Source organism: Dama dama, chromosome 4 (genome assembly GCF_033118175.1).
Source record: "Dama dama isolate Ldn47 chromosome 4, ASM3311817v1, whole genome shotgun sequence".
NCBI lineage: Eukaryota > Metazoa > Chordata > Mammalia > Artiodactyla > Cervidae > Dama > Dama dama.
Genome location: NC_083684.1, coordinates 64,607,288 through 64,679,376, shown reverse-complemented (window position 1 = coordinate 64,679,376; position 72,089 = coordinate 64,607,288). Strand labels below are relative to the sequence as shown.

General features: G+C 39.8%; 2 protein-coding genes and 1 pseudogene across 2 annotated transcripts; all 3 read right to left on the bottom strand.

Annotated features, from left to right (window-relative positions):
* Window positions 1-15,134: 15,134 nt before the first annotated feature.
* LOC133055165 (vomeronasal type-1 receptor 4-like) lies at window positions 15,135-16,076 on the bottom strand. The gene has a single exon (XM_061140606.1). It carries the CDS (start codon window positions 16,074-16,076, stop codon window positions 15,135-15,137), a length of 942 nt encoding a protein of 313 aa, XP_060996589.1.
* A 16,954-nt stretch (window positions 16,077-33,030) lies between these two features.
* LOC133055164 (vomeronasal type-1 receptor 4-like) lies at window positions 33,031-33,983 on the bottom strand (annotated as a pseudogene).
* A 26,159-nt stretch (window positions 33,984-60,142) lies between these two features.
* On the bottom strand, window positions 60,143-61,084 carry LOC133054790 (vomeronasal type-1 receptor 4-like). Its single transcript, XM_061140111.1, has one exon. The coding sequence runs from the start codon at window positions 61,082-61,084 to the stop codon at window positions 60,143-60,145; it is 942 nt and encodes a 313-aa protein (XP_060996094.1).
* Between the last annotated feature and the right edge of the window lie 11,005 nt (window positions 61,085-72,089).

Here is a 72,089-nt window from a genome sequence, read left to right as displayed (position 1 = left end):
GAAAGTCTTTAAAGACTGAATTAGGAGGAAATAGACAATCTTGAATGAAAAGAAGCAAAATGGCTGCCTGAAGAGGCCTTAGAAATAGCTGTGAAAAGAAGAGACACAAAAACCAAAGGAGAAAAGGAAAGATATACCCATCTGGATGCAGGGTTCCAAAGAATAAGCAGGAGAGATAAGAAAAGCTTCCTTAGCAATCAATGCAAAAAATACAGGAAAACAATAGAATGGGAAAGACTAGAGATCTCTTCAAGAAAATTAGAGATACCAAGGGAACACTTCATGCAAAGATGGGCTCAATAAAGGACAGAAATGGTATGGACCTAACAGAATCAGTAGATATTAAGAAGAGGTGGCAAGAATACACAAAAGAACTGTACCAAAGAAATCTTGATGACTGAGATAATCACGACGGTGTGATCACTCAAACTCATCTAGAGCCAGACATCCTGGAATGTGGAGTCAAGTGGGCCTTAGGAAGGATCACTACGAACAACGTTAGTGGAGGTGATGGAATTCCAGTTGAGCTGTGTCAACTCCTAAAAGATGATGCTGAGAAAGTGCTTCACTCAATATGTTGGCAAATTCGGAAAATTCAGCAATGGCCACAGGACTGGAAAAGGTCCGGGTTCAAAATAATTTCACAATTTGTATGGAAATACAAAAAAACTTGAATAGCCAAAGTAATTTTGAGAAAGAGAATGGAACTGGAGGAATCAACCTCCCTGACTTCAGATTCTACTACAAAGCCACAGTCATCAAGACAGTATGGTACTGGCACAAAGACAGAAATATAGACCAATGGAACAGAATAGAAAGCCCAGAGATAAATCCACGAACCTATAGACACCTTATCTTTGACAAAGGAGGCAAGGATATACAACGGAAAAAAGACAACCTCTTCAACAAGTGGTGCTGGGAAAACTGGTCAACCACTTGTAAAAGAATGAAACTAGAACACTTTCTAACACCATACACAAAAACAAACTCAAAATGGATTAAAGATCTAAATGTAAGACCAGAAACTATAAAACTCCTAGAGGAGAACATAGGCAAAACCGTCTCTGACATGAATCACAGCAGGATCCTCTACGATCCACCTCCCAGAATAGTGGTAATAAAAGCAAAAATAAACAAATGGGACCTAATGAAACTTAAAAGCTTTTGCACAACAAAGGAAACTATAAGTAAGGTGAAAAGACAGCCCTCAGATTGGGAGAAAATAATAGCAAATGAAGCAACAGACAAAGGATTAATCTCAAAAATATACAAGCAACTCCTGAAGCTCAATTCCAGAAAAATAAAAGACCCAATCAAAAAATGGGCCAAAGAACTAAACAGACACTTCTCCAAAGAAGACATACAGATGGCTAACAAACAAATGAAAAGATGCTGAACATCACTCATTATCAGAGAAATGCAAATCAAAACCACAATGAGGTACCATTACAGGCCAGTCAGAATGGCTGCTCTCCAAAAGTCTACAAGCAATAAAAGCTGGAGAGGGTGTGGAGAAAAGGGAACCCTCTTACACTGTTGGTGGGACTGCAAACTAGTTCAGCCACTATAGAAAACAGTGTGGAGATATCTTAAAAAACTGGAATTACGACTGCCATATGACCCAGCAATCCCACTTCTGGGCATACACACTGAGCAAACCAGATCTGAAAGAGACACGTGCACCCCAATGTTCATCGCAGCACTGTTTATAATAGCCAGGACATTGAAACAACCTAGATGCCCATCAGCAGATGAATGGATCAGGAAGCTCTGGTACATATACACCATGGAATATTACTCAGCCGTTAAAAAAATTCATTTGAATCAGTTCTCATGAGATGGATGAAACTGGAGCCCATTACACAGAGTGAAGTAAGCCAGAAAGATAAAGATCATTACAGCATGCTAACACATATATATGGAATTTAGAAAGATGGTAATGATAACCCTATATGCAAAACAGAAAAAGAGACACAGATGTACAGAACAGACTTTTGGACTTTGAGGGAGAAGGCAAGGGTGGGATATTTCAAGAGAACAGCATGTATATTATCTATAGTGAAACAGATCACCAGCCCAAGTGGGATACATGAGACAAGTGTTCGGGCCTGGTGCACTGGGAAGACCCAGAGGAATCGGGTGGAGAGGGAGGTGGGAGAGGGGATTGGGATGGGGAATACATGTAACTCCATGGCTGATTCATGTCAATATAAGACAAAACCCACTGCAATGTTGTGAAGTAATTAGCCTCCAACTAATAAAAATAACTGAAAATAAAATAAAAGGTCCGTGTTCATTCCAGCCCCAAAGAAAGGTAATACCAAAAAATGATCAAGCTACTGCACAATTGCACTTATCTCACACGCTAGTAAAGAATGCTCAATATTCTCCAAGTCAGGCCTCAGCAACATGTGAAGTGTGAACTTCCAGGTGTTAAACTGATTTTAGAAAAGGCAGAGGAACCAGTGATCAAATACCAACATCATCTGGATGATCGAAAAAGCAAGAGAGTTCCAGAAACACATCTATTTCTGCCTTATTGACTGTCCCAAAGCCATTGACTGTGTGGATCACAATAAACTGTGGGAAATTCTGAAAGAGATGGGAATACCAGACCACCTGACCTGCCTCTTGAGAAACCTGTATGCAGGTCAGGAAGCAACAGTTAGAACTGCATATGAAACAACAGACTAGTCCCAAATAGGAAAAGCAATACATTAAGGTTGTGTATTGTAACCCTGCTTATTTAACTTATATGCAGAGTACATCAGGAGAAACGCTTGGCTCGAAGTAGCACAAGCTGAACTCAAGATTGCTGGGAGAAATATCTATAACCTGAGAAATGCAGATGGCACCACCCTTATGGCAGAAGGTGAAGAAGAAATAATGTGCCTCTTGAGGAAAGTGAAAGAAGAGAGTGGAGAAGTTGGCTTAAAGCTCAACATTCAGAAAACTAAGATCATCGCATCCGGTCACATCACTTCATGGCAAATAGGTGGGGAAACAGTGGAAACAGTGTCAGACTTTATTCTGCGGTCTCCAAAATCACTGCAGATGGTGATTGCAGCCATGAAATTAAAAGATGCTTACTCCTTGGAAGGAAACTTATGACCAACCTAGACAACATATTAAAAAGCAGACACATGACTTTGTCCACAAAGGTCCATCTAGTCAAGGCTATGGTTTTTTCAGTAGTCATGTATTTATGTGAGAGTTGGGCTATAACAAAAACTGACCACAGAAAAACTTATGCTTTTGAACTGTGGTGTTGGAGAAGACTCTTGAGAGTCCCTTGGCCTGCAAGGAGAGCCAAGCAGTCCATCCTAAAGGAAATCAGTCCTGAATACTCATTGGAAGGACTGATGTTCAACCTGAAACTCCAATACTTTGGCCACCTGTTGTGAAGTGCTGACTCATTGGAAAAGACCCTGATGCTGGGAAAGATTGAAGGCGAGAGGAGAAGGGGACGACAGAAGATGAGATGGTTGGATGGCATCACTGACTCAATGGACATGAGTTTGGGTAAACTCTGGGAGCTGGTGATGGACAGGTGTTTGGATGCTTTAATGGACTGGAACCTGGTGGTCCGGAGTCAATCATAAGGAAGTGAAAGAGCGAAAGTGGTTGATAGTCCCTGGTTTACACCGAGGACCAATAAAGCCCTTGACACAGGGCTTGTATCACTCATGAAGGCACAGGGTGCCCTCTCGATGGGAACTTGAAAGCCCGTGTAGGAGAGTGAGCACGATGGGTCTCTATGCTCCAGAGAAATAGCCGAGGGTGGTGGTGTGGTGGGGAGGGGGTGGGGAGTGAGAGAGAGAAAAGACATGAGGACCTAAGATCTGATGGAGCAAATGTGCTTTAATGAGCTTTTTGTGATTATGTATAGGCTGTTGTACAAGGAATTTCTTTCGACAATGATAAAGATCAGAAAACTAAATTTCCAGCAACACTTACCAAGGGAACAAGGGATTAACAACAGTCATAAGGTCAGGAGACAATGCATATCTCAAAAAAGAGGATCGAGACTAAGTTTTGTCATAAAGAGAATGTTTACTGATGGAGACCCAAGCCTGTCTCCCACAGTGACCCCAGCTCTGGGAGCGGCTTGCCTTTCCACTGATAAGGAACAGAGGATTTATGAGAAACAGCACGTAGGAATCCTCCCATTAAAAATCCCCTGACAATTCTCCCTTATTTATTTATATTATTTGTAAAAAGGGCTCTGACCATTTGGGTTTGTTTAGTTTTAACCATTTTTGCATGAAGGCAACAGTAAATGACAAATATAATTGTCAAGACAATCACCAAAATTATAGTTCCTGACCCGATGCTGTGAGTGATACTTGGAAACCATCTGCATGGGTCTAGCCCAGATAATCGATCAGCCAGTTGTTCAGATAAAGTTTCCAAAAGAGTGGAAAAGGGCAGATTTTTAGAAGAGGTTCCAAAGATTTCTTTTTGTAATACTGTACATTCAGAGAGACATTAACATGTATGTTTTGTAAAGGAAATTTGATTTGTTCCCGGTTGTAGGCATGATGATTAAATTGAACAGGAGTAACACAAAATTGAGTAGAATTCCAATCACATTTTAGTATCCCTGTTTTTGTATATCTATTCACTGATCTCCAACCCATTTGATGGCTGTTTTCAGTTCTTGTATTTCATCTGAAATATCCTCATCTATCTGAGCCTGAGTGGCCCAAATAGTATGAGCACCTTTAGTCCAATTTTGGATAAAATTATGTGTTTGAATTGAGGTTTGTGATGCAATGCCATTGATGGCAGCAGTGGTGCAAATAGCTATTAATCCCAAAATGCCGAGAATCAGCCATCCAATGAATCGTTTAGATCACTGGAGCAGTTTAGTAAGTAACCAGGAAGGAAGTCCAGCCATGGGGCCTTCTTCCCAGGGCCATTGGAGATTTATTGGGAACCACAGTCTATGTCGAGATCGAAGAATCAAAAGGGAATAATTTCTTAAGGAAATAGAGGAGTTAAGACAAATATATAATTTGCAATTTATACAAGTTACAGAACGTAAAGTCTTAATGAATTCTAAGTTTCCTATAGCTACAACAAAAGGAAGTGGAACACAGGCTTGTATAACTATGATTGATGATAGCAAAAGAAATAATTACTATGACAATGATTGGTCCCTGTGAAATGTCCAGTCTAAGTCCCAAGTTCTTCAGTGCTTGCTGCAAGTTTCCAGATGTCCCATTGTTTAGGCCCAATCTCTTTATCAAGGACGATTTGAGGGTGAGAAGGTGTCATTTCACCATCAAGCCAGCCAAGGAGTCCTTTTCACGGCAGTGTTTCATTGAACTCTTGGTAATCTTTTATGTTACTTGAATAACATAATCACATATAGTACTGTTATTATAATCTGAGCAGTTAGATAGCCGTATACCACGGGGTCCCCAATCAAGAATGGTGTAATTGGCCATAAACATTAATTTCCCTGATTCAGCTTGACATCTATCTCAGTAAATAGAGTATATTTAATGTCTTTATAAGTAAACCCCTTACATTCTGACTTTTGTCCTCTTCCTAGAATTTTGGTAGTGTTGACATGGTTTTCAGAAAAGGACAGGGCAGTAAACAGTCCAAGCAATGTGTGGAAGTTCTTTTTTGTAGGCAGGACGAAAGCCCATGTTTGTCGACTGACATTAATACATAATTTTGTTGTGCCCATGCATAAAGGAAGGATTTCATAGCCTAGAGAAATGTCAATTAGACTTCCTTCTCTCTCAGGATGAGAGGGCCCCTCCCAGCTCCAAGGAGTCATTAGTGAGTCATTAGTTGATACGATTGGTCCTATATCTGTCCATTCTAGAACCTACAATAAAAACAGGGGTTAGGTGCATAAGCCCAATAAGTGTGATCAATCAAGTCAGCCTGAGTGGGGGAAGCGAAAGCAAGCAAAGCAAGCATAGCAAAAAAAATTTTTTTCAAGATTCCGAGACATTCCCTGTTGAGAAATCAGATTTTCAGCTTGATTAGTAAGGGTTTTTATCTGTCCCCAGTAGGGAGATCATAAGGTCGATGACGTCGAGTGTGGCATTTTTTGGAAACGTTTTAAAGCCACCATGGCTTGTACTGGAATTTCTTCCTCCTGAGGTTTTTGTTGTTTCGTCTCTAGTTTGAACGTTGGGGGCCCCCTTAGGTCGATTCTTCCAAAGAGGAAGCCATGTGAGTTCGTTGGATCCATCTGGAGAAATAGAAGCATACCCCTTTCCCTGTAAGATTAGTTTTCTAGATTTCCATTGATTAGTTATCCTGTCTTGATACCAAATGGGAAGAGGAATGGAGGTGTCTTTCAATGTCTCGAAATGTTTTTCTGCTTTTGTCAAAATATCTCCTTGCAGTAAGTTAAAAAAAAATTCAAAACAAATAAACCTATATTAACAATAATTATAGGCTTAAAGAACATATTGCATTGGAATCTAGTAGAGTCTGCTCTAGATAAGGAAGATAGAAGTGTTCCTATCCATTTCCCCTTTAAAAAAAACAAATTTTTTTTGTAGTTTCTGTGTGTGGGGTGTTTGTTTAACTATGTCTCGTGTTTGTGGATTACAAGGATGTCTGTAATGTGTTTAATAGAGAATGAAAACAAAAACTGTTTGGACTGTCTAGAAATATAGGCAGGGCCATTGTCTGTTTTTATAGAATTAGGTGTTCTCATTATTGCAAAGTAAGCTAAAAGGTGGGTTATAACATGTCGTGTAGCTTCACCTCGGAGAAGTGTGGCCCATATAAAAGAAGAATTTGTATAGATCAAGACATGTAAGAGGGAAGAGGATGAAAGTTCAGGGCAAGGAGGTACATGCATTCGCCATAAATCTTTTTTCTGTTTTTGTATTCATCATTTCAATCGTCATTCCTTGTACCTTTTTATTAAATATATATATATCTTATTTTTCTTTAGCAACCATGAACTGTCTTGTATATTAGTATTTTATAGATTGGTGAATATACTTATTATATTATATATTATAATATATATTTATTTTTATATATGTAAATATACACACACATATACCATAATATTTAAACAATATATTTATTATAATATAACATAATTATATATTTATTAATAGTCCAAAACTCTTTAGGTTTTCTGTAAGAAAAAAGTTCTGTAAGAGGAAGGTAGTGTTCAGTAATTAATGTTTTAAAATCTTATTTTATTTAGAAATGACCTAGCTATTTATTGAATTTTTATTATTTAGCATTACTCTAGAAATTTAAGTTATCCCAATCCTAAGAGATTATTTTAGATTATAATAATAGATTATTACTTTTAATAGAGTTTATCAAAAGTTTTCATCTCATTTATATATATATATATTTAAATATTTATATATATATGGATAGGGAAATGGCAACCCATTCCAGTGTTCTTGCCTGGAGAATCCCAGGGACGGGGGAAGCTGGTGGGCTACCATCTATAGCGTTGCAGAGAGTCGGACACTACTGAAGCAACTTAGCAGCAGTATATATATATATAACAAAAAGGTAACTTTATATATATATGTGTGTATATATATAAAGTTACCTTTTTGTTGACAAATTTAGTTTACCTTAAACCTAGGCACAATAAAAGTATTATATAATGTTGATGACTTAAGACATGACTTAATTAGATTAGCAAACAATTTAAATTATATTTATATTTAAATAAACTCTACTTTTTATTTCAGCCTCTTGATGAAAGTGAGAGGATGGTGAAAAAGTTGGCTTAAAGCTCAACATTGAGAAAACTAAGATCATGGCATCTGGTTCCATCACTTCATGGAAAATAGATGGGGAGACAGTGGAAACAGTGTCAGACTTTATTTTGGGGGGCTCCAAAATCAGTGCAGATGGTGATTGCAGCCATGAAATTCAAAGACGCTTATTCCTTGGAAGGAAACTTATGACCTACCTAGACAGCATATTCAAAAGCAGAGACATTACTTTGCCAACAAAGGTCCGTCTAGTCAAGGCTATGCTTTTTCCAGTGGTCATGTATGGATGTGAGAGTTGGACTGTGAAGAAAGCTGAGCAGTGAAAAATTGATGCTTTTGCACTGTGGTGTTGGAGAAGACTCTTGAGAGTCCCTCGGACTGCAAGGAGATCCAACCAGCCCATCCTAAAGAAGATCAGTCCTGGGTGTTCACTGGAAGGACTGACACTGAAACTGAAACTCCAATATTTGGCCACCTCAAGCAAAGAGTTGACTCATTGGAGAAGACCCTGATGCTGGGAGGGATTGAGGGCAGGAGGAGAAGGGGACGACAGAGGATGAGATGGCTGGATGGCATCACCGACTTCACGGACATGAGTTTGAATAAACTCTGGGAGTTGGTGATGGACAGGGAGGCCTGGCGTGCTGAGATTCATGGGGTTGCAAAGAGTTGGACATGACTGAGCGACTGAACTGAACTGAACTGAAACATTATATTTAATATTGAATATTTTTCAGTTCACAGGAATCTGAATTTAAATAGAGCTCATTTAACTTCATATTATCCAAAAAAAAAAAAAAAAAACCATACATTGAGACACAGAAAAATTGAGATAGATGGATAGAGATAGTTTTCCGCTTGAAATTAAAAAAAAAAACTTTTTTTTTTTTTTAGTTCTTCCAATTTGTTTATGACTGGAATCCCAGATAGAGTGGGCTGTGTATCCCAAGGACATGATAAGAGTTAACTTATGGCTTTTTCCTAGGCCTGTTTTTGTTTCCCAGGCAGAATTGAAGCTTCAAAAAAGTATTTTAACAAGTTAAACTTTTCATAACTGCATGCGTAAGAAAAACCGGTTTTCAGAAATGATTTTATTTTAATCAGTTTTTTCTGGCATCTAAAGAATATCATGGCCATTCAGTGTCAAAAATGTCATTTTTCTTTTTTATAGTCACAGTATACCATTAATGATATATGCATGAGGGAACTGTTGTTACATTGGGAGCAAAGCTTTGGCTACAAAATTCTGACAAATAGTGGGACTGTTAAGCATATCTTGAGGTAACATAGTCCATTGAAATCTTTTATGAGACCCAATATGATTAGGATAAGGGAGAGAGAAAGTGAATCTCTCCTGATCTAAAGGGTGTAGGGGTATATTGAAAAAGCAATCTTGTAAATCAATAATAATAATATGCCAATTTTGAGGAATAGTAGTAGGTGATGGGATCCTTAGTTGCAATACACCCATAGGTTTCATAGATGCATTAACTTTTCTAAAGTCTGTTAAGAGACACCGTTTTTTAGATTTCTTTTTTATAACAAAAATAGGAGAGTTCCAAGGAAAGCAAGCTTCCTCAATATGTCTTGATTTTAATTGTGTGTCTATAAGTTCTTTAGCAGCCTGTAATTTATCTTTCATAAGGGGCCATTGCTCTGTCCAAATAGGCTCGTCATTTTTCCCAGTTATTTTAATAATTGCTTTGTTTGTTAAATGAGCAGTGGCCCCTAGGAAAAATGTGGAATGTATACCTGAGTTTGACATTGCACAAGTCAGTGTTTCCTATTAGATTAAGGAGTGCATTATCACATAAGAAGAAGGAAATGGCAACCCACGCCAATATTCTTGACTGGAGAATCCCATGGATGGAGGAGCCTGATGGGCTATACAGTCCACAGGTTAGCAAAGAATCGGAGACATCTGAGCGACTTCATTTCACTCACTTACCACATAAGGTCTTAATGTTGCAGGTTGGCCTTCTGGTCACTCACAGGGGTATATTTGAACACTTTGATAGACTTTTTGCATTTTGGTTTGAGAAATTCCTGCTATTTGGCAAGAGACTTTTTGTATAGGCCATGATTTGTGTCATAAGTGTTTGGAAATAATAGTAATATCAGATCCAGTGTCAAGGAGACCAGAAAATCTTTTACCATTAATTTTGATATTTATATTTGGTCAGGCATATTCAGATACCAATGATGTCCATAAGGATTGTTTCTTGTCTGTACTGTTGAATCTACCTGTCCATATATCATTAGAGGAGTTAATAGAAATGTGTTGCCAACAAAGGTCCATCTGGTCAAGGCTATGGTTTTTCCAGTCACATGTATGGATGTGAGAGTTGGACTGTGAAGAAAGCTAAGAGCTGAAAAATTGATGCTTTTGAACTGTGGTGTTGGAGAAGACTCTTGAGAGTCCCTTGGACTACCAGTCCATCCTGAAGGAGATAGGTTCTGGGTGTTCATTGGAGGGACTGATTCTGAAGCTGAAACTCCAATACTTTGGCCACCTCATGCAAAGAGTTGACTCATTGGAAAAGACCCTAATGCTGGGAGGGATTGGGGGCAGGAGGAGAAGGGGACGACAGAGGATGAGATGGTTGGATGGCATCACCGACTCGATGGGCATGAGTTTGTGTGAACTCCGGGAGTTGGTGATGGAGAGGGAGGCCTGGCCTGCTGTGGTTCATGGGGTCACAAAGAGTCGGACATGATTGAGTGACCAAACTAACTAAGGCAAAGGAAGTAATTGAGCAATTTTGTCCCCCTTTTTGAATTGCCATAGAATCTGAGATGACATCATGATTTGAAATTCTCCTTTAAAATCTGAATTAATTATTCCAGGGTGAACAGCAATTCCTTTACAAGTCAAACTAGATCAGCCGAGTAAAGACCAAAATTTTGTGGGGGTGGGGGCCAAAAGAGTCTGGTAGGTATTCTAGAAGGGATTGCTTGAGGGTAAAGGAGAAAATCATTTAGGGCTGATATATTGACAGCAACACTGCCGGATATTGAGGGTTTGAGGGAAAAGTTGGAATTTGCCCCTGGTTTTTGTTGAAGGGGACCTGGGGGGTCCCCTGCTTGGAGTTTCCTGGAATAGGTCTTCCTTCAATATCAAATTTAGATTTACAGTCTTTGGCCAATGCATTCCTCCAATGCAGTGAGGGCAAATTCTTGGAGGTTTTGTTTATTAACCCTCTTAGGGTTGTCCCTTTTTAAATGGTTTTTATCTCTACTTGTAAAGCATCCTTCATTTTCCTTTCTAAAGGCAGCAGCCATTGTCTCAGCTACCATTTGCATCTTTTGAGTTTCTGATCCTAGATTGACACAAGCCTTCAAATAATCAATAATAGTCCCAGTCTCATGAATTGGCATGATAGCTCTTTGATATTCCTGATTTGCATTCTCATAAACAAGTAATTTCTCTAGCTGTCTTTTGACTTCTTCTCCAATTACAGTACGGGAAATAACAGTTTCTAATCTAGCTAAAAAATCAGCATAATTTTCATTAGGTCCTTGGAATATTTTGGTGTAGCTACCTGTAGGCTCTCCTTGAGAAATAATTTGATCCCAAGTTTCAAGGGCCACTGTTTTTAATTGTTCATGCAGCAAGGAAGGGCATTGTATTTGAGCTTCTATGGCATCAAATTGTCTGGTGTCAGTTAACATTTCAAAACCCATTTGGTTTTGGGAGTGCCAGCTCAGTAATTCTTGTTAGCATGATCTCTAGCTATATCATGAAACCCATTGTCCATTGAAGATATTCTCCTGGTTTAAGGAGAGCTTTTACTAGAATTTGCCAATCATAGGGAATAAAGTTTCCAATAGAAGATGCCACAGCATTTAGAAGCTCTTTAGTAAAAGACGAATGTGGGCAATACACAGTTAAAGCCTTTTTCATTTGTTGCATGTAAAAAAAGCTAATACCTTCATATTGAGGTATTATGTGCCCTTGAGCATCAGGATTTCTTACAACTGGAAAGGCAGAGAAACCATCAGGTTCAGAGACTTGTGATTGCAAAGCCAGTAATTCAGAGAGATTCTGTCATGGAGGAGAGTGAGTACATACCAATTTTTTGCAAATATGAGTCTGTACTAAGGACTTATCATTATTATTTTAAAAAGGATTGCCAGTTTTGATGTCAAAAAGTGTCTCAGGAGAGTCGTTGTTAGAATCATTAGGTTCTAGCGAAGGAGAGCCTTCTGAATTTGTGCCTGCTGGCAGAGGATGAGCATTCGGAGCAGCCGGGGCAGGGCTTGTAGGAAAATTCTGAAATATTTTATGTTGTTCTAATTGGGCCTTTTGTAAAGTTTTATCATTTAATTTATATTCATGTAACAAGTGTTCTGTCGTCGAATATTAGGAGGGCTAGAAGTTACCTTGAAATGGCAGAATTACAGCTTTAATGAGAGCCCATGGGGCCAGAAATCGATTGGAATATTTTTTTCTCCGTTTGGTGGTTCATTCAACATTTTCTTTGAGCCGGTACCAAATTTCTGCATCAAAACTGTCTTTATCAGGGAACCAAGGATTACAATTAACCACTGTTTAAAGGCAAGCTTCTATTTGTTGGTGCGAAACCAAAAGTCCCTGACCTTTAAACAACTGGTGAAGTAAAGTAGAGAGATGATGGGGCTTTCCAGCCGTTTGAAGTTAAGTACAGAAATAAGAGGGCTTTTTAGCCATTTGACCCATGTCTTAGTACTTACTGACCTCAATAGGACCTGAGTTACTCCGCCTGAAATGCCACATATACCAGAGTCCCTGTTCTCGGTGCAACATGTTGGGATCCTTTACTGGATAGAGAGTGAGAGAGAAAAGGCATGCGGACCTAACCTCTGATGGAGCAAAGGTGATTTAATGATCTTTTTGTGAGTATATGTAGGCTGTTGTACAAGGAATTTCTTTCAACAATGATAAAGTTCAGAAAATTAAATGTATAGCAACCATTACCAAGGGAACAAGGGATTAACAATGGTCATAAGGTCAAGAGAGAATCCATATCTCAAGAAAGAGGATTAAGAGAAAGCAGTTTTCTCAAAAAAGAGACTGTTTACTGAAGGAGACCCAAGCCTGCCTCACACACTGACCCCAGCCCTGGGAGCAGATTTCTGTTCCACTGAGAAGGAACAGAGGATTTATGAGAAATAGCACATAGGAACCCTCCTGTTAAACATCCCCTGACAGACAGGGAGGCCTGATGTACTGCGGTTCATGGGGTTGGAAAGAGTCGGACACGATGAGTGACTGAACTGAACTGAACTGAATCAAATACCACCCAGAAAACAATGTCCAGGACTTGAGGGCGTCACATGTGATCCTATGAAACATTTTTTAAAATAACATCTATCCTTCTGAAACTATTCCAAAAGGTTGAAGAGGAGGGGGACACTCTTAAATTTATTCTATCAGGCTATCTCTAGGCTGAAATCAGTATTATAATGAAACACTACAGAAAATTACAGATCATTTTCTTGATGAATATGGTTGAAAAAAGCTTCCAAGAAAATATTAGCAGACAGAATTCAACAATCTATAAAAGATATCATAAATGATTATCACATAGCATTCTTCCAGAGATGCAAGGATGTTTAAAAATCCACAAATCAATCCACTTGATACACCACATTAAGAAAAGGAAGAGAAACACAAGATTGTGTCAGTAGATGTAGAAAAAGCATTGACAAAATCTAACATCCATTCATGGTAAATACTCTCAGAGAAATGGGCATAGAGAAAATACATCTCAATCTAATAAAGGACATTTATGGCAAACCCATATCTGAAAGCTTTTGCCTCTAAAATTAGGACCAAGGGAAGGATGCTCACTCTTGCCACTCTGGTTTAACAGTGTGGAGGTCCTAGCCACAGCATTTGGACAAAGATTTAATAAGAGACATCCAATGCCTAAGAGAAAAAGTAACACTGTCACTACTATAGAGAAACAATACTTTATATAGAAAACCCTAAAGTATCCACCAGAAAACTAACTAATGAATTCAGTATACACACACACACACACACACACACACACACACACAATGGAATATTCCTCACCCCTTAAGAATACAATTTTGCTGCTTCTAACATAGATAGACCTGGATGTCATTCTGTTTATTGAATTAAGTCAGACAGAGAAAGACAAATACTGTATATTATCACCTGACATATGCAATCTAAAACTAGTACAAATGGATGAAAATAATGGAGTAGAAAAAGACTCTCGCACATAGAGAATAAACTAGTCTTTACCAGTGCGGAGAGAAAGTGGGAAGGGGCAAGACAGAGTATAGATTCAGAAGTACACACTACTATGTATAAAATAAATAAACTACAAGGACATACTTTACAGCACAGGGAATATGGCCAATAGTTCATAATAGCTTAAAACAAAGTATAACCTATATATTGAACCACAATGTTGTACCTCTGCCACTACCATAATACAGTAAATCAACTATAATTCAATGAAAAATTTAACAAAAATGAAGAGTTGTGCATTGTGATATGTGGTTGCAATGGCAGTCACATTACAATAATTACATGTAACAAATTACTAAATCTTGCACTTGAAATTTACACAATGTTATATGTCAAATATATTTCAGTTTGAAAAATCTGCTGAAATATAGATTTCTTTTGGCATGATTATTATTGTACTTCACTTCAAATTGCTTATTTCTACATGAAAATAATTTAATGTGCTAATCTCCCTGCAAGACTCTTTCTAATAAATAGTGCCATCTCTCTTAACATTTAAATCAGTTCTAATGAGGTGGATGAAACTGGAGCCCATTATACAGAGTGAAGTAAGCCAGAAAGAAAAACACCAATACAGTATACTAAGGCATATATATGCAATTTAGAAAGATGGTGACAATAACTCTATATGCAAGACAGAAAAAGAGACACAGATGTATAGAATAGACTTTCAGACTCGGTGGGAGAAGGCAAGGGTGGGATGATCTGAGAATAGCATTGAAACATGTATATTGTCAATTGTGAAACAGATTGCCAGCCCAGGTTTGATGCATGAGACAAGTGCTCAGGGCTGGTGCCCTAGGATGAACCTAGGAGGGAGGTGGGAGGGAGGTGGGAGGGGGTTCAGAATGAGGAACACATGTTAATCCATGACTGATTCACATCAATATATGGCAGAAAAACACTACAATATTGTAAAGACCTGTTTTTTATTGCATAAACCTGAACTCCTTTTCTACAAGAAAACTTCACTCATATATTCATATTTCATGACAATATATTTCAATTGGTTTTTATATTGAAGAAGATATTTGGCATGTCTGGTATAATATTACCTTGAGATTTCAAAATTTAAATTAGGATTCTGAGGGTGAATAAATGAACTGCCAAGCAACCATTATAGAAATAAATAAAATTCACCCTTTTCTCATAATAGTAGAGGACTTTGCACTTCTTATCCCAGCAAAATAGAGTCTGTGTGCACTGGAGTTATGGCTCATGAGCAGAAAGGGGCTGACAGTTGGGAAACACGCTGCAATGATTATAGTGATGTCCACAAGGAACTGGCAGGGCTGATCAAAAAGAGCCAAAAGAACTTGACAGATGGAGGAAAGAATATAAAAGCAGACAAAGGTGCTCCTGAGGAGAAGGATGAATTTAGTAGCTCTGGACTCAGGGGAGGACCTGGAGGAGGCATCAGTCCTACGAATGTGCTGGACCTGCTGCTTATGTCTGTACAGGATGAGAACCATGGAGCTGCCGGCCCAGAGCGTGAGCCCCAAACATAAAACATCAGGGAATAATAGCAATGCTGCAGACAAGGCGTCTCCAGTTTTGTCAGTAAGAATAGAAATACAGTAGCCGAAATCTTTTTCCTCTGTGATGTTTTTGCCACTCCATTTGCCAGTCATATGGAAAGGAAAAATGACATTTACCAGCATTTGCAGGATCCAGCACAGGAAAATAGAGAGAACCATGTACTTGGGAGCTGTTACTTTCAGTGCTGCCCACCTGGAGTTCCAGGGACTGATCGTGATCACCTGAAAGACACTCAAGAGGCAGATGCTACTGATGGACACTCCCCTCCCCACTCTGTGCAGAAAGAAGAGAAGTTTGCAGCCAACATCACTGCGGATATGCTTCCACCCAAAGACTGCCATTGTCTGGGGGACTCCTTTAGAGAGGAGGACCAAGGAGTTGGCCACAATCAGGTGCTTAAGGATCAAATCTGTGGACCTTAACCTGTAACCCATGAAGTGAAGGATGATATAACTGTAAAGGAGTGAGAAATTCCCCAGTATTCCAACCACAGTCTGTGTTAAGATGATCATGCCTATCATGAAAAAGCTGCTGGCCATCCTTTCAGTTCACGTCACAGGAACTTTTGAGTTAGAATGTCCTGCGTGGGAATATGAGGCATGGGTTACGTGCATCATGTCAACTGAAATACAATATTCTCCATTTAACAATAGTTCCCACTTGGAAATATTTGCTTCTTGTGTTTCTGTTACCAGCAGCTTTTAAAGGGTTCCATGTATAACATTTAAAAGAACTAATATGTAAAATTAATCACTGAAGATACTCATGTGATCCCTTCTTTATTCTTCACAAATTTATTAGGCAGGAACTGAAGGGACCTTAGTTATACAGAGGAGTGTTACCTACCCCCAGACAGGTTAAGTATTTGTCAAACCTGCTTCTTAGTGCAGAGTGAGGACTGAATCCCATTGGGCTACTCAAGACAGTGGTTTGAGTAACCTCCCAGGTGCTTAAATGATTAAGACCCTGCATTCCACTGCAGAGGGTCCAAGTTCAATTCCTGGTCCAGGATCTAAAATCTCATGAACTTTGATGCATGGCCAAAAGCAAAAAAAGAGATTGCACTGATCACCAGCCATGCCAAACAGCTAGTTAGTTGCAGGCATATAATAAACCAGATCTATATTGGATTTTGATTTCACAGTTTTTCTGTTTATATACCTGTGGTATTTTTTAATTTTCATATAACATGATTCCACTTATTTGTAAAGCTTTATTCTATGGTACCATGTATTATGAATTAAATCTTTGCATCTTAACACATGAACATCACTGCTGGCGGTAGAATACAGCAGAAACCTGCCTCACGAAAAGGCAATGTCATGAAGATGAGAAGGCATCACTCTGAGGATGGCAACAGAAAGCCTCTTTAATTCCCATGACAGAAACACAACTAAAATAATATGTATATAGAAATGTTTGAATAATCATGTGTAGGCAATAAACCTTAGGGCATAAAACACTAACATGTGATAAAATAGTTTAAAACAAAAGAAAATTATCATTGTCCAATTATACATTGTATCAGTATGTTATTGTCAGAGCCCAGTGAATATATTGGCAATGAATTAATATTTTCAGTTGACATTAAAATACAAGACACAGAGGAAAATTGGGCACTTATAAAGCATGTATTCTTGTGTCTTTCATAAACCAAAGTACTAGATTTGCTAGAATGTCAACAAATTGGTGTTGGTGTCAGTTTCTGATGTGATCACTTACCCAGAATCTTGACCTGCCTTTCTCTCACAGACTCAGCTGCTCAGACGAAAATACAACGGATATATCTTCCAGCTGCCAGGACAAGGGCTTGGTGGGATGGTAATTATACCCAGTATGTGTGTGGGAGAGAGGCAGCCAGATCCTGATATATGGGTTTGAGATGCTGTCCTCCCATCCCCTTCCATCAAAACCGCAATTATCATTTCACCTGCAGCAGCGATGGGAGTGCAGGCTTGGGAGCTGAGAACATTTCTGGAAACTTTTCTCTCAGTTGTTAATTACTGGAAACAATTACAAGTTTCTAGTTAGCAGCCTTAGGAGACAACTGGCTGTACTTGACAGGCAATTTCTTTTCCATGATCCCTGAAAGTAAAGGTCTCGTGAGGAAGAAATGCTGAACTCACACACATTAGGGATTGACACAAACCATGTGCGTCCCTCTGGATTCTTCACTTCCCTGAGATGAGTCTCTGCCCTAATACCAGTACTTTCCTCACCTTCAACCATTGATGGAACCGTCAATGATAGTATTGGTAAAGAAATGGAATGAGACAAAATACCTGGGAAGTATATTGGAAGAGACAAAAGGAAAAGGAGGAACATCATCAAGAATTCATGATAGGAAACACTGGCACAACTTATATCAATTTAGACTCATTTTCATAATTCAATACCAATTTTTATGGAAATTTTGTAGGAAATAAACTTTATTATTATTGAACACTTTGATAGAAATTGGGTCCAGAACAAATAAATAGAAAAAAGATTGAGGGTTTCAAAATAGCTATAAAATAAAAGCACACAGATCTGATGGCTCAAAAATCAAGTACCTAATTCAGGAGCATTCTGGAGAGGAAACAATATGCCACTAAAACCAAGTGCATCAGTGCAAAATTAAAAGAAAATCTGAAATGCAAGTAGGAGGCTTCACAAAATGCAAACACACCGACAAGTTGATCATGTACTTCTAGCCTCTAGAACTGTGAAAAACTGTCTCTGTGAAAAACTGTGAAAACTATCTATGTTTAAATCTCCCAGGCTGTTGTATTTTATTAAGGCAGACCTAAAATGTAATACAAATTGTAAGAGTCTGTCTGTTTGATCCTGGGGCTTCCAGGAGTGATCCTGCAATTTATGTCAGAGAAAGTTTTGCCTATGTTCTCTTCTAGCAGTTTTATGGTGTCATGTCTTCTATTTAACCCTTGGATCCATGCTGAGTTTATTTTTGTGTATGGTGTGAGGGTGTGATTTGACTTCATGGATTTACATGAGGCTGTCCAGCAACCGGAGAAGAGTGGAGAAATAACTGGAGAAAGAACGAAGAGAAGGATCCAAAGCGAAAACAATGCCCAGCTGTGGATGTGACTGATGATGGAAGTAAAGTCTGATGCAAAGAACAGTAGAGCACAGGAACCTGGAATGTTAGATCTATGAACCAAGGTACTTTGGAAATGGTCAAATAGCAGATGGGAGGGGTGAATGTTGACATTTTAGGAATCAGTGAACTGAAATGGGCTGGAACGGGCGAATTTAATTCAGATAACCATTATATGTACTACTGCGTGCAAGATCACTTAGAAGAAATGGAGTAACACTCATAGGTAACAAAAGAGTCTGAAATGCAGTATTTGGGTGTAATCTCAAAAATGACAGAATGATCTCTGTTCGTTTTCAAGGCAAAGCATTCAGGATCACAGTAATCCAGGCCGATTCCCCAACCATCAATGCTGAAGAAGCTGAAGTTGAATGGTTCGATGAAGACCTACAAGACCTTCTTGAACTCACACCAAAAAAGATGTCCTTTTTACCATAGGGGACTGGAATACAAAAGTAGGAAGTCAAGAGATACCTGAAGTAACAGGCAAGTTTGGCCTTGGAGTACAAAATGAAGCAGAGCAAAGGCTAACAGAGTTTTACCAAGACAACGCACAGGTCTTAGAAACACCCTCTTTCAACAACACTAGAGACAACTCTACACCAGATGGACATCACCAGATGGTCAACACCAATATCAGATTGATTATATTCTTTGCGGCCAAAGCTGGAGAGGCTCTATACAGTCAGCAAAAACAAGACCAGGAGCTGACTGTGGCTCAGATCATGAACTCCTTATTGCCAAATTCAGACTGAAATTGAAGAAAGTATGGAAAAGCACTAACCATTCAGGTATGACCTCAATCAAAGCTATTTCAATTATACAGTGGGTATGACAGTTTCAAGTGATTAGATCTGATAGACTGAGTGCCTTAAGAGCCGTGGACGGAGATTGGTGACATTGTACAGGAGGCACTGTTCAGAACCACACCCAAGAAAAGAAATGCAAAACGTCAAAATGGTTTTCCGAGGAGGCCTGACAATTAGCTGAAAATAAAAGAGATGATAAACGAAAAGGAGAAAAGGACAGATATACCCATCTGAATGCAGATTTCCAGGGAATAATAAGGAGAGATAAGAAAGCCTTCCTCAGTGATCGATGCAAAGAAATAGAGGAAACCAATAGAATGAGAAAAGCTAAGTATCTCCTCAAGAAAATTGGAGATACCGAGGGAACATTTCATGCAGAGATGGGCGCAGTAAAGGACAGAAATGGTATGGACCTAACAGAAGCAGAAGATATTAAGAAGAGGTGGCAAGAATACACAGAAGACTATCCAAAAAATCTCATGACCCAGATACCACGATGCTGTGATCACTCACACTCACCTAGAGCCAGACATCCTGGAGTCTCAAGTCAAATGGGCCTTAGGAAGCATCATCATGAAAACAGCCAGTGGAGCTGCTGCATTTCCACTGAGCTATTTCAAGTCGTAATAGATGACGCTGTGAACGTGCTGCACTCAATACACCAGCAAATTTGGAAAACTCAGCAGTGGCCACAGGACTGGAAAAGGTCTGTTTTCCTTCCAACCCCAAAGAAAGGCAATGCCAAAGAGTGTTCAAACTACCACACGATTGCACTCATCTCACAGGCTAGCAAAGTAATGATCAAAATTCTCCAAGCCAAGCTTCAACACTATGTTAACCAAGAACTTCCAGATGTACAAGCTGGATTTAGAAAAGGCTGAGGAGCCAGATATCAAGTTACCAATATCCACTGGATCATCAAAAAAGCAAGAGAGTTCTGGAAAAACATCTACTTATGCCTTTTTGAATACAACAAAGCCTTTGACTGTGTGGATCACGATAAACTGTGGGAAATTATTCAAGAGATAAGAGTACCAGACCACCTGACCTGCCTCCTGTGAAATCTGCATGCATGTCATAACCAACTGTTAGAATGGACATGGAAGCATGGACTGGTTCCAAATTGGGAAAGGAGTATGTCAAGGCTGTATATTGTCACCCTGCTTATTTAACTTATGTGCAGAGTACATCACGCGAAATGCCAGGCTGGATGAAGCACAAGCTGGTATCAAGATTGTTAGGAGAAATGTCAGCAACTTCAGATATGCAAATGACACCACCCTTATGGCAGAAAGTGAAGAGTAACTACAGAACCTCTGGATGAATGTGAAAGAAGAGAGTGAAAAAACTGGCTTAAATCTCAAGATTTGAAACACGAAGATCATGGCATCTGGTCCCACTACTTCACATAAAATAAATGGGCAAACAACGGAAACAGTGACAGAAGCCATTTCCTTGGGCTACAAAATCACTGCAGATGGTCATGCAGCCATGAAATTAAAAGATGCTTGCTCCTTTGAAGAAAAGTTATGATGAACTTAGATACCATATTAAAAAGCAGAGACATTACTTTGCTGACAAAGGCCCATCTAGTCAAAGCTATGGTTTTTCCTGTAATGTATGAATGTGAGAGTTGGACCACAAAAAAGCAGAGCACAGAAGAATTGATGTTTTTGAACTGTGGTGTTGGAGCAGACTCTTGAGAATTCCTTGAACTGCATGGAGGTCAGAACAGCCAGTCCTAATGGAAATCAGTCCTGAATATTCACTGGAAGGACTGATACTGAAGCTGAAGAACCAATACTTTGGCCACCTGATGTGAAGAATGGACTCATTGGAAAAGACCCTGATGCTGCGAAGGACTGAAGGCAGGAGAAGGGGACGACAGGATGAGATGCTTGGATGGCATCACTGACTTGATGGACATGAGCCTGAGGAAGCCCCAGCAGTTGGTGCTGGACAGGGAAGCCTGGCAGCTGCAGTCTGTGGGCCCACAAGGAGTTGGATGTGACTGAGCAACTGAACTGAACTAATTACATTTGGCCCACGGATACTGGTGAAAATTCTCTATCTTGAATCAACTCATTCGTAAACTTAATGGACCTGAGAAATCCACTTGCCATGTAATACAACATGACTACCCAGATAATGTCACATCCATGGGAGGAGAAATGTTTATTATTTATATAATTATCAATAGGTTTTCAACACTATGAGCAATCTTTACCTCCCGTGATGGTTTCTTATGAGGAAGAAGCTAGAATCAGGGGATATGCCTTCACAATTTTCAATGGCCTTATGTTTTGACCGATTCCTTGAGACCCCATGGATTGCACCAGGAGAGACTTCCCTGTCCATCACCAAATCCTGGAGCTTACTCAAACTGATGTCCATAGAGGTCGGTGATGCCATCCAACCATCTCAACCTCTGTCGTCCCCTACTCCTCCTGCCTTCAATCTTTCCCTGCATAATGGTCTTTTCAAATGAGTCAGTTCTTCTCATCATGGGCCAAAATATTGGGCTTTCAGCCAGCATCAGTTCTTCCAATGAACATTCAGGACTGATTTCCTTTAGGATAGACTGGTTGGATCTCCTTGCAGTCTAAGGGAGTCTCAAGAGTTTTCTTCAACACCACAGCTCAAAAGCATCAATTCTTCAGTGCTCAGCTCTTGTTTACAGTCAAACTCTCACATCCATACATGACTACTAGAAAAAGCATAGCCTTCACTAGACAGAGCTTTGTTGGCAAAGTAATATCTCTTCTTTTTAATATGCTGTCTAGGTTGGTCATAACTTTATTTCCAAGGAGCAAGCATCTCTTAATTTCATGGCTGCAATCACCAACTTCAGTGATTTTGGAGCCCCCCCAAAACAAAGTCTCTCACTGTTTCCATTGTTTCCCCATCTCTTTGCCATGAAGTAATGGGACCGGATGCCATGATCTTCGTTTTCTAAATGTTGAGTTTTAAGCCAACTTTTTCACTCTCCTCTTTCACTTTCATCAAGAGGCTCTTTAGTTCTTCTCCACTTTCTGCCATAAGGGTGGTGTCATCTGCATCTCTGAGGTTATTGATATTTCTCCCTGCAACCTTGATTCCAGCTTGTGCTTCACCCAGCCCAGCATTTCGCATGATATACTCTGCATTTAAGTTAAATAAGCAGGGTGACAATAAACAACCTTGACATACTCCTTTCTCGATTCGGAACCAGTCTGTTGTTCCATGTCCAGTTCTCACTGTTTCTTCTTGACCAGCATACAGATTTCTCAAGAGGCAGGTCAGGTGGTCTGGTATTCCCATTCTTTAAGAATTTTCCACAGTTTGTTGTGATCCACACAGCCAAAGGTTTTGGCATAGTCAATAAAGCAGAAGTAGATGTTTTCCTGGAACTCTCTTGCTTTCTCAATGATCCAGTGGATGTTGGCAATTTGATCTCTGGTTCCTCTGCCTTTTCTAATTGCAGCTTGAACATCTGGAAGTTCACGGTTCACATACTATTGAATTGGTTACAGTAAAGCTTAAAGGGTTTTTCTGTTTTTTCTTTTTTTCATTTGTTTTTATTACTTGGAGGCTAATAAGTTTACAATATTGTAATGGTTTTTGCCACACATTGCCATGAATCACCCATGGGTTTACATGTGTTCACCATCCTGTTCACCCCTCCTGCCTCCCTCTCCATCCCATCCCTCTGGGTCTTCCCAATGTACCATCCCTGAGCACTTGTCTCATGCATCCAACCTGGTTTGGTGGTCTGTTTCACCCTTGATAGTATACTAGTTTCAATGCTGTTCTCTCAGAACATCCCACCCTTGTCTTCTCCCATAGAGTCCCAAAGTTTATTCTGTACATCTGTCTCTTTTTCTATTTTGCATATTGGGTTATCGTTACCATCTTTCTAAATTCCATATATATGCGTTATGGTACTGTATTGGTCTTTATCTTTCTGGCTTACTTCACTCTGTAAAATGGGCTCCAGTTTCATTCATCTCATTAGAACTGATTCAAATGAATTCTTTTTAACGGCTGAGTAATATTCCATTGTATATATGTACCATAGCTTCCTTATCCATTCGTCTGCTGATGGGCATCTAGGTTGCGTCCATGTCCTGGCTATTATAAACAGTCCTGTTATGAACACTGTGCTTCACGTGTCTCTTTCAGATCTAGTTTCCTCGGTGTGTATGCCCACGAGAGGGATTGCTGGGTCATATGGCAGTTCTATTTCCAGTTTTCTAAGGAATCTCCACACTGTTCTCCATAGTGGCTGTACTAGTTTGCATTCCCACCAACAGTGTAAGAGGGTTCCCTTTTCTCCACACCCTCTCCAGCTTTTATGGCTTGTAGACTTTTGGAGAGCAGCCATTCTGACTGGCCTGTAATGGTACCTCATTGTGGTTTCGATTTGCATTTCTCTGATAATGAGTGATGTTGAGCATCTTTTCATGTGTTTGTTAGCCATCTGTATGTCTTCTTTGGAGAAATGTCTGTTTAGTTCTTTGGCCCATTTTTTGATTGGGTCTTTTATTTTTCTGGAATTGTGCTGTTGGAATTGCTTGTATATTTTTGAGATTAATTCCTTGTCTGCTGATTCTTTTGTTATTATTTTCTCCCATTCTGTGGGCTGACTTTTCACCTTGCTTATCATTTCCTTTGTTGTGCAAAAGCTTTTAAGTTTAATTAGGGCCCATTTGTTTACTTTTGCTTTTATTTCCAATATTCTTGGAGGTGGGTCATAGAGGATCCTGCTGTGATTTATGTCGGAGAGTGTTCTGCCTATGTTCTTCTCTAGGAGTTTTATAGTTTCTGGTCTTACATTTAGATCTTTAATCCATTTTGAGTTTATTTTTGTGTATGGTGTTAGAAAGTGTTCTAGTTTCATTCTTTTACAAGTGGTTGACCAGTTTTCCCAGCACCACTTGTTAAAGAGGTTGTCTTTTTTCCATTGTATATCCTTGCCTCCTTTGTCAAAGATAAGGTGTACATAGGTACATGGATTTATCTCTGGGCTTTCTATTCTGTTCCACTGATCTATATTTCTGTCTTTGTGCCAGTACCATACTTTCTTGATGACTGTGGTTTGTAGTAGAGCCTGAAGTCAGTCAGGTTGATTCCTCCAGTTCCATTCTTCTTTCTCAAGATTGCTTTGGCTATTCCAGGTTTTTTTTGTATTTCCATACAAATTGTGAAATTATTTGTTCTAGTAATACCGTTGGCAGCGCGAGAGGGATTGCATTGAATCTATAGATTGCTTTGGGTAGTATAACCATTTTCACAATATTGAGTCTTCCAATCCATGAACACGGTATATTTCTCCATATATTTGTGTCCTCTTTGATTTCTTTCATCAGTGCTTTATAGTTTTCTATATATAGGTCTTTCTTTTCTTTAGGTAGATATATTCCTAAGTATTTTATTCTTTTCGTTGTAATGGTGAATGGTATTGTTTCCTTAATTTCGCTTTCTCTTTTCTCATTGTTAGCGTATAGGAATGCAAGGGGTTTCTGTGTGTTAATTTTATATCCTGCAACATTACTGTATTCATTGATTAGCTGTAGTAAATTTCTGGTAGAGTCTTTAGGGTTTTCTATGTAGAGGATCATGTTGTCTGCAAACAGTAAGAGTTTTACTTCTTCTTTTCCTATCTGGATTCCTTTTATTTCTTTTTTTGCTCTGATTGCTGTGGCCAACACTTCCAAAACTATGTTGAATAGTCGGGTGAGAGTGGACACCCCTGTGTTGTTCCTGACTTTAAGGGAAATGTGTTCCTGACTTTAAGGGAAATGAGTAAAGCTTAAAGGGTTTAAAGACGTGTATATCTGCATTTAAAATGGTATGTAAATTTCTGGATGAGGGTCTTTGAACAACATACTGAACAGCTGTCTGATGCTAGTTTCTTAAAAGTACAGAATCACTTTACGTGTTGTCATTTCTTATACTGATTCTTGATAAAAAATCAAGCACAAAATAGTGAATCATTGCAACATGAAGAAAATTCTCTAGGGAAATGAATTAATAAGGTCCCAGTATATAGTTTTCTAATAATTAAATTTAATTCTGGGATAAAGTTAGCAGTGTTTCTCAACCTTTAATATTCATAAGAAATATCTAAGGGATTGACTTAGAAATGGAGATACTTTGTTTCTATTCCCAGAGAGTCTGATTCAGCAGGACTGAGAAAGAGCCGTTAATTTGTATTTTTAACAGATGTTCCAGTGAAACACTTTGTAAAATCCAAAATAAAACTGTACAGGTGTTTTTGCAAAAAAAAAAAATAAATAAATAAAAAAAAATAAGGTATGTTTCAGAAATACCAGAACACATAAATGTATTTTCATCATATCAGTAGAAAGGCATAGAATTTCTTTGAGGTATAGGAAATATTGAATAACACAGCAGACTTTGTACACAATGAGCTGATATCACTCCCCAACACCTGAATCACTGGACACCTGTAAACAGCCTGTCTTCCTGACCCTGTGTGTTCATCCTATGGCTGATATTGTGAAGGAAGAGGGAGAATAACACTGTTGAGTGTTATTTCCTCAAAATTTTATCTTTCCTCCTTTACTTTAAAAACAGTTTTGAAGGTAGTTTACATAATCAAGCTATTTTTCCCCTGAGCTGAAATTAGAAAGTAACCCTGACTGATTAAATACTATGTGGCGTATGTGTACAATGGAATACAACTCAGCCATGAAAAGAATGAAATAATGCCATTTGCAGCAACATGGATAGGGTTCGAGATGACCATACAAAGGGGAGTAAGCCAGAAAGAGAATGAGAAATACCATGTTATATAATTTATGTATGGAAACTAAAATACTGGGGCTTCCCAGGTGGTACTAGTGGTAAAGAACCCTCCTGCCAATGAAGGAGACATAAAGAGACGTGGGTTCCATTCAAGTTTGATCCACTACTTTGGCCAGGAAGATTCCCTGAGTAGTGCATGGCAACCCACTCCAGTACTCTTGCCTGGAGAATCCTCATGGACAGAGAAATCTGGTAGGCTGCCGTCTGAAGGGTTGGACATGACTGAAGCAACTCAGTGAGTGAAAACATAACACACATGAACTTATTAATGAAAAAAGAAACAGACTCATGGACCTATAAAACCGAATTGTGGTTCTCAAGGGGGAAGGTGGGGGAAGGATGCATTGGGAGTTTGAGATTAGTAGATGAAAAGTATTAAACACAGAATGTATCAAGAACAATGTCCTACTGCATAGCACATGGAAATATAGTTACTATCTTGTGATAAGTCATGATGTGAAAGAATATGAAAAAGATTGTCACTAAATCACCTTGCAGTACAGCAGACATTGACACCATACTGTAAATCAACACTATATGTCAGTAAAATAAATTTTAAAGAACTGAATGTGTCAGATATGAAGTGAAGTGAAAGTCGCCCAGTTGCAGCCAACTCTTTGAGACCCCATGGACTGTAGACTGCCAGGCTCCTCTCTCCGTGGAATTCTCTAGGCCAGAAGACCAGATTGGGTAGGCATTCCTTACTCCAGGGAATCTCCCCAACCCAGGGATTGAATCCAGGTCTCCTGCATTGCAGGCAGATTCTTTACCATCTGAGTCACCAGGGAAGACCAACAATCCTGGAATGGGTAGCCTATCTCTTCTCCAGTTGATCTTCCTGTCCCAGGAATTATACTGGGGTTTCCTGCATTGCAGGTGGATTGTTTACCAGCTGATCTACCAGGGAAGCTATGATTAGATGACAATTTGTGGAATTCATGAATGGGTCCTCTGCCATGTCCTTCATTTCCAGCTCCTCCTTCCTACAAATAGATGTTACTAAGCTGAATTTGGGTCCATATGAGTCTTTCAATATATTGTTGCATGCAATATTGTAATATTTTGTGAGGGTTCTTGCATCTATGTTTGTGAGAGATTCTGGCCTGTAATTTTCTTTATATGTATTGCCATTTTGTGCTTGTGGTATGAGAGTGATGTTGGCCTCATAAAATGAGGTAAGAAGCATTCTCTACTCTTCAGTTTTTTTTGCAAGTGCTTGGGATGCATAGGTTTTTTTTTTTTTTTTTTCTTCTTTTTTTTCTTCATTTATTTTTATTAGTTGGAGGCTAATTACTTCACAACATTACAGTGGGTTTTGTCATACATTGACATGAATCCAACATGGGTGTACATGTGTTCCCCATCCTGAACCCCCCTCCCACCTCCCTCCCCATCCTATCTCTCTGGGTCATCCCAGTGTGCCAGCCCCTAGCATCCTGTCTCATGCATAGAACCTGGACTGTCGACTCATTTCACATATGATAATTTACATGTTTCATTGCCATTCTCACATATCATCCCACCCTCGCCCTCTCCCACAGAGTCCAAAAGACTCTTCTATACATCTGTGTCTCTTTTGCTGTCTCGCACACAGGGTTATCGTTACCATCTTTCTAAATTCCATATATATATGTGTTAGTGTACTGTATTGGTGTTTTTCCTTCTGGCTTACTTTACTCTGTAAAATGGGCTCCAGTTTCATCCACCTCATTAGAACTGATTCAAATGTATTCTTTTTAATGGTTGAGTAATATTCCATTGTATACATGTACAATGGTTTTCTTATCCATTCATCTGCTGATGGGCATCTAGGTTGCTTCCATGTCCTGGCAATTATAAACAGTGCTGTGATGAACATTGGGGTGCACGTGTCTCTTTCAATTCTTGTTTCCTCAGTGTGTATGCCCAGGAGTGGGATTGCTGGGCCATATGACAGTTCTATTTCCTGTTTTCTAAGGAATCTCCACACTGTTCTCCATAGTGGCTGTACTAGTTTGCATTCTCACCAACAGTGCAAGAGGGTTCCCTTTTCTCCACACCCTCTCCAACATTTATTGCTTGTAGACTTTTGGATAGCAGCCATTCTGACTGGTGTGCAGTGGTACCTCATCGTCGTTTTGATTTGCATTTCTCTGATAATGACTGATGTTGAGCATCTTTTCATGTGTTTGTTAGCCATCTGTATGTCTTCTTTGGAGAAATGTCTGTTTAGTTCTTTGGCCCAATTTTTGATTGGGTCTTTTATTTTTCTGGAATTGTGCTGTAGGATTTGCTTGTATATTTTTGAGATTAATTCTTTGTCTGTTGCTTCATTTGCTATGATTTTCTCCCATTATGAAGGCTGTCTTTCACCTTGCTTATAGTTTCCTTTGTTGTGCAGAACCTTTTAATTTTAATTAGGTCCCATTTTTTATTTTTGCTTTAATTTCCAATATTCTGGGAGGTGGGTCATACAGGATCCTGCTGTGGTTTATGCCAGAGAGGGTTTTGTCTATGTTTTCCTCTAAGATTTTTATAGTTTCTGGTCTTATATTTAGATCTTTAATCCATTTTGGGTTTATTTTTGTGTATGGTGTTAGAAAGTGTTCAAGTTTCATTCCTTTACGTGTGGTTGACCAGTTTTTCCAGCAAAACTTGTTAAAGAGATTGTCTTTTCTCCGTTGTATATTCTTGCCTCCTTTGTCAAAGATAAGGCATCCATAAGTGGGTGGATTGATGTCTGGACTTTCTATTTTGCTCCATTGATCTATATTGCTGTTTTTGTGCCAGTACCACACGGTCTTGATGACTGTGGCTCTGTAGAAGACAGTGAAGTCAGGCAGGTTGATTCCTTCAGTTCCATTCTTCTTCCTCAAGATTGTTTTGACCATTTGAGGTTTTTTGTATATTGATATAAATTGTGAAGTCGTTTGTTCTAGCTCTCTGAAAAATGCCGTTGTTAGCTTTATAGGGATTGCACTGAATCTATAGATTGCTTTGGGTAGTATACTTATTTTCACTATATTGATTCTTCCAATCCATGAACACGGTATATTTCTCCATCTATTTGTGTCCTCTTTGATTTCTTTCACCAGTATTTTATAGTTTTCTATATACAGGTCTTTCGTTTCTTTAGGTATATGTACTCCTAAGTATTTTATTCTTTTCGTTGTAATGGTGAACGGTATTGCTTCCTTAATTTCGCTTTCTCTTTTCTCATTGTTAGCGTATAGAAATGCAAGTGATTTCTGTGTGTTAATTTTATATCCTGCAACATTACTGTATTCATTGATTAGCTGTAGTAATTTTCTGGAAGAGTCTTTAGGGTTTACTCTGTAGAGGATCATGTCGTCTGCAAACAGTGAGAGTTTTACTTCTATTTTTCCAATCTGGATTCCTTTTATTTATTTTTCTGCTCTGATTGCTGTGGCCAACACTTCCAAAACTATGTTGAATACTAGTGGTGTGAGTGGGCACCCTTTTCTTGCTCCTGACTTTAGGGGAAGTGCTTTCAATTTTTTCACCACTGAGGATAATATTTACTGTGGGTTTGACATATATAGCTTTTATTATGTTGAGGTGTGTTCCTTCTCTTCCTACTTTCTGGGGTTTTTTTTTTTTTATCATAAATGGATCTTAAATTTTGTCAATGGCTTTCTCTGCATCTATTGAGATAATCATATGGTTTTACCTTTCAATTTGTTAATGTGGTGTATTACATGGATTGATTTGCAGATATTAAAGAATCCTTGCATTCCTGGGATAAAGCCCACTTGGTCATGATGTATGATCTTTTTAATATGTTGTTGGATTCTGTTTGCTAGAATTTTGTTAAGGACTTTTTATCCATATTCATCAGTGATATTGGGCTATAATTTTCTTTTTTATGGCATCTTTGTCAGATTTTTGTATTAAGGTGATGGTGGTGTCATAGAATGAGTTTGGAAGTTTACCTTCTTCTGCAATTTTCTGGAAGACTTTGAGTAGGATAGGCATTAGTTCTTTTCTAAATTTTTGGTAGAATTCAGCTGTGAAGCCATCTGGTCTTGGGCTTTTGTTTGTTGGAAGATTTCTGATTACAGTTTCAATTTCCGTGCTTGTGATGGGTCTGTTGAGATTTTCTATTTCTTCCTAGTTCAATATTGGGAAGTTGTCCTTTTTGAAGAAAAGGCATCTGGTCTCATCACTTCATGGCAAATAGATGGGGAAACAGTGGAAACAGTGGCGGACTTTATGTTGGGGGGCTCAAAAATCACTGCAGATGGTGGTTGCAGCCATGAAATTAAAAGATGCTTACTCCTTGGAAGGAAACTTATGACCAACATAGACAGCATATTAAAAAGCAGAGACATGACTTTGTTCACAAAGGTCCATCTAGTCAAGGCAATTGTTTTTCCAGTAGTCATGTATTTATGTGAGAGTTGGACTATAAAGAAAGCTGAGTGCTGAAGAATTGATGCTTTTAAACTGTGGTATTGAAGAAGATTCTTGAGAGTCCCTTGGCCTGCAAGGAGATCCAACCAGTCCAACCTAAAGGAAATCAGTCCTGAATATTCACTGGAAGAACTGATGTTCAACCTGAAACTCCAAAACTTTGGCCACCTGATGTGAAGAGGTGACTCATTTGAACAGACCCTGATGCTGGGAAAGATTTAAGGCAGAAGGAGAAGGGGATGACAGAGGGTGAGATGGTTGGATGGCATCACCAAATCGATGGACTTGAGTTTGGGTAAATTCCGGGAGTTGGTGATGGACAGGGAGGCTTGGGGTACTGCAGTTCATGGGGTTCCAAAGAGTCGCACATGACTGAGCAACTGAACTGAACTGAACTGAACTGAACTGAACTGAACTCCCAGAAAACAATGTCCAGGATTTGAGCATGTCGCATGTGATCCTATGAAATAATTTTTAAAATAACATCTATCCTTCTTAAATTATTCCAAAAATTTTAAGAGGAGGGGAACACTCTTAAATTTATTCTATCAGACTATCTCTACACTGATATCAGTACTATAAAGAGACCCTACAGAAAATTACACATCATTTTCTTGATGAATATAGTTGAAAAAAAATTTTCAAGATAATATTAGCAGACAGAATTCAACAATCTATAAAGTGTATCATAAATGATTATCACGTAGCATTCTTCCAGAGATGCAAGGATATTTAAAAATCCACAAATCAATCCACGTGATACACCACATTATATAAAGGAAGAGAAACACAAGATTGTGTCAGTAGATGTAGAAAAAGCATTGACAAAATCTAACATCCATTCATGGTAAATACTCTCAGAAAAATGGGCATAGAGGAAATACAACTCAACATAATAAAGGCCATTTATGACAAACCCATAGAGGTAGATATCTGAAAGCTTTTTCCTCTAAAATCAGGACCAAGGGAAGGATGCTCACTCTTGCCACTCTGGTTTAACAGTGGGGAGGTCCTAGCCACAGCATGTGGACAAAAATGTAATAAGAAACATCCAACGCCTAAGAGAAGAAGTAACACTGTCACTACTATAGAGAAACGATACCTTATATAGAAAACCCTAATATCTCCACCAGAAAACTAACTAATGAATTCAGTACACAAACACACACAAATGCACATGCACACACACACACACACACAATGGAATATTCCTCACCCCTTAAGGATAAAATTTTGCTGCTTCTAACATAGATGAACCTGGATATCATTCTGTTTAGTGAATTAAGTCAGACAGAGAAAGACAAATACTTTATATTATCACTTGACATATGGAATCTAAAACTAGTACAAAAGGATGAAAACAATGATGTAGAAAAAGACTCTCGCACATAGAGAATAAACTAGTGTTTACTGGGGAGAGAAAGTGGGAAGGGGCAAGACAGAGTAAAGATTCAGAAGTACACACTACTATGTGTAAAATAAACTACAAGGACATACTTTACAGCACAGGGAATATAGCTAACAGTTCATAATAGCTTTAAAAAAAATAACCTATATATTGAACCACAATGTTGTACCTCTGCACTACTATAGTACTGTAAATCAACTATAATTAATTGAAACCTTTAACATAAAAGAGTTCTGCATTGTGATATACGGTTGTAATGGCAGTCATATTACAATATTTACATGTAACAAGTTACCAAATCTTACATTTTAAATTTACACAATGTTATATGTCAAATATCTTTCAGTTTAAAAATCTACTGAAATATAGTTTTCTTTCAGTGTGTTTTTTTTTATTGTACTTCACTTCAAACTGCTCATTTCTGCATGAAAATATTCTAATATGCTAATGTCTATGCAAGACTCTTTCTAATAAATACTGCCATCTCTCATGAAAATGCTAACTATAAACTTGTAACTAGCTCCCAAACTCTTACCTGATTTTATCTTCGAGTGCTAACCAGGGTATTCTTTACTCTGTGAGGACATTAATTTCTTCAGTTTTATTTCTGACGACTGTACACACTGATCCATTTTCTTGTATACTTTTATCTATAATTCCATAGCTACGTCATTTCTGGGAAATTCGTTTTGTTAGACTGAAAGTAACACATTTGAACACTTTATAATATGCACATCATTTCTAGACCTGCTGTTTATTGCATAAATCTGAACTTTTCTACAAGAAAACTTCATTGATGTATTCATATTTCATGACAATATATTTCAATTGGTCTTTATATTGAAGAAGACACTTGGCATGTCCGGTATAATACTATCTTGAGATTAAAATTATAATTAGGAGTCTGAGGGTGAATAAATGAACTGGCAATGGCTCATTATAGAAATAAATAAAATTTACACTTTCCTCATAATAGTGGAGGAGTTTGCATTTCTTCTCCAGGCAAAGTAGAGCCTGTGTACACTGGAGTTATGGCTTATGAGCAGAAAGGGGCTGACAGTTGGGAAGCATGCTGCAATGATTATAGTGATGTCCACAAGGAACCAGCTGGGTGAATCAAAAAGAGCCAAAAGAACTTGACAGATGGAGGAAAGAATATAAAAGTAGGCAAAGGTGCTCCCGAGGAGAGGATGGATTTAATAGCTCTGGAGTAAGGGGAAGACCTGGAGGAGGCATCAGTCCTACGAATGTGCTGGACCTGCTGCTTATGTCTGTACAGGATGAGAACCATGGAGCCGCCGGCCCAGAGCGTGAGCCCCAAACATAAAACATCAGGGAACAATAGCAATGCTGCAGACAAGGCATGTCTGGTTTTTCTACTCTTCTGGTCAGTAAGAATAGTAGAACAGTATCCAAAATCTTTATTGCTTGTGTTGTTTCTGTCACTCATTTTGCTATTTATATAGATAGGAAAAATGACATTTACAAGCATTTGCAGGATCCAACACAGGAAAATAGAGGGAACCACGTACTTGGGAGCTTTTACTTTCAGTGCTGCCCACCTGGACTTCCAGGGACTGATCGTGATCACCTGAAAGACACTCAAGAGGCAGATGCTACTGATGGACACTCCCCTCCCCACTCTGTGCAGAAAGAAGAGAAGTTTGCAGCCAAAATCACTGCGGATATGGTTCCACCCAAAGACTGCCATTGTTTGTGGGACCCCTTTACAGAGGAGGACCAAGGGGTTGGCCACAATCAGGTGCTTAAGGATCAAATCTGTGGACCTTAACCCGTAACCCATGAAGTGAAGGATGATATAACTGCAAAGGAGTGAGAAATTCCCCAGAATTCCAACCACGGTCTATGTTAAGATGATCATGCCTATTATGAGAAAGCTGCTGGCCATCCTCTCAGTTCACAGTCACTGGTACTTGTCTCGTGAGTTAGTGTCTGTATGGGAACATCAGGCGTGGGCTGCGTGCATCATGTCTATTGAAATCCAATATTCTCCACTTATCCTCAGGTCCCACTGGGAAGATTTTGCTTTATGCTTTTCTGCTACTAGTAGCCTTAAAAGGGTTCAATGTATAACACTGAAAGAGCACTTAAAATGCAGAATTACTTGCTGAAGGCACTCCACGGTATCACTTCATTCTTCACAAATCCACGAGCCCAGGATTTCTGTGACTTCAATTTTTTCAGGGAAAGGTAACACAGAGAGGTTCCGTATTTGTTGAGATCTGCTGCACAGGGCAGAGCGAGGACTTTAGAAACTCATTAGGCTGGTCAAGAGAGTGCACTGAACTACCAGCTTTGCCAAAAACCAGTTAGTTGTATTCAAATAATAATCCATACCTATGCTTAGTTTTGATTTCACAACTTCTTAACTTGATTTTAGACCGATGGTCTTTTATATTTTTGTTATATATAAGAAGATTCCATTTTTGTAAAGCTTTATTCTGTAGGGCACTATGTACTATGTGTTAGGTTTTAGATATCTTAATACATATACATGGACTGCTGGCAGTAGAATATGGCATATGGCAGGAACCTGCCCAAGATTATGTAATGTCATGAAGATGAGAATAGCTCAGTATTGGGATGGTATTAGGATGTTTTTATGTCTGCAAAGCAGGTACAATGTACCCATCACAGGAATTATTGAATAAGCACAAGTAACATTGTAAACTTTCAGCCATAAAATACTAATACATGATAAAAGAGGGTAAGCAAAAACTGAATTATTATTGTTTTCAATTCATATACTTATCTATTTGTTAATTCCAGAGCTAAACACACATAGCAACAAAGAAATAAGATTAGTGCATGCCACTGACATACCAGACATATATGTAAAATAGCATCTGCAAGTCATGTATTCTTGTGCATTTTATAAATTCAGAGACTGGACTTTTGGATTGATAGTAGCCTATTTAAAAAGAAAAAAAGAAGAATCAACATGCTAGGAGACTGCCAGCTACTGCCTCTAACTTGCAATTACCATGTCAACTGTTCTTTAAATCTAAGAATAACAATAACCTCACCAGAATTAACACACTGCAGAGGTTTTCAGTAGAGGCAAAGTTACTGTCTACACTAATTGCATCAGACATCCAGGATTGGAGCAACCTTTTCTATTCAAGTTGCTTCCATTTAGATACACTTTTTCTGTATGGGACTAGATGATTTCTTCAGATCCATCATACATTTTATTGCAAACATGTATGGATTAGTGGTGAACTTCTAGTCATCCTGAACATGGAGTCTATAATTCCTGTAAGGTAGACTCAACAGCAGATCGATTTTACAAATGTATTTTGCCACTTAAAATACAATTTTTTTTAAGTTGAGAAAATATCTTTATAGGAATTGTGTCAGGTGTGCAGTTTCATTCTTTGTCTAGAAAAGGATTTGATGGACATGAATGAGTTAAATCCAAGAGCTTTAACTCAGTGAGAAGCAATGTTTTTTCAGTAGAGTTATCAAATAGCTTAAATATTACCAAATGATAGACCATACACTTATTCACAAATGACATTTCCCCAAGGTGGACTAGCATCCTTCTCATCACAAATATTTTTAAACACCTTAAAAATCAGGTTTTGCTGTAACTTGGATTGAGTAACAACAGAAATTGTCAGAGGATTACATTTGATTGCATGAAGGGTCTTCAGGATTGCTCTGGGTTCTAGATACCCATCTCTCAATATTAGCTCAGCTCACACCTCAGACTTACTCCACCTTTCTGCTTGCTGTTGGCACTGAATCAAGTTACTACACAGAAGATTGCCTTTGTCTGATATGATCTCTTCTCCAGACTCTTGATCTGACTTTCTCTTCCAGACGCTGCTGCTTAGAATGAGATGGAAAACACTTACCTGACACCTTCCTGCTGTCAGAAGAGGGGGCTTCCTGGTGGTCATTATACCCAGTGTCTGTGTGGGAGGGAGGCAACTGGATACTGATATATGGGTTTGAGAGGCTGTATCCTCCCTGCTTCTCCCATTAAAGCTGCAATTATCATTTCACCTGCAGCAGTAATGGGAGTGTGGCCCTGGGATCTGAGAACACTTCTGGAAACATCTCTCTAAGTTGTTAATTACTGGAAACAATTACAAGTTTCTAGTTAGCACCCTTAGGTGACTAAAAGAGGGTTTCCAAGAGCCTTCTTAATGTCCATGATCCCTGAAGGCAGACAGGGTCTCACATTGAGGAAAGCTGGACTTTCTGAAGTCACACACATAAAGGACTGGCATAAACTGTGTCCCTCTGCATTCTTTACTTCCCTGAGATGTTTCTCTACCTTGAAACTAGAGCTCTCCTAATCTTCAGACCATTAAACTGAATGATCAATTAAAATGTTGTTAGAGAAATGGAATGGGACAAAATACCTGGGAAAAACATTCAAAGAGATACAAGTAAAAGGAAGAACAGGACACATCACTCATGATAGAAAATGTCAGCACAAATCAGAGCCAATTAATTGGATGACTTGCATAAATCAATGCCAATCAATATGGAGATGTTGTAGGAAAATTTACTTTATGATTATTGCCCTCCATTAGCAATTATAATCAGACACAGAACAATATGAGTCTTCCCTAGTAGCTTAAACGGCAAAGCATCTGCCTGCAATGCAGGTTCCATCCCTGGGTTGGGAAGATCCCCTGGAGATGGAAATGGCAACCCACTCCAGTATCTTGCCTTGAGAATCCCATGAAGAGAGGAGCCTGGTGGGCTACAGTCCATGGGGTCGCAAAGAGTCAGACATGACTGAGCAACTGACACACAACAGAAAAATATACATGGAAAAAAATAGGAAGTTCAAAATGAGTGTCTCCCAAATGAGCACTTAGTTCTGATGGCTCAACAGACAGATTCTACCATTCTTGTAAATATCAAATGAACCAATCCTCAATTACTTCATTCAAAGAGATAAAATAGTTACCACTGTGCTCTACATTAATTAATTAATTATGCTATTTTTCCAGAATGAGCACTTCATACTCTAATAATTAAGAAATATAAATTAGGAGTTGCAAGAAATCTGGTTTTTCATATAAATATATTTACATTTGAGGCAGTGTCACGATGTAATCACTGCCGATTTTCAAGATAGGGGTTTGGAGCCACACTTGGTGGGCAACCAAGTCTGCACACAAACTCATTTAAATACTTACAGGCAGATGCAAACACCCATGTGCATTAATACTCACATACTTATGTATATAGTACTTACACAATTATAGTTTAAAACTCACAAACACTTGTGCACATGCTCACCACACACAAACTCACATCATATTCCTAAACACATGACACATATTCATATGAACTCACACGGTCACGTTCACCTTCATAAAATCAACTTACATGGTCTCTGTGTATCTCTGGATGATGATTTCATATATAGAAGAACACGTGTATCTCCAGACTTCTGGATGCAGGAAAATGGCATCCTTTCCTCTGCTTGTAATCCTTTCACCCTGCAACAATCCACAGACAATATTTGCTATAAGCTGCCTTAAAATTGGGCTTCCCTGGTGGCTCAGCTGGTGAAGAATATGCCTGCAATGTGGGAGACCTGGGTTTGATCCCTGGGTTGGGAAGATCCCCTGGAGAAGGGAACGGCTACCCACTCCAGTATTCCGGCCTGGAGAATTCCATGGACTTTATAGTCCATGCGAGCATTACCTACTCACGGGTCAGGGGGAAAGAATGATAGCGTGTTTCAGGGCATAACAGTGAACAGGTATGTATTCATCCCCAAATAAAACCATGGTGGGGAAAGCCTGGAGTGAAGGCATAAAGTCTGTATGGAAACACAGAAGACCCTGAATAGCCAAAACAATCTTGAGAAGGAAAAACAAAGCTGTAGCTATCTTGCTCCCAATTTCAAACTACACTATAAATAAAACTATAGGCATCAAAACAGTGTGGTACTGACACAAGATCAATGGACACATAGATCAATGGAACAGAATACATAGAACAGAAGTGAATCTACACTTAATGGTCAATTTCTCTATGACAAAGGAGACAAGCAGATACAATAAGGCAAAGACAGCCTCTTCAATAGATGGTGTTGGGAAACTGGACAGATACATGCAAAACAATCAGACTGGAATCGTCTCTTATATCATATACAAAAATAAACTGGTATATACATACAATGGCATATTATTTAGGCTTAAAGAGGAGGAAATAATGATATATGCCAGAACATGGATAAACTTTGAGGATACTATATAAAGTGAAATAAGCCAGTCACAAAAAGACAAACACGGCATGATTCCACTTTTATGAGATATTTATCATAGTAAAAATCACAGCAATAAAAGCAGGAAGGCAGTTGTTAGGGTACTGAGGAAGGAGAGATGGGTAGTTACTGTTTCAGTTTTGCAAGCTGAAATGAATTCTCTATCTTGTTTTCTATCTTCTCTTTTCATGAGCAGGAGCACTTACTTCAATACAAGCTCATTTGTCATATCCTCCTTTAGAGTTGATATTTTTGCTCTGTTTAAGAACCATCTTTTCCTATGAGAACTCAGAAATGTTCTCTGTTTTCCTCTAAAAGCATCATTTTATATCTTTACAATTTACATCAGCAAACTATTCAAAACAATCTGTGATATATGTCAGTAGTAACTTGTCTCTTTGCGGTTCAAGATAATCCACTTCCATTTCTTCTGAAAATGCTGTGCTTGCCTTGCTTTTTATTTGCTGTCATTTATCGTTGCCTCATCCAGTTTGACATCACCTCACCCTTGGAGCTGGTTTTCTGTCAAACTTCCTGGTGATCCCATCTCTTCTTGTCTCTTCCAATATTTACAACTCCAGTGTGCCACACAGTCAAGTTTAGTCTTGGGACCAGAAAACTCCAGGGGGCCTTTTGTTTAGAAGGTTAATTAGGCTCACGTTTTAAAGGGAATGTTGCACGGTGCTGAGAGACAAGTTTTGCTCTCTTAAGTTTCCTCACAGCTTGTGTCAGCTTCTGTCCTAAATTATCAAGAACTTTGCATACAACAATCAGCTTCAGATAATGTCTACAGTGTATTCTCCAGGGAAAAGGACAGGTTAATTACTTGATCAGCATAATAAAAATAATGCCTTCCTCTGAGGCAAAATTTGGGCAGGTTTGTTTGTGACCAACATTAAAATATTTGGATTTCTTAACCTTCACACCTGCACTTGTGATGTAAACCTATTATGTGTATTGTATCCACCTGGGCCTCTTTTCATCGCCTCTGAGAAGGCTGATACAGACAAGAAGAAGAAATGAAGACACAAAGCTCTTGCTGTTCTTGTGTCATGAATAATAAAATCTTTCTCTTCAGACCCAGGAGTCTCATGCCTTCTGACAGCATCCATGAAGTTGACGGGATAATTTGTTACCTTGCATGTAGGATAAAATCTAAGACATTTCTTCACATTCTTTAAGAGTCGTGATGATAAGGATGTAATGCTGAGACAGACATGATTTTCTCAAAGAGAAAATTACAAAGATCTTACACAATTCTGGTTAGGGGATATGAGAATGCTTCCTGGAACAAGTGGAAATCTTCTTACCAAAGTTCTGGGCAATGTGGGAAAAGGACAGTTCTTTCAACAAATGAGGCTGCGAAAATTGGATATCCACATGCAAAAGAAGGAAATTGGACCCTTACTTAACACTACATACAAAAATTAACTCAAAATGGATCAAAGACCTAAATGTAAGACCTAAAACAATAAAATTCTTAGAAGAAAATACAGGGAAACATTCGCAACATTAGACTTGGCAATGATCTCTTTGGATTTGACACTAAAGGCACAGGTAACACACACTGAACCTCCTAAGATTTAAAAAGCTTTTGTGTATCAAAGACAGAATTGTCAGAGTAAAAAAAGAATTCACTGAATAAGAGAAAACATTTGCAAATCATATACCTGATAAGACATTAATATCCAAAATATGGAGAAAATTCTTAAACAAAAAACCAACCAAGAAATAACCCAATTCAGGACTTGGGAAAGGCCATTTCTCCATAGAAGATATACAAATGACAAATAAGCACATGAAAAGATGATCAACATCACTATCCATTAGGGGAATGCAGATCAAAACTACAGTGAAATGCCATCTTGCAGCCATTAAGATAGCTACTATCAAAACAATAGAAGACAACAAGTGATGACAAGAATGTGGAGAAATTGGAATTCTGTGCACTGTTGGGCAGGAAAGTAAGATGGCACAGTCATTGGAAAGCAGGATGGCAGCTCCTCGGGAAATCAAAAACAGAATAACTATATGATCAAGCAATTCTACTTCTGGGTATCTATACTAAAGAATCAGAAGCAGGGTCCCAAACAGATGTTTGATAGCTAAAACATGGAAACAATGCAACAGTTCATCAACAGATGGACAGATAAGTAAAATACAGTATAGACATAAAATCTAAAAGAAAGGAAATTCTGCAATATAGTGCAATGTGAATGAAACTTGAGAAATGTGAATAAAGGAAAATCTCACTAAAATGATGTTGGGTGACCAGCAGGGGGAGCACTCACACATGTACCGCTGGATCGCAATACAGATCCCAGCAAGAGATGCTTGTTACCTTGGATTTTCCCGCAGGAAGTGACACTACTTGACTACTACCACTAGCAACAGGAAGCCAGACAACAGCTCAACCAATGAGAGACTGTCACAACGCAATGAAAAGCCACTGCACTTTGAACTCTCAGTTTCCTCCAAAGGACTGTTTCTTTATAACAGCCCCTCCCGACTGCCTCTTCTCCTCTATAAAAGTTTCCTCTTACTTGCTTCACTGGATTTCTATATGTTTCACCAGAGTTTGCTTGTCCCAAATTGCAATTCTCTGCTGCTCCTGCATAAACCCACTTGTCTGGTAAAATGCTGTTTTGTTGTTTTCGGTTAACAAGGGCATTAAGCTAGGAGAAATAGACCAGTCACAAAAGGACAAATACGGTATGATTCCAAGTATGTGAGATACTTAACAGCAGTCAAAATCATAAGAGACAGAAAGTAGAGTAGTAGTTTCCGGGGACTGGGGGAAGAGGAAAATGAAAAGTTAATGAATTGTTGTTTAATGGGCATAGAGTTTCAGTTTTACAAGATGAAATGAATTATGGAGCTGGATATGGTGATGTTTGCATAACATTATGGATATATTTAATACCACTTATCTGTACAATTTAAATCGTTAAGATGGTAAATTTTATGAGTATTTTTACTATGATTTTTCAAACCTCAAAAAAAAAAAAAAATCCAGGGACTCATCAAAAAAAAAAAAAAAAATCTAGTAAAGACATGAATTTGAGCAAACTCCAGGAGATAGTGAAGGACAGGGAAGCCTGGCATGCTGAAGTCCATGTGGTCGCAAAGAGTCAGACACAATTGAGAAACTGAACAACCCTAAAGACTCACCCCCAGGACCTGGCTCCAGAGACCCTTCCCTCTGCTCCCTCAAGATTTTAAACATCACATATTTGTGGGTGTGTGGGGTTATAGGCTTTGTAGAGCTGGGTCCCCCACCCCCACCCCCCCTAGCCTCCAGAAGAGAAAAGGAGCTCCAAGTGTTGCAAAATTAGAAACTAGAAGTTTGAGTTGGCTAGACTCTGACTTCAGAAGGGTGGAGGGAAACCTGTGACCCTGATATTCTTCATGGTCAGTAGCTGCCCCCTGCCCCAGTGGAGGCTGAGGACTGGAATCTACTCCCCACCCTGGAGCTTAGCCTTAAAGGAAATGAACAGCAGTTCCCATTCTGCTGTTCCCCTACCCTGTGCGTATATAACCTAGAATATTGGTGAAAAGAGACCTTCCAGCTCCAAGTGTGGGGAAGCAGGAGAGCTATTAAGAACCCCACCAAGGGCCTTGTTCAGCTCTGTGTCCCAGATGAAAAGTGTTGAGAGGTTACTGCCCTTCCTTCCTGTCTCAACCTAGAGTCTGGGCAAACAGTTCTGTGAGAAGGGTAACGATGCATGCACGAGTCTGCGGTAGCCCCGCTATTTGACTGTTGGACCCCGGCCAGAAGAAGGAGCATAGGGCAGGCGTTTAAAAACTGGAGGGTAAAGGAGATGTGCTTTTTGCAGACTTGGACAAGAGATCTTTTCCTGTGTTTGAGCAGCACCCAGGTCTCTCTCCAGCCACTGGATAGAAGTGGCTTCCAAGCTAGGGACATCAAAGTTGAGCCCTGATGTGGGCAAGTTCTCCCCTTGCCCTCTCTCTACAAGGCAGCACAACTCCAAAGAGGCTCAGGGTCAGGGGTGTTTTCCCAGAATCAGAGGCACTGTAGTTGCTGAAGTTTAGAAAATGTCATCAGTGTCCAGGAGAAGTAATACTGGAAGGGCACTAGAGGGAGGTGTGATCTGGAGATATATATATATATGTGTGTGTGTGTGTGTATTATTTATTTATATATAAATATTTATATTTTTAATGTGGATCCCAGGAAGAGCAGGTAAAGCCTAAGTATACATCAGGATCTGTCTTCTGATGTTACCCTGTCTGGAGACAATATGAACTTGACCCTGACATCTCCCCCTTGGTGGCACCATGGGAAAGAGGAGACCCTCCCTGTGCAGACTACATGCCTGTCATGATTATTTCATTGTGGGGTAAAGAAATCCTCCAGTAGTGGTGGGAGTGTTCATGAGGTAAGCACATGCTGCCTTAGGGGAAAATGAGGCAGACGGTGAGAAAAAGGCTGAGGCAGAATGCCTAGGAAATGAACAAACAGGGGGCAAAGAACAGCCAGCCAGGTGGTAATGAATGGAAACACCCACATCATCTTCATCTTCTCCATCCACTCACACAGACTAAAGGAGCCAGGAGCCAGGTCCTTGTGGCTCCACGATAAACTCCAGACCACACTGATGCATCCCTGCCAGACTGTGTGTGGAACTTGTCTTTGAGCACAAAGATGTGAGAGATGTCTTCAGGCCTATCATCACTCATTTAGGAAGATGAACCTGGTGCCTTCCATCCATACTTGATGATAGTATGCAAGAGCTTGTCCTTCACCTGGACAATTTGTGCATCAGGAACACAGTGTCCTTGTGTGGCCCTTATCTGCTTGGGCAGCCATGGTAATTCTCCAGTGCCTGTGGGCTCAGTTGCTTAAGTCATGTCTGAGATACCATGGACTGTAGCCCGTCAAGTCTCCTCTGTCCATGAGGTTCTCCAGGCAAGAATACTGGAGTGGCTTCCCATGCCCATCTCCAGGGGATCTTCCTGACCCAGGGATCAAAACTGCATCTCCTGTGTCTCCTGCCTTGCAGGTGGATTATTTACCCACTGAGCCACCTGCGATAACTGCATCTCATGCACCACAGGCAGACCTCCTGAGAGCACAGTGATTCTAGGGCTCTGCTAGAACCTCTACTCTGACCATTCAAGTTAAAGCAGCCAAAGGTACCAAATGGCTCCCCAAACTCATCCACTTTCAGGTCATCTAGGTTGAAGCATTTGGAGGGCTGAATGGAGAAGCTGGTGGTTAAAAAAAAAAAATTCCAGCCAAAGTGGAGTCATGAAATAGGGAGACAATGTTAGTGTGGCGGTTCTCATGAACGGTGTCATGGAAGAGACGAGTGACACACCATTGCAGGTTTGGGCCTGCAGGGGATGAGAAATTAGGGCCATGTAGCTCATCCCAGCTCCACCCTGGGCTCTTCACTCTGACGGGATCAAGGACTGGAGCGGCAAACTGCAGCTTTTAAAGAAAGGGTCAGGCTTACACAGCAAGCAAACCTGTGGGCTGGGGTGCTGCTCATAGCAATACACTTATCACCACACATTCATCACTTTATTCTCCCAACATGAAGTTCACAGAAGCGAAGTCACCCTCCAGGTGGAAAAGATAGTACTGGAGAACTTAGAGGATGGGGCCCTCAGACAGTGACCTTTTCCACATACCCCATGGCTGAAGCACTTCTCAAGTGTGAGTGGGTAGATGAGAAGGGCCATGTGACCAACCTCAGGTCACATTAAGTGGGAAACTTCTTCCAAAAAATGAGCCATAAAGAATATGTGAAGCTATATTCAGTAGACTATTTGTAAATTTGTTAGTCATTCTGGAACTATTACAGGTGTTGTATGTGCGTTCCTGATATATGGAATGTGTAACTAACATATAATCTACTTGTGATACGTTTATAACTTATATATTTCATTAAAAACTAAGATTTCCAGCATACAAGACAAAAGAAGTATTCTAAATATAAAATCAAACAGGTCTGGGTTGTGGTCAGTCATTCTACACTTCTAACAAGCAAGCTTCTGGGGCAGCTGAGGCTGTTGGTCCATTCTGGACTCTGAGCATCAACATTCTAAGGTTCTCACATTAACCGTGAGGATGAAGGTCTTGATGTTAGAATTTAATGTGTTGGTTATGCGTGTGGTAATTTCTAGGGCAGAGGTTCTCAGCCAGGAGGGATTTTGCCTTCCACTGTGTATGCCATGCTGGAGACATTTCTGTTCATGGAGAAGGGGTGGTGCTGTGACTGCTGACTAGTGAGTGGACGCTAGGGATGCTGGCAAATTTCCTAAAGCACAGCCCCCACAAGAAACTATCCAGCTGAAAACCTCAGTAAGTACTCAGGTGGGGAAATGCTGCACTAGGGGAACTTCTAAAATCAAGCAGAGTCAGTGGATTCCAAACCAGAAGAGGGGAGAAATGAATTAGTAAAATAAATCCTAAGTCAATCAGCAAAGAGGTGATTAGAAAAAGAAACATAGAAGAATAGAAGAAATAGAAAGCATAAAGGGAGGCGGCAGTTTTAGGTGCAAATATATTCATTAAGCATATTAAGTATAACTGGAATTATCAGTTAACAAGGATTGTCAGACTAGATTTTCCAAAAATGTGCCATTTATAATTGCTATCTATAAAACCTAAGGATGCAGAAAGTTTTAAAGTAAAAGGATGGAAATAACATTGCATGAAAATACTAATGAAAAGAAGCTGATGCATCTATATTAATTTCAGAGAAACAAGGCTTGACATGAAAAGGTCTTGCTCGGTATAAAGAAGCAGTTTCATAATGATGAAAGACTGAATTCACCAAAAATACAAAAAGTCTTCACTTTATGCCTCTATAAACATGGCTTCAAAATATATAATGCAAAAACAAAACAGGAAGAGTGGGCAATTCTAGAATTAAAAGTGGGAGTTAAGCAATTTCCTCAGTATTAATTTGTTAAAAGCTGAATTAATTTAGAAATGAATAGCAGGTCTGCCTACCACAAACAATAAACCTGGCCTTTTGGACTTTGCAGAATGTTGCTCCCATTGCTGACTATACCTCTTAAAGACACAAAGGGATTTACAAAACTCGACCACACATTGGGCCCAAAGTAAGTCTTGGCTGTAATCAAAGGATTTTTTAAAATACCAAACATATCCTCTAATTTTAGTGCAATGAAGATAGAAATTGGTAGCGAATGTGTTAGAAAGTCTTCTTGAAAACAGCACTTGAAACAGTCATCCCTCAGTATATGTGGGTTCACCCCAGAATGCCCCATGAATACCAAAATCCATGTATGCTCAAGCCCCTTGCATTTAACAATTGCACACAACCTACACACATCCTCTTGTATACTTTAAATCATCTCTAGATTACTTATAATACCTACTGCAATGTAAATGACTCAATGGATATGAGTTTGTGCAAACCCAAGGAGACAGTGAAGTACAGGGAAACCTGGTGTGCTGCAGTCCACGGGATTGCAGAGAGTTGGACACGACCGAGCGACTGAACAATAAATGCGGCAAGTACAAGGTCTCATGTTTGAAATTTTCTGGAATTTTTTTTCCAAATATTTTTGACCCAAGGGTATGGAGGGCCAACGGGGGTGTAAATAACTTTCTGGAGAGGAGAGAAAACAATTCTGTTTGATTCTTACAAATCCACTTACCTAGACCAGGGTAGCCAGATAGGGCTTAGTGGTGATTGCTTTTCATGGAGACATAATTCATATACCATAAAACTCACCTTTTTATAGGGCACAACTGCATAGGTGTTAGTATATTTATCAAGTGGTGGAACCATCTCCACTAACTCCAGGATATTTCATCACCTCCAGAAGAAACCTGATACCCATTAAGGAGTCACTGTCCATTGCCTGCCCCCGACCCCTGACCTCAGCTACTTTGTCTCCAGAGATTTACCTATGTGGACATGTCCTGTAAATGAAAGCACACCACATCAGCCTTTTGTGTGTGCCTCCTTTTGCTCAGCAAAATATTTTTGGTTTTTTTTTTTTTTTTTCAGGTTCCAACATGTTGTCGCACATGTCAGTGCTTCACTTATTTTTATAGCTAAGAAATATAAGTTATATAGATACATTTACCCATTCATCAGTTGATAAACATTTGAATGGGTTCCACATTTTGACTTGTGAACACTCTTACCAATATTTGTGTATGAGCTCTTGTGTGGCCATGTTTGCAGTTCCCTCGGGAATATGCCTAGCAGTGGAATTGGCTTAGTAATGTTTTCCGAAGTGGGGCGCACCATTTTACATCCTCATCAGCAGTATGAGGATTCCAGTACTCCCACATCCTCACCAAACACCTGCTACCATATTCAATAATACAAATGATTTTCATGTTGATCCTGTATCCTGCCGTCTTGCTAAACATGTTTGCCGCTGTGCTGTGCTGAGCTGTGTCCGACTCTCTGCGGCCCCGGGGACTGTAGCCCGCCGGGCTCCTCTGCCTGTGCAGTTCTCCAGGCAAGAATACTGGAGTGGGTGGCCATTTCCTTCTCCAGGGGATCTGGCTGACCCAGGATCAAACCCGCATCTCTTAAGTCTTCTGCATTGGTAGGTGGATTCTTTACCACTAGCACCACCTGGGAAGCCCAAACAGAGGTAGCTTTCTTTTCTTAGTGGATTTGTTAGGATTTCTTATGTATAAGATCATGCCACCTGCAAATAGTTTTACTTCTTCCTTTCCAATCTGCAAGCCTTTGATTTTCCTTGACTAAATATTCTGGATAGAACATCCAGTATGGGGTGCAGAAGTGGCAAGAATATTTTATTCCTGATCTTATGTGGAAAACACTCAGTCTTTCACCACTAAGTATTGTTAACTGTGCAGTTTGGGAGATGCCTTTTATCAGATTAAGCAGGAGGTTCCCTTCTATTCCTAGTTTGAGTGTTTTTAATCACAAAAAAGGATTATATTTTGCCAGATGCTTTTCTGCATCAATTGAGATGATCATGTGATTCTCCCTGCCTTTTATTCCACTGACATGGTATATTACTTTGACTTTCTTGATATTAAACTAACCTTTAATGTTTGAGATAAATTACATTTGGTCATGGTATACAATTCTTTTTATATGCTGCTGAATTTGGGTTGTCAGCATTTTTGTATCTACGTTTCTAAGAGATAAATCCTGTGTAGATTTCTTTCATTTTGCTGTTTTCGTCTGGCTTTAGCTATCAGGGTAATATTGGCCTCAAAGTAAGCTGGGAAGTGCTTCATTCCCTTCTGTTTTTGGAAGAGTTTGAGAAGAACTGGTTATTAATTTTGCAAATGTTTTGGTAGAACTCAGTGAAACCATCGGGGCCTGTGTTTCTCTTTGGGGGTGGTTTTTATTATTAATTCAGTATATTCCATGTATTCCAAACACAAGGACATTTCTGCTGTACTTTCTATTCCACAGAAAAGGGATAAAACTCTACACAGCAGTCTCAGTTAGCTTTTGTCAATAGAGCAGTTCAGGTCAGATCAGGTTCTGCCCCCAGTGACTCATATAAAAGAATTTCTGCAATGCGCATCACAGCTCCTGCAGTGCTACTAAGCCAGCCATGGCCCACTGGTGCTCATCTAACTTGTAGGGCCAGCTTCTGTCTTTGGCTGGGCTGAAGAGGCTCTTAAACTACCAGAGGAAACTGAGGCATTTTCTTTCCTCTGGGAGATTTGTGGAGTTCTGGTCTGGTCGCTCTGTAAGAGCCCACATCACACCCACAACACACTCTGGGTCTGTTCTTCCATCTGGAATACACAGCTGGGCAGGGGAGGATTGATGACAGGTGTGTGCTGAGACTTTGGATATTCTGATGAGAACCAGGGACAGGAGAGATGGGCCTTCCTTCTGGCTACTCTTTGTGTAATTTCTTGTGGGTTTGGAAAGGGGTCGTGGCATCAAGTCCACTTCCTCGATCCCTCTGCCCTCTCTCCTTGTCCACTGCCCAGCTGAGGTCTTCACCTCCAGGACCATCATCCCAGCCTCTTCCCTGGCTCCTGGCTTTGTGGACCCTGGAAAGATCTCCCCAAGTCTTACTGGTCCCCGTCCCTCAAGGCAAGTTCAAGCCCCTCACCCTGCTATTTAGAGGCTCCTCAGGATCTGACTCCTACACTCTGACTCCTCCACGCTCACTGTGCTGCTCGGTCTCACTTTCCCACTCTGCACACTGAGTTACTTGTTCCCCTGACAAATGAGAAGGCAGGCCCTCCAGGTAGAGGTTCACATTACAGGCAAAATACTGGAGATGCTGAAGCATGTGTGGGTTTGCAGGAACCAAGAACGTTTCCCAGGGAGTGGGGACTGCTGAGACTGGGAAGATCTGAATCCTGGGTGCCCAGGTGACTGCATCCTTCCCTTTACTCCCCTAATCCAGGTGTCACCAAGTCCCAATATGCCTCCTTGGGAATCTTGTCACCCTCATTACCTGCCACTTCCCTCACTCCACCTGCTCCACCTCACTTAGACAATAATTCTCTCAGGTTTCTTAGCATCATCCTGCCCTTCAATTCGGATGCTGTCACTACTTTGCCAAAACCCCCTGTGATTTCTTCTGCCTTCCAGGCTAAAGCTTCCATCTTCAGCTCACTCCAAAATACACGCCCTGGAGTCAGCCTCATCTCCTTATGCTCTCGATGCCTCTGCGCATCAGCAGTGGAGCTCAGCTATCTCTGGACCACACATGTGAGGACTGTGACATCAGCAGTCTGCAAAGGGCTACACTCAGCGCTCACATCTTGAGCAGCCCATCCCACACTGAGTCGGGCTTTGCCATGTGACTTGACTTCGCCTGTGGTGCAAGCAGAGGTTTAAAGGTACTTGGAACCTTCGACTTGTTCTCTTAGAAACTGCTCTGGAGCTGTCAGCCATTGAATAAAGAGGTCCAGCCACCCTGGACCAGCCAAATGCTGGGAAAGAATACACCTGGCCTTGGCTGAGGGCCAGACTCGGGAGTGAAGAAGTCACCTTGAACGTTGCAGCCCCAGCAGACACCACACGGAGCAGAACCTTCCCGATGAGCCAAGCTCAGACTGCAGAATGATGAGGGATGATACATATCACTGTTTTAAGTCACTAAGTGTTGGGGGATGGGTTGAAAGGCAGGAAAATGTAAGTGGGACACCAGGGATCATTCATTATTGGCAGGCTGCTGGCTAAGCCAGAACATCCAACATCATGCTGCAAGTGATTACACTACCCATGTCCCCACACCATTAACTCCTCACTCACTCAGTCCTTCAAGTATTTACATTTAGGAAGGCACATGTATGTGTGTGTGAGGCAGTGGGGTGCAGAGAGCATTAGGCTGAGGTTAAACCACAGGCCCTGTCCTTAGGAAATGAACGTCAGCTAGCATGACGAAGAAGAGGGTTTCCTTCGCCCTCATCCCCCAGGGTTTGATCTGCTCTAACAAACAGCAGGGACTCAGTAACATGAGAGCTGAGCTGGTGAAAGCAACCTGCCACCAAACACCAAGGTCCCCGCCACCCTGCAAGGCCAGATTTCACTCGGGTGCCACGTCTTCTGTGAAACCTTACACATACCATCTGCATCATCTGTTGCTCCTTCCCAGGGTTCTTTGGCACCTGCATCAGTTAAAATCTGGGTGACTTGCCAAGTGATGAAACCCCAAAGTAACTTATACATTTAACTCTCCCAGGTGACGGGTAACCCGAGTGGGCCTCAACAGCATCAGGAAACCTGGGCTCCTCCCGTCTTGTCCTGCTGCCTTGCTGGGCCTGCACTTCTCAGATCACTTCCTGGCCTGGGATGGCTGCACCCACTCCTGCCATCAGGTCCACATTCCAGAGCACAGGAAGGAGCGGGAACATTATTTCCCCACTTAGGAATGCTTTCTAGAAGATGCCCATGTCACTTCTGTTCACATATTACTGGTCCAAATTTAGGATTGCCAGTTTTGATGTCAAAAAGTGTCTCAGGAGAGTCGTTGTTAGAATCATTAGGTTCCAGTGAAGGAGAGACTTTTGGATTTGTGCCTGCTGGCAGAGGAGGAGCCTTTGGAGCAGCCAGGGCAGGGCTTGTAGGAAAATTCTGAAACATGTTATGTTGTTCTAATTGGGCCTTTTGTAAAGTTATATCATTTAATTTATATTCATGTAATAAGTGTTCTGTCTGTTCTTGAATATTAGGAAGGCTAGAAGTTACCTTAAAATGGCAGAATTACAGTTTTAATGAGAGCCCAAAGGTGCCAGAAATTGCCTGGAATATTTTTTTCTCCGTTTGGTTTCTTGTTCAACATTTGCTTTGACCCAGGGCCAAATTTCTAAATCAAGACTGTCTTTATCAGGGAACCAAGCATTCCAATTAACCACTGTTGAAAGGCAAGCCTCTATTTGTTGGCGCGAAACCAAACGTCCCTAGCTTTCAACAAATGGTGAAGAAAAGTAGAGAGATGATGGGGATTTCCAGCCGTTTGAAGTTGAGTAGAGAAATGAGGGGTTTCCTGCATTGCAGGTGGATTCTTTACCAGCTGAGCTACCAGGAAGCTATGATTAGATGACAAATTGTGGAATTCATGAATGGGTCCTCTGCCACGTCCTGCAGTTCCAGCTCCTCCTTCATACAAGTAGATGTTACCAAGGTGAATTTGGGCCCATAGGAGACTTTCAATGTATTATTGCATGCAATTTTCTAATATTTTGTGAGGGTTCTTGCACCTATGTTTATGAGAGAATCTGCCCTGTAATTTTCTTCATATATATTGCCATTTTGGGCTTTTGGTATCAGTCATGTTGGCCTCATAAAATGAGGTAAGAAGCATTCTCTACTCTTCAGGGTTTTTTTTTGTTTTTGTTTTTTTAGAAGTGCTTGGGAAGCATAGGTATTAACTCCTTGAATGTTTGGTAGAATTCACCTGTGAAGCCATCTCGTCCTGAACTTTTGTTTGGGGAAGTTTTCTATGACTATTTCAAGCACTGGACGAGTGATCAGTCTAGTCAGGTTTTCTACTTCATGATTCAGTCTTGGAAGGTTGTATTATTCTAAAAATTGGTCCATTTCTCCTGGTCTGTCCAAGTTTGTTGGCATAGATAGATGTTCACAATATTGCCATAATTCTTTGTATTGTTGTGTAATTATTGCTCTTCTTGTTTCATAATTTATTGATCAGAGCCTTCTCGCTCTCTCTTTTCTTAAAATGAGTCTAATTAAATGTTTCTCAATGTTGTTTCCCTTTTCAAAGAACCAGATTTTAGTTTGATTTATCTTTAAAAAAAAATCCTAATGCTAAGTTGCTTCAGTCATATCCGACTCTGTGTGACCCCATGGATAGCAGCCCACCAGGCTCCTCAATCCACAGGATTCTCCAGGCAAGAATACTGGAGTGGGTTGCCAGTTCTTTCTCCAAAATATTTTTTTAAAATATTTTTAAAAATTATTTTTAAAATATTTATTCATTTATCTGGAATTAGTTGTGGTACTCGGTATCTTTAGTTTCAGCATGTGAAGTCTAGGTTGTCACCTTTACTATCCAGATCCTGGATGACGGATCAAACCCAGGGCCCCTGCATTGGGAGCTTGGAGTCTTAGCTACTGGAACACCAGGGAAGTCCCTGATTGATCTTTTCTACACTTTTTAGTCTCTGCTTTATTTTTTTCCACACTGATTTTATCATTTTCTTCATTCCTGACTCTGGGCTTTGTTTATTCCTCTTCTTCTAGTTTCTTTAGGTGTATGGCTAGAATGTTATTCGAGGTTTTCTTTCTTTACTTAGGCAGGCCAGTTTTGCTCTAAACTCCCCTTTGTACCATTGTGAGTGGGATATAGGTTATATGTGATTTCTACTTAAATTTGTTGAGATTTGTTTTGTGTGCCAATATATAATCTATCTGTGAGCAATCGAGCAAGGAGCTGAAACCATGACTGACAGCTCAGAGAAATGGATACCCTGGTGAGTGAGTGGTTTGAGCCACAGATTGGGTACCCCAGTCTTAGGGTCCTGTGTGTTTGATACAAGCCACATTGTCTGGTGGGAGAAGTGCTGGGGTGAGAAGAAGGGCTATAGGAAGGCAGGACTATGCTCATGAGGAGCACACATTGCCTAGCCCATGAGGCAGGCAAGACAGAGGAGCTCAAGGAGCTGCTGTTTTCCCACAACCAACTCACCACACACCCCATTCCCAGTGGAATGAACACACCAGTCCTCCTCCCTCCATGGCACTGTATCTGCAAAAGCCACTATAAGGGAAGAGTTGATGGAGGGACACAGAGGTAACCAAGAGCCAGGGCAGAGTCTGGGTGGAGCAGTGGCAGCCACTGTTGCTGTTGATTCAAGAAACCCCCCAGAAGCAGCCCAGCGATCATATGACAGCTCGTTCACTACAGCTCATTCCCTGATATCACATGCAAAGAACTGCCTACCCTGAGGACTGGTTTCACAACAGTGCAGGAGTGACAGAGGATGGGGAAAGTTGAGAGGCACAGGGGACCTGTTGCCTAGACAAGACAGACAGGTCTGCTCTCGTGGCTGCAGAGTTTCCTAGGACCGCCTACCACCTACTGATGTGCCTCAGCCTGAACACAGCAAATGCTTCTGCCCAACTCAATCCATGTGATATCCCTGCACTGGATGCAGAGCGCCTACAACCAGAGAGAAAACTTCACCTAAGGACACAGAGCAACCTGGTTCTGGGACAGAGCTCTTAGGCAACAGCTCACTTCTCAACCAACGCTTAGGATCCATGTGAGCTTCTGCAAGCTGTAAAGAGCAGCTCCATAACAGGGTGGGGGCTGCAAAGACAGGGAGCAGGCTTCAACTGGGAAGGACAATGGGAACTTACACTTGAGGCTGCGACAGCACAGCCATTGGCACCTACATAGACCGAGCATCAGACCCCTGTCTGCTCATAGTTCCCAATTGATTCAGAGGTCTTCTTCCTCTGGGGAAATGGACCCACTCTGTGGAGAGGAAAAACACACACTTAGAAGAAAGACATTCACCTTGGGCCCGACCAACAGGGTTTCTGTTCCAGGACCTGACTGGATTCAAAACAAAAAACAAGCTCCTTCACTATGTTCCCTGCAAGAAGCTTTTCTCAGATATAAATCTGCAAAGAGATAAACACATAGAGACTAAACTACACACTACTAAAATATGATAGGTTCAAAAAAGAAATCAAGAGTAAATCAGAAATTACCAGAAGACAAATGGGAACAAAAACACAACTTTCCAAAATTGATGGAACACAGTAAACACAGTTTGAAGAGAAAACTTTATATCAATACAGGCCTACTTCAAATGTGTAAGAAAAATCTAAAGAAAAACCCCAAACCCACTTAATTGACCAAATTTCTAGAAACAGTTTTTAAAGACTGAATTAGGAGGAAATAGACAATCTTGAATGAAAAGAAGCAAAATGGCTGTTCGAGGAGGCCTTAGAAATAGCTGTGAAAAGAAGGGACACAAAAAGCAAAGGAGAAAAGGAAAGATATACCCATCTGAATGCAGAGTTCCAAAGAATAGGCAGGAGATGTAAGAAATCTTCCTTAGCAATCAATGCAAAAAATACAGGAAAACAAGAGAATGGGAAAGACTAGAGATCTCTTCAAAAAATTAAAGATACCAAGGGAACATTTCATGCAAAGATGGGCTCAATAAAGGACAGAAATGGTATGGACCTAACAGAATCAGAAGATATTGAGAAGAGGTGGCAAGAATACACAGAAGAACTGTACCAAAGAGATCTTGATGACCCAAATAATCATGATGGTGTGATCACTCAAACTCACCTAGAGCCAGACATCCTGGAATGTGGAGTCAAGTGGGTCTTAGGAAGGATCACTACGAACAAAGTTGGTGGAGGTGATGGAATTCCAGTTGATCTGTTTTGACTCCTAAAAAATGATGCTGTGAATGTGCTGCACTCAATATGTAAGCAAATTTGGAAAACTCAGCAGTGGCCACAGGACTGTAAAATACCCATTTTCATTCCAGCCCCAAAGAAAGACAATGCCATAAAATGCTCAAGCTACTGCACAATTGCTCTCATCTCACACGCTAGTAAAGTAATGCTCAAAATTCTCCAAGTCAGGCTTCAGTAACACGTGAACTCTGAACTTCCAGATGTTGAACTGGTTTTAGAGAAGACAGAGGAATGAGTGATCAAATACCAACATCCTCTGGATCATCAAAAAAGCAAGAGAGTTTCAAAAAAACATCTATTTCTGCCTTATTGACTGTGCCAAAGCCATTAACTGTGTGGATCACAATAAACTGTGGGAAATTCTGAAAGAGATGGGAATACCAGACAACCTGACCTGTCTCCTGAGAAAGCTGTATGCAGGTCGGGAAGCAACAGTTAGAACTGGATATGAAACAACAGACTGGTCCCAAATAGGAAAAGAAATACATTAAGGCCGTGTATTGTCACCCTGCTTATTTAACTTATATGCAGAGTACCTCATGAGAAGTGCTGGGCTGCAAGTAGCACAAGCTGATCTCAAGATTGCCTGGAGAAATATCTATAATCTGAGATATGCACATGGCACCACCCTTATGGCAGAAGGTGAAGAAGAACTAATGAGCCTCTTGAGGAAAGTGAAAGAAGAGAGTGGAGAAGTTGGCTTAAAGCTCAACACTCAGAAAACTAAAATCATGGCATCTGGTCCCATCACTTCATGGCAAATAGATGGAGAAACAGTGGAAACAGTGTCAGACTGTATTCTGGGGTCTCCAAAATCACTGCATATGGTGATTGCAGCCATGAAATTAAAAGACACTTACTCCTTGGAAGGAAATTTATGACCAACCTAGACAGCATATTAAAAAGCAGAGACGTGACTTTGTCCACAAAGGTCCATCTAGTCAAGGCTGTGGTTTTTCCAATAGTCATGTATTTATGTGAGAGTTGGACTATAAAGAAAGCTGAGAGCAGAAGAATTGGTGATTTTCAACTGTGATGTTGGAGAAGACTCTTGAGATTGCCTTGGTCTGCAAGGAGATCCTATCAGTCCATCCTAAAGGAAATCGGTCCTGAATATTCATTGGAAGGACTGATGTTCAACCTGAAACTCCAATACTTTGACCACCTGATGTGAAGAGCTGACTCACTGGAAAAGACCCTGATACCTGAAGTAACAGGCAAGTTTGGCCTTGGAGTACAAAATGAAGCAGGGCAAAGGCTAACAGAGTTTTACCAAGACAACCCACAGGTCTTAGGAACACCCTCTTTCAACAACACAAGACACAACTCTACACCAGATGGACATCACCAGATGGTCAACACCAAAAGCAGATTGATTATATTCTTTGCAGCCAAAGATGGAGAGGCTCTATACAGTCAGCAAAAACAAGACCAGGAGCTGACTGTGGCTCAGATCATGAACTCCTTACTGCCAAATTCAGAATGAAATTGAAGAAAGTACGGAAAACCACTAACCATTCAGGTATGACCTCAATCAAATCTGTTACAATTATACAGTGGAAGTGACAAACAGTTTTGGGTGATTAGATCTGATAGACAGAGTGCCTTAAGAACTGTGGACGGAGGTTGGTGACATTGTAAAGGAGGCACTGTTCAAGACCATGCCCAAGAAAAAGAAATGCAAAAAGTCAAAATGGTTCTCTGGGGAGGCCTTACAATCAGTTTAGAAAAAAAGAGACGATAAAGGAAAAGGAGAAAAGGACAGATATACCCATCTGAATGCAGACTTCCAGGGAATAACAAGGAGAGATAAGAAAGCCTTCCTCAGTGATCAATGCAAAGAAATAGAGGAAACCAATAGAATGAGAAAGGCTAGGTATCTCCTCAAGAAAATTGGAGATATGAAGGGAACATTTCATGTAGAGATGGGCGCAGTAAAGGGCAGAAATGGTATGGACCTAACAGAAGCAGAAGATATTAAGAAGAGGTGGCAAGAATACACAGAAGACTATCCAAAAAATCTAATGACCGAGATAACCACGGTGGTGTGATCACTCATACTCACCTAGAGCCAGACATCCTGGAGTCTGAAGTCAAATGGGCCTTAGGAAGCATCATGACGAAAAAAGCTAGTGGAGCTTATGGAATTCCACTGAGCTATTTCAAGTCGTAATAGATGTCACTGTGAACGTTCTGCACTCAATACACCAGCAAATTTGGAAAACTCATCAGTGGCCACAGTACTCGAAAAGGTCTATTTTCATTCCAATCCCAAAGAAAGGCAATGCCAAAGAGTGTTCAAACTACCACACGATTGCACTCATCTCACAGGCTAGCAAAGTAATGATCAAAATTCTCCAAGCCAAGATTCAACAGTATGTGAACCAAGAACTTCCAGATGTACAAGCTGGATTTAGAAAAGGTGAATGTGGGCCATACACTGTTACAGCCTTTTTCATTTGTTGCCTGTAAAAGAAACTAATACCTTCATATTGAGGTATTATGTGCCCTTGAGCATCAGGATTTCTTACAACTGGAAAGGCGGACAAACCATAGGGTTCAGAGACTTGTGATTGCAAAGCCAGTAATTCAGAGAGCTTCTGTCATGGTGGAGAGTGAGTACCTACTGAGTTTTTGCAAATATGAGTCTGTACTAAGGACTTATCATTATTATCTAAAAAAAGATTGCCAGTTTTGATGTCAAAAAGTGTCTCAGGAGAGTCGTTGTTAGAATCATTAGGTTCTAGCGAAGGAGAGACTTTTGGATTTGTGCCTGCTGGCAGAGGCGGAGCATTCAGAGCAGCTGGGGCACGGCTTGTAGGAAAATTCTGAATCATGTTATGTTGTTCTAATTGGGCCTTTTGTAAAGTTATATCATTTAATTTATATTCATGTAATAAGTGTTCTGTCTGTTCTTGAATATTAGGAAGGCTAGAAGTTACCTTAAAAAGGCAGAATTACAGCTTTAATGAGAGCCCAAAGGGGCCAGAAATCGCCTGGAATATTTTTTTCTCCATTTGATGGCTCATTCAACATTTGGTTTGACCCAGTGCCAAATTTCTAAATCAAAACTGTCTTTCTCAGGGAACCAAGGATTACAGTTAACCACTGTTGAAAGACAAGATTCTATTTATTGGCGCGAAACCAAAAAGTCCCTGAGCTTTAAACAAATGATGAATTAAAGTAGAGAGATGATGGGGCTTTCCAGCCGTTTGAAGTTAAGTAGAGAAATGGGGTTTTTTTTTAGCCGTTTGACCCATCGCTTAGTACTTACTGACCTCAATAGGCCCTGAGTCACTCCGTCTGAAATGCCACGTATACCAGAGTCCCTGTTCTGGGCACCACATGTTGGGGTCCTTTAATGGATAGAGAGAGAGTCAAAAAAAGCATGGGGACCTAAGCTCTGATGGAGCAAAGGTGCTTTAATGATCTTTTTGTGAGTATATGTAGGCTGTTGTACAAGGAATTTCTTTCGACAATGATAAAGATCAGAAAACTAAACATACAGAAATTACCAAGGGAAAAAGGGATTAACGATGGTCATAAGGTCAAGAGACAATCCACAGCTCATGAAAGAGGATCGAGACAAAGCAGTTTTCTCATAAAGAGAATATTTACTGACGGAGACCCAAGCCTGTCTCACATACTGACCCCAGCCCTGGGAGCAGCTTGCTCTTCCACTGATAAGGAACAGAGGATTTATGAGTAACAGCACGTAGGAATCCTTCTGTGAAACATCCCCTGACAGACAGGGAGGCCTGGTGTACTGCGGTGCAATGGGTCGACAAGATGAGTGACTGAACTGAAGTGAACTGAAGCAAAAACCACCCAGAAAACAATGTCCAGGACTTGATGGTGTCACATGTGATCCTATGAAACATTTTTAAAACTAACATCTATCCTTCTTAAACTCTTCCACAAAGTTGAAGAGGAGGGGAACACTCTTACAATTATTCTATCAGGCTATCTCTACACTGATATCAGTACTATAAAGAGACCCTACATAAAATTACAGATCATTTTCTTGATGAATATGGTGGAAAAAAGTTTTCAAGAAAATATTAGCAGACAGAATTCAAGAATCTATAAAAGGTATCATAAATGATTATCATGTAGCATTCTTCCAGAGATACAGGGATGTTTAAAAATCCACAAATCAATCCACTTGATACACCACATTAAGAAAAGGAAGAGAAACACGAGATTGTGTCAGTAGATGTAGAAAAAGCATTGACAAAATCTAGCATCCATTCATGGTAAATACTCTCAGAAAAATGGGCATAGAGAAAATACATCTCAACAAAATAAAGGCCATTTATGGCAAACCCATATCTGAAGGCTTTTTCCTCTAAAATTAGGACCAAGGGAAAGATGCTCACTCTTGTCATTCTGGTTTAACAGTGTGGAGGTCCTAGCCACAGCATTTGGACAAAGATTTAATAAGAGACATCCAACGCCTAAGAGAAGAAGTAACACTGTCACTACTATAGAGAAATGATACTTTATATAGAAAACCCTATAGTATCTACCAGAAAACTAACTAATGAATTCAGTACACACACACACGGACACACACACAATGGAATATTCCTCACCCCTTAAGAATAAAATTTTGCTGCTTCTAACATAGATGGACCTGGATATCATTCTGTTTATTGAATTAAGTCAGACAGAGAAAGACAAATACTGTATATTTTCACCTGACATGTGAAATCTAAAACTAGTACAAATGAATGAAAATAAAGGAGTAGAAAAAGACTCTCACACATAGGGAATAAACTAGTGTTCACCAGTGAGGAGAGAAAGTGGGAAGGGACAAGACAGAGTAAAGATTCAGAAGTACACACTACTACACATAAAATAAATAAACTACAAGGGCATACTTTACAGCACAGGGAATATGGCCAATAGCTCATAATAGCTTAAAACAAAGTATAACCTATATATTGAACCACAATGTTGTACCTCTGCCACTACCATAATACTGTAAATCAACTAAAATTCAATGAAAAAATTAACATAAAAGAAGAGTTCTGCATTGTGATATGTGGTTGTAATGGCAGTCACATTACAATAATTACATGTAACAATTTACCAAATCTTGCACTTTAAATTTACACAATGTTATATGTCAAATATATTTAAGTTTGAAAAATCTGCTGAAATATAGTTTTCTTTCGGCATGTTTTTTATTGTACTTCACTTCAAACTGCTCATTTCTACATGAAAATATTTTAATGTGCTAATCTCCCTGCAAGACTCTTTCTAATAAATACTGCCATCTCTCTTAACATTTAAATCAGTTCTAATGAGGTGGATGAAACTGGAGCCTGTTATACAGAGTGAAGTAAGCCAGAACGAAAAACATCAATACAGTATACTAAGGCATATATATGCAATTTAGAAAGATGGTGATGATAACTCTATATGCAAGACAGAAAAAGAGACACAGATGTATAGAATAGACTTTTGGACTCTGTGGGAGAAGGCGAGGGTGGGATGATCTGAGAGAATAGCATTGAAACATGAATATTGTCAATTGTGAAACAGATTGCCAGTCCAGGTTTGATGCATGAGACAAGTGCTCAGGGATGGTGCCCTAGGATGACCCTAAGAGGGAGGTGGGAGGGGAGTTCAGGATGAGGAACACATGTTAATCCATGACTGATTCACATCATGTATGGGAGAAAAACACTACAATATTGTAAAGACCTGTTGTTATTGCATAAACCTGAACTCCTTTTCTACAAGAAAACTTCACTGATATATTCATATTTCATGACAATATATTTCAAATGGTCTTTATATTGAAGAAGATATTTGACATGTCCAGTATAATATTATCTTGAGATTTCAAAATTTAAAGTAGGATTCTGAGGGTGAATAAATGAACTGGCAACTGCTCATTATAGAAATAAATAAAACTCACACTTTTCTCATAATAGTAGAGGACTTTGCACTTCTTATCCCGGCAAAATAGAGCCTGTGTACACTGGAGTTATGGGTCATGAGCAGAAAGGGGCTGACAGTTGGGAAACACGCTGCAATGATTATAGTGATGTCCACAAGGAACTGGCTGGGCTGATCTAAAAGAGCCAAAAGAACTTGACAGATGGAGGAAAGAATATAAAAGTAGACAAAGGTGCTCCCGAGGAGAAGGATGAATTTAGTAGCTCTGGACTCAGGGGAGGACCTGGAGGAGGCGTCAGTCCTACGAATGTGCTGGACCTGCTGCTTATGTCTGTACAGGATGAGAACCATGGAGCTGCCGGCCCAGAGTGTGAGCCCCAAACATAAAACATCAGGAAATAATAGCAATGCTGCAGACAAGGCGTCTCCAGTTTTGTCAGTAAGAATAGAAATACAGTAGCCGAAATCTTTTTCCTCTGTGATGTTTTTGCCACTCCATTTGCCAGTCATATGGAAAGGAAAAATGACATTTACCAGCATTTGCAGGATCCAACACAGGAAAATAGAGAGAACCATGTACTTGGGAGCTGTTACTTTCAACACTGCCCACCTGGAGTTCCAGGGACTGATCGTGATCACCTGAAAGACACTCAAGAGGCAGATGCTACTGATGGACACTCCCCTCCCCACTCTGTGCAGAAAGAAGAGAAGTTTGCAGCCAACATCACTGCGTATATGCTTCCACCCAAAGACTGCCATTGTGTGTGGGACTCCTTTACAGAGGAGGACCAAAGAGTTGGCCACAATCAGGTGCTGAAGGAACAAGTCTGTGGACCTTAATCTATAACCCATGAAGTGAAGGATGATATAACTGTAAAGGAGTAAGAAATTCCCCAGAATTCCAACCATGGTCTGTGTTACGATGATCGTGCCTATTATGAGAAAGCTGCTGGCCATCCTTTCAGTTCACAGTCACTGGTACTTTTGAGTTAGAATGTCCTGCATGGGAATATGAGGCATGGGTTACGTGCATCATGTCAACTGAAATCCAATATTCTCCACTTGACAATAGTTCCCACTTGGAAATATTTGCTTCTTGTGTTTCTCTTACCATCAGCCTTTAAAAGGTTCCATGTATAACATTTAATGAACTAATATGTAAAATTAATCACTGAAGACTCATGTGATCCCTTCTTTATTCTTCACAAATTTATTAGACAGGAACAGAAGAGACCTTAGTTATACAGAGGAGTGTTACCTACCCCCAGACAGGTTAAGTCTTTGTCAAACCTGCTTCTTAGTGCAGAGTGAGGACTGAATCCCACTGGGATACTCAAGACACTGGTTTGAGGAACCTCCCAGGTGCTTAAATGATTGACACCCTGCCTTCCACTCCAGAGGGTCCAAGTTCAATCCCTGGTCCAGGATCTAACATCTCATGAACTTTGATGCATGGCCAAAAGCAAAAAGAGAGTGCACTGATCACCAGCAATTCCAAACAGCTAGTTTGTTGCAGGCATATAATAAACCAGATCTATACTGGATTTTGATTTCACAGTTTTTCTGTTTATAGACCTGTGGTATTTTTAAATTTTCATATAACATGCTTCCACTTATTTGTAAAGCTTTATTCTATGGTACCATGTATTATGAATTAACTCTTAGCATCTTAACACATGAAAATCACTGCTGGCAGTAGAATACAGCAGAAACCTGCCTCAGGAAAAGGCAATGTCATGAAGATGAGAAGGTGTCACTCGGAAGATGGCAATAGAAAGACTCTTTAGTTCCCATGACAGAATCACAACTAAAATAACATGTATTGAAGAAATGTTTGAATAATCATATGTAGGCAATAAACCTTAGAGCATAAAACACTAACATGTGATAAAACAGTTTAAGACAAAACAAAATTATTATTGTCCAATCATAAACTGTATCAGTATGTTACTGTCAGAGGCCCGTGAATATATTAGCAATGAATTAATATTTGCAGTTGACATTAACATACAAGACACAGAGGAAAATTGGGCACTTATAAAGCATGTATTCTTGTGTCTTTCATAAACCGACGTACTAGATTTGTTAGAATGTCAACAAATTGCTTTTGGTGTCAGTTTCTGATGTGATCACTTACCAAGAATCTTGAACTTCCTTTCTCTCACAGACTCTGCTGCTCAGTCAAAAGTACAATGAATATACCTTCCAGCTGCCAGGACAAGGGCTCGGTGTGATGGTCATTATACCCAGTATGTGTGTGGGAGTGAGGCAGCCAGATCCTGATATATGGGTTTGAGTTGCTGTGCTCCCCTCTCCTCCCGTCAGAACTGCAATTATCATTTCACCTGCAGCAGCAATGGGAGTGCAGGCTTGGGAGTTGAGAACATTTATGGACACTTTTTTCTCAGTTGTTAATTACTGGAAACAATTACAAGTTTCTAGTTAGCAGCCTTAGGAGACAACTGGCTCTACTTGACAGGCAATTTCTTTTCCATGATCCCTGAAAGTAATGGTCTCACGAGGAAGAAATGCTGAAATCACACACATTAGGGATTGACACAAACCATGTGCGTCCCTCTGGATTCTTCACTTCCCTGAGATGAGTCTCTGCCCTAATACTAGTACTTTCCTCACCTTCACCCATTGAATGGAACCGTCAATGATAGTATTGGTAAAGAAATGGAATGAGACAAAATACCTGGGAAGTATATTGGAAGAGACAAAAGGAAAAGGAGGAACATCATCAAGAATTCATGATAGGAACCACTGGCACAACTTATATCAATTTAGACTCATTTTCATAATTCAGTGCCAATTATTATGGAAATTTTGTAGGAAATAAACTTTATTATTTTTGAACCCTTTGATAGGAATTGGGTCCAGAACAAATAAATAGAAAAAATAGTGAGGGTTTCAAAATAGCTATAAAATAAAAGCACACAGATCTGATGGCTCAAATAGTTTATCAAGTACTTAATTCAGGAGCATCCTGTAGAGGAAACAATATGCCACTAAAACCAAGTGCATCAGTGCAGAATTAAAAGGAATTCTGAAATGCAAGTAAGAGGCTTCAAAAAAAGCAAACACACCGACAAATTAATCATGTACTTCTAGCCTCTAGAACTGTGAAAAACTGTCTCTGTGAAAAACTGTGAAAACTATCTATGTTTAAATCTCCCAGGCTGTTGTATTTTATTAAGGCAGACCTAAACTGTAATATAAACTGTAAAAGTCTGTCTGATCCTGGGACTTCCAGGAGTGATCCTGAAATTTATGTCAGAGAAAGTTTTGCCTGTGTTCTCTTCTAGCAGGTTTATGGTGTCATGTTTTCTATTTAACCCTTGGATCCATGTTGAGTTTATTTTTGTGTATGGTGTGAGGGTGTGATTTGACTTCACGGATTTACATGAGGCTGTCCAGCAATTGGAGAAGAGTGGAGAAATAAGAAAGAATGAAGAGAAGGAGCCAAAGCGAAAACAGTGCCCAGCTGTGGATGTGAGTGATGTTGGAAGTAAAGTCTGATGCAAAGAACAGTATAGCATAGGAACCTGGAATGTTAGATCCATGAACCAAGGTACATTGGAAATGGAAAATATCAGATGGGAGGGGTGAACGTTGATATTTTAGGAATCAGTGAACTGAAATGGGCTGGAATGGTCGAATTTAATTCAGATGACCATTATATGTACTACTGTGTGCAAGATCCCTTAGAAGAAATGGAGTAACACTCATAGGTAACAAAAGAGTCTGAAATGCAGTATTTGGGTGTAATCTCAAAAATGACAGAATGATCTCTGTTCGTTTCCAAGGCAAAGCATTCAGCATCACAGTAATCCAGGGCGATGCCCCAACCAGCAATGCTGAAGAAGCTGAAGTTGAATGGTTCAATGAAGACCTACAAGACCTTCTAGAACTAACACCAAAAAAGATGTCCTTTTTTACGATAGGGGACTGGAATACAAAAGTAGGAATTCAAGAGATACCTGAAGTAACAGGCAAATTTGGCCTTGGAGTACAAAATGAAGCAGGGCAAAGGCTAACAGAATTTTACGAAGACAACACACTGGTCATAGCAAACACCCTCTTTCAACAACACAAGAGACAACTCTATACCAAATGGACATCACCAGATGGTCAACACCAATATCAGATTGATTATATTCTTTGCAGCCAAAGATGGAGAGGCTCTATACAGTCAGCAAAAACAAGACCAGGAGCTGACTGTGGCTCAGATCATGAACTCCTTATTGCCAAATTCAGACTGAAATTGAAGAAAGTATGGAAAAGCACTAACCATTCAGGTATGACCTCAATCAAATGCATTTGAATTATACAGTGGGTGTGACAGTTTCAAGTGATAGATCTGATAGACTGAGTGCCTAAAGAGCTGTGGACGGAGGTTGGAGACATTGTACAGGAGGCACTGTTCAAGACCACACCCAAGAAAAAGAAATGTAAAACGTCAACATGGTTCTCTGGGGAGGCCTTACAATTAGCTGAGAAAAAAGAGACGATAAAGGAAAAGGAGAAAAGAACAGATATATCCATTTGAAAGCAGACTTCCAGGGAATAACAAGGAGAGATAAGAAAGCCTTCCTCAGTGATCAATGCAAAGAAATAGAGGAAACCAATAGAATGAGAAAGGCTAGGTATTTCCTCAAGAAAATTGGAGATACCAAGGGAACATTTCATGCAGAGATGGGCGCAGTAAAGGACAGAAATGGTATGGACCTAACAGAAGCAGAAGATATTAAGAAGAGGTGGCAAGAATACACAGAAGACTATCCAAAAAATCTCATGACCCAGATACCACGATGGTGTGATCACTCACACTCACCTAGAGCCAGACAACCTGGAATCTGAAGTCAAATGGGCCTTAGGTAGCATCATGACAGAAGCAGCTAGTGGAGCTGCTGCATTTCCACTGAGCTATTTCCAGTCGTAATAGATGACGCTGTGAACGTGCTGCACTCAATACACCAGCAAATTTGGAAAACTCAGCAGTGGCCACAGGACTGGAAAAGGTCTGTTTTCCTTCCAATCCCAAAGAAAGGCAATGCCAAAGAGTGTTCAAACTACCACACGATTGCACTCATCTCACAGGCTAGCAAAGTAATGATCAAAATTCTCCAAGACAATCTTCAACACTATGTTAACCAAGAACTTCCAGATGTACAAGCTGGATTTAGAAAAGGCTGAGGAGCCAGATATCAAATTACCAACATCCACTGGATCATCGAAAAAGCAAGAGAGTTCTAGAAAATATCTACTTATGCCTTTTTGGATACAACAAAGCCTTTGACTGTGTAGATCACGATAAACTGTGGAAAATTATTCACGAGATAAGAGTATCAGACCACCTGACCTGCCTCCTGTGAAATCTGCATGCATGTCATAAGCAACTGTTAGAATGGACATGGAAGCATAGACTGGTTCCAAATTGGGAAAGGAGTACATCAAGGTTGTATATTGTCACCGTGCTTATTTAACTTATATGCAGAGTACATCATGCGAAATGCCAGGCTGGATGAAGCACAAGCTGGCATCAAGATTGTTAGGAGAAATGTCAGAACTTCAGATATGCAAATGATGCCAACCTTATGGCAGAAAGTGAAGAGTAACTACAGAACCTCTGGATGCATCTGAAACAGGAGAGTGAAAAAACTGGCTTAAATCTCAAGATTTGAAACACGAAGATCATGGCATCTGGTCCTACTATTTCAGAAAATATAGATGGGGAAACATTGGAAACAGTGACAGAAGTTATTTCCTTGGGCTCCAAAATAACTGCAGATGGTCATGCAGCCATGAAATTAAAAGATGCTTGCTCCTTTGAAGAAAAGTTATGATGAACTTAGATAGCATATTAAAAAGCAGAGACATTACTTTGCTGACAAAGGCCCGTCTAGTCAAAGCTGTGGTTTTTCCTGTAATGTATGACTGTGAGAGTTGGACCACAAAAAAGCAGAGCACAGAAGAATTGATGTTTTTGAACTGTGGTGTTGGAGCAGAGTGTTAAGAATTCCTAGAACTGCACAGAGATCAGAACAGCCAGTCCTAATGGAAATCAGTCCTGAATATTCACTGGAAGGACTGATACTGAAGCTGAAGCACCAATACTTTGGTCACCTGATGTGAAGAATGGACTCATTGGAAAAGACCCTGATGCTGCAAAGGATTGAAGGCCAGAGAAGGGTACGACAGAATGAGATGCTTGGATGGCATCACAGACTTGATGGACATGAGCCTGAGCAAGCTCCAGCAGTTGGTGCTGGACAGGGAAGCCTGGCAGCTGCAGTCTGTGGGCCCACAAGGAGTTGGATGTGACTGAGCAACTGAACTGAACTAATTACATTTGGCCCACGGATACTGGTGAAAATTCTCTATCTTGAATCAACTCATTCGTAAACTTAATGGACCTGAGAAATCCACTTGCCAGGTAATACAACATGACTACCCAATGATGTCACATCCATGGGAGGAGAACTGTTTATTATTTATATAAATATCAATAGGTTTTCAACACTATGAGCATTCTTTACCTCCTGTGATGGTTTCTTACGAGGAAGAAACTAGTATAAGGGGATATGCCTTCACAATTTTTAGTGGCCTTATCTTTTGACCAATTCTTTGTGACCCCGTGGATTGCACCATCTGAGACTTCCCTGTCCATCACGAACTCTTGGAGCTTACTCAAACTGATGTCCATAGAGGTCGGTGATGCCATCCAAACATCTCAACCTCTGTCATCCCCTTCTCTTCTTGCCTTCAATCCTTCCCAGCATAATGGTCTTTTCAAATGAGTCAGTTCTCATCATGGGCCAAAATATGGGGGTTTCAGCCAGCATCAGTTCTTCCAATGAATATTCAGGACTGATTTCCTTTAGGATAGAAAGGTTGGATCTCCATGCAGTCTAAGGGAGTCTCAAGAGTTTTCTTCAACACCACAGCTCAAAAGCATCAATTCTTCAGTGCTCAGCTTTTTACTACAGTCAAACTCTCACATCCATACATGACTACTAGAAAAAGCATCGCCTTGACTAGATGGACCTTTGTTGGCAAAGTAATGTCTCTGCTTTTTAATATGCTGTCTAGGTTGGTCATAACTTTATTTCCAAGGAGCAAGCATCTCTTAATTTCATGGCTGCAATCACCAACTTCAGTGATTTTGGTAGCCCCCCACAATGAAGTCTCTCACTGTTTCCATTGTTTCCCCATCTCTTTGCCATGAAGTGATGGGGCTGGATGCCATGATCTTCGTTTTCTAAATGTTGAGTTTTAAGCCAACTTTTTCACTCTCCTCTTTCACTTTCATCAAGAGGCTCTTTAGTTCTTCTCCACTTTCTGCCATAAGGGTGGTGTCATCTGCATCTCTGAGGTTATTGATATTTCTCCCTGCCACCTTAATTCCAGCTTGTGCTTCATCCAGCCCAGCATTTCGCATGATATGCTCTGCATTTAAGTTAAATAAGCAGGGTGACAATAAACAACCTTGACATACTCCTTTCTCAATTCGGAACCAGTCTGTTGTTCCATGTCCAGTTCTCACTGTTTCTTCTTGATTAGCATACAGATTTCTCAAGAGGCAGGTCAGGTGGTCTGGTATTCCCATTCTTTAAGAATTTTCCACAGTTTGTTGTGATCCACACAGTCAAAGGTTTTGGCATAGTCAATAAAGCAGAAGTAGATGTTTTCCGGTAACTTTCTTGCTTTCTTGATGATCCAGTGGATGTTGGCAATTTGATCTCTGGTTCCTCTACCTTTTCTAATTCCCGCTTGAACATCTGGAAGCTCACAGGTCACATACTGTTCAATTGGTTACAGTAAAGCTTAAAGGGTTTTTTGTTTGTTTGTTTGTTTTATTTGTTTTGTTTTTTCATTTATTTTTATTACTTGGAGGCTAATAACTTTACAATCTTGTAGTGGTTTTTGCCATACATTGCCATGAATCACCCATGGGTTTACATGTGTTCACCATCCTGATCACCCCTCCTGCCTCCCTCTCCATCCCATCCCTCTGGGTCTTCCCAGTGCACCAGCCCTGAGCACTTGTCTCATGCATCCAACCTGGTTTGGTGGTCTGTTTCACCCTTGATAGTATACTTGTTTCAATGCTGTTCTCTCAGAACATCCCACTCTTGGCTTCTCCCATAGAGTCCCAAAGTTTATTCTGTACATCTGTGTCTCTTTTTCTCTTTTGCATATTGGGTTATCATTATCATCTTTCTAAAATCCATATATATGCATTAGTGTACTGTATTGGTCTTTATCTTTCTGTCTTACTTCATTCTGTAAAATGGGCTCCAGTTTCATTCATCTCATTAGAACGGATTCAAATGTATTCTTTTTAATGGCTGAGTAATATTCCATTGTATATATGTACCATAGCTTCCTTATCCATTCTTCTGGTGATGGGCATCTAGGTTGCTTCCATGTCCTGCAATTATCAAGAGTGCTGCAATGAACATTGGGGTGCACATGTGTCTTTCAGATCTAGTTTCCTCATTGTGTATGCCCACGAGAGGGATTGCTGGGTCATATGGCAGTTCTATGTCCAGTTTTCTAAGGAATCTCCACACTGTTCTCCATAGTGGCTGTACTAGTTTGCATTCTCACCAACAGTGTAAGAGGGTTCCCTTTTCTCCACACCCTCTCCAACATTTATTGCTTGTAGACTTTTGGATAGCAGCCATCCTGACTGGCCTGTAATGGTACCTCATTGTGGTTTTGATTTGCATTTCTCTGATAATGAGTGATGTTGAGCATCTTTTTATGTGTTTGGTAAATATCTGTATGTCTTCTTTGGAGAAATGTCTGTTTAGTTCTTTGGCCCATTTTTTGATTGGGTCATTTATTTTTCTGGAATTGAGCTTCAAGAGCTGCTTGTATATTTTTGAGATTAATCCTTTGTCTGTTGCTTCATTTGCTATTATTTTCTCCCAATCTGAGGCTGTCTTTTCACCTTACTTATAGTTTCCTTTGTTGTGCAAAAGCTTTTAAGTTTCATTAGGTCCCATTTGTTTATTTTTGCTTTTATTTCCAATATTCTGGGAGGTGGGTCATAGAGGATACTGCTGTGATTCATGTCAGGGAGTGTTTTGCTTATGTTCTCCTCTAGGACTTTTATAGTTTCTGGTCTTACATTTAGATCTTTAATCCATTTTGAGTTTATTTTTGTGTATGGTGTTAGAAAGTGTTCTAGTTTCATTCCTTTACGTGTGGTTGACGATTTTTTCCAGCAAAACTTGTTAAAGAGATTGTCTTTTCTCCATTGTATATTCTTGCCTCCTTTGTCAAAGATAAGGCATCCATAGGGGCGTGGATTGATCTCTGGACTTTCTATTTTGTTCCATTGATCTATATTGCTGTTTTTGTGCCAGTACCACACTGTCTTGAACACTGTGGCTTTGTAGAAGAGACTGAAGTCAGGCAGGTTGATTCCTCCAGTTCCATTCTTCTTTCTCAAGATTGCTTTGACCATTTGAGGTTTTTTGTATATCGATAGAAATTGTGAAGTCATTTGTTCTAGTTCTCTGAGAAATGCTATTGGTAGCTTGATAGGGATTGCATTGAATCTATAGATTGCATTGGGAAGTATACTCATTTTCACTATGTTGATTCTTCCAATCCAAGAACACGGTATATTTCTCCATATATTTGTGTCCTCTTTGATTTCTTTCACCAGTAGTTTATAGTTTTCTATATATAGGTCTTTCGTTTCTTTAGGAAGATATACTCCTAAGTATTTTATTCTTTTCGTTGAAATGGTGAATCCTATTGTTTCCTTAATTTCTCTTTCTCTTTTCTCATTGTTAGTGTATAGAAATGCAAGGGATTTCTGTGTGTTAATTTTAAATCCTGCAACATTACTATATTCATTGATTAGCTGTAGTAATTTTCTGGAAGAGTCTTTAGGGTTTTCTCTGTAGAGGATCATGTCGTCTGCAAACAGTGAGAGTTTCACTTCTTCTTTTCCATTCTGGATTAATTTCATTTCTTTTCTGCTCTGATTGCTGTGGCCAACACTTCCAAAACTATGTAGAATAGTAGTGGTGAGAGTGGGCAACCTTGTCTTGCTCCTGACTTTAGGGGAAGTGCTTTCAATTTTTACCACTGAGGATAATGTTTGCTGTGGGTTTGTCATATATAGCTTTTATTATGTTGAGGTGTGTTCCTTGTATTCCTACTTTCTGGAGGGTTTTTATCATAAATGGATCTTGAATTTTGTCAATGGCTTTCTCTGCATCTATTGAGATAATCATATGTTTTTATCTTTCAATTTGTTAATGTGGCGTGTTACATTGATTCATTTGCAGATATTAAAGAATCCTTGCATTCCTGGGATAAAGCCCACTTGGTCATGATGTATGATCTTTTTAATATGTTGTTGGATTCTGTTTGCTAAAATTTTGTTAAGGATTTTGTATCTATGTTCATCAGAGATATTGGGCTATAATTTTCTCTCTTTTTTTGGCATCTTTGTCAGATTTTTGTATTAAGGTGATGGTGGTGTCATAGAATGAGTTTGGAAGTTTACATTCTTCTGCAATTTTCTGGAAGAGATTGAGTAGGATAGGCATTAGTTCTTTTCTAAATTTTTGGTAGAATTCAGCTGTGAAGTCATCTGGTCTTGGGCTTTTGTTTGTTGGAAGATTTCTGATTAAAGTTTCAATTTCCGTGCTTGAGATGAGTCTGTTGAGATTTTCTATTTCTTCCTGGTTCAGTATTGGAAAGTTGTCCTTTTTGAAGAAAAAGACATCTGGACCCATCACTTCATGGCAAATAGATGGGGAAACAGTGGAAACAGTGGCTGATTTTATGTTGGGGGGCTCCAAAATCACTGCAGATGGTGAAAGCAGCCATGAAATTAAAAGATGCTTACTCCTTGGAAAGAATGTTATGACCAACATAGACAGCGTATTATAAAGCAGAGACATGACTTTGTCCACAAAGGTCCATCTAGTCAAGGCGATGGTTTTTCCAGTAGTCATGTATTTATGTGAGAGTTGGACTAGAAAGAAAGCTGAGCACTGAAGAATTGATGCTTTTAAACTGTATTGAAGAAGATTCTTTAGAGTCCCTTGGCCTGCAAGGAGATCCAACCAGTCCAACCTAAAGGAAATCAGTCCTGAATATTCCTTGGAAGAACTGATGTTCAACCTCAAACTCCAAAACTTTGGCCACCTGATGCAAAGAGCTGACTCATTGGAAAAGACCCTGATGCTGGGAAAGATTGAAGGCGGAAGGAAAAAGGGATGACAGAGGGTGAGATGGTTGGATGGCATCACCAACTCGATGGACATGAGTTTGGGTAAATTCCGGGAGTTGGTGATGGACAGGGAGGCTTGGTGTACTGTGGTTCATGGGGTTCCAAAGAGTCGGACATGACTGAGCGACTGAGCTGAACTGAACTGAATAAAAATCCTCCCAGAAAACAATGTCCAGGATTTGAGCGTGTCACATGTGATCCTATGAAATAATTTTTAAAATAACATCTCTCCTTCTTAAACTATTCCAAAAAATTGAAGAGGAGGGAAACACTCTTAAATTTATTCTATCAGTCTATATCTACACTGATATCAGTACTATAAAGAGACCCTACAGTAAATTACAGATCATTTTCTTGATAAATATGGTTGAAAAAAATTTTCAAGAAAATATTAGCAGACAGAATTCAACAATCTATAAAGTGTATCATAAATGATTATCATGTAGTATTCTTCCAGAGATGCGAGGATGCTTAAAAATCTACAAATCAATCCATGTGATACACCACATTAAATAAAGGAAGAGAAACACAAGATTGTGTCAGTAGATGTAGAAAAAGCATTGACAAAATCTAACATCCATTCATGGTAAATACTCTCAGAAAAATGGGCATAGAGAAAAAACATCTCAACATAATAATGGCCATTTATGACAAACCCATAAAGGTGGATATCTGAAAGCTTTTTCCTCTAAA

Excerpts from the sequence above, each read along its gene's own strand:
- LOC133055165 (XM_061140606.1), bottom strand. The coding sequence starts at position 16,076 with ATGGCCAGCAGCTTTTTCATGATAGGCATGATCATCTTAACACAGACT.
- LOC133054790 (XM_061140111.1), bottom strand. The coding sequence starts at position 61,084 with ATGGCCAGCAGCTTTCTCATAATAGGCACGATCATCGTAACACAGACC.